Raw genomic sequence first — 63,459 nt, forward strand, 5'->3', positions numbered from 1 at the left:
GCGAGCGCTTGAACATTATCAGGGCTGCCTCTACCTCCATGCGTCCTGCACCACAGTCAATGTTTCGCTGGCACTCGTGGTCTGCCAGCCAATCTTCGTAGCCCTCATCTGAAGCTTTGGGTCCGATGGCGCAACCTAAGCAAAAGTTATACAGGACTACATGATCAATCACCAAGCCGGTGTACACTTCAATGATGCAGCCCACTCCAATGTGTGACGACTGTCCCCTTGTCATCCACGTGCCATCAAACATCACATCTATGTTGTTTGGCAGCTGACCAAGGTCCGAGTACAAGTCCTTGACGGCACGCACACTATCAGCTTCAGAGGCTGCTGCAGTGTCCTCGCAAACCTGAACCACTTTCCTCAAATGCGCTTGGAATGTCTTGTGGTGCAGGCCTCCGTGGGACAAGTTCATACCAGCACAAAAATCTGACAGAGCAGTCACCCCCTTCCCGATGCTTTGAATACTTTTCAAAGCCCTCATATTCACTTCAAAGGGAGTGATATTGCCAGATCCTTCGGTCCTTGGTGGGGAAAAACGTTCCACACGGTGTTCACAAACCAAGCACGTCACCTCGAGCTTCACGGCGAGGCCGTACTGCCGGTCAGCCTTCCTCAAATCCGGCGGCGCCAGCCCGCACTTGCCGCACCTGACGTGCGCAAAAAGGTCCTTCAGCATTGCAAAATCCACTAAGACAAAATCTGTGCCGGATTCTTCCTCTGAGTGCGCCAAATCCACTTCAAGGAGGTCGAATTTCTGCTGCGTTGCTGACTTGGTCTCCATTCCGCGCTTGACCTCGTCCGCGTGTTCCGTACGCGCGGCGATCTCCTCCGCCGTGTAATACCTCGTGTCAAGCCGGCAAGACGTGCTTGGACCAGGTATGGATTCCGGAGGTGGTTGGTCAGGCGATGGGGCCGGCGGGGCAATACGAGGCGGCGAACGATTCTCATCCGGCGGAGTCGAGCGGCCCGAAGTCGCACCACGGGACTTTGGGATAGGCGGACGACGCTTTCGCTTCCCGTGCGCATGACGGGTCGTCTTCTTCAATCGTACGTCTCCTGGCATCAGTCACGAAAGTACGCGATGGAAGATTTAGAAGACACTGTAAAAAAAAAAAACTGCTTTAAGCGAGCGCTGCGCCAGAAGAGCGGACTCCGTCAGACGCGCGTAGCAGACGCCATGATGGCGACCGCCATGACAGCAGTCGCGCCGAACAATGGGAGGGATCGTATGGCGAACTCAAACCGCGCGCGCCCGCTCTAGCCAATCGGCGGCCGAGAAGGTGCCTTCGGAAAACTGGCAATGGCGGTCGTTCTACTCAAGCGACGCCATTTTGAGATATCGCAAAATGCGCACAAAGAAACAAGCTTCAAAACAAGACCAAGATGGCGGCGATCGGTCGGCTGCTTGGCCCGCGGGGCGCGCGGGAATTTGAAGCAACTTTTGCCCAATTCGGGGCATTTCGTGCCCCCCGAGGCGTTTCAAAACATGGTTTTAGAGTATTTCCCGATGGAATTTCGCGTTGATATTTTGAAGGCAGGTGCTTGAAGGTACAATAATTCCAAAAATTTGATTTTCTCAAAATCGATATTTTGGCCATTTTTGACCATTCTAAGACCCAGCTTAAACAAGAAGCTTCGGGTGTATGCAACATTAAGTCGCAGCCAGTGTAACACGCCTTCAGTGCGCTTTGGCAGACCCCGTGGATACGGGAAATCGCACTGAGGGTCTATAGCATGAAGAGGCGCATAACTGCTCAAAGGATCCTGCCAAGCCGGCAGCTGGAGTTGCCATCCTAGGTCGATTGCAGCTGCTTTGCTATTCTCGTTTGAAAACGGGATTCCAACGGTGAAGTTGAGGTCGTGGGCTTCTCTGGCGACCGCATCGGAGATCTTTTTGCCCGTTATACCAGAATGACCTGGTATCCACTGAAGGAATATTTCATCTCCTTCGCGCACCGCACTTGAAAATATTTCGTTCATATCGCAGACAAGTTGATTGCGAGAATCAGGCGGCTTATTTAGTAGTTGCAAGGCTGGACGGGAATCGGAAAGAATTACCCACCGCCGAGCGGGTCTTCCGCTTATGTAAAGAAGTGCTGCTCTGACAGCTGCTAGCTCAATTGCCGTGGAGGATGTTCTGTGGCTGAGCTGTTCTTTAATGGACCGTCCCGCTGACGGAATCCATACGCCGATTGCCGAAGACGCCGAAATCACGGATCCATCCGCGTACACTTGGATGTGGTCTGGATAACGGGTTTGGATATGCTCCAAGACAAAATATGTCAAGGCAGATGCGGGCATCAACGACTTTTTGCCTATTCCAGGTAGAGTGGTGCACACAGCCCATGCCGCGTACAACCACGGGGGAGTAGCAGGCAGCTTGGGTCGGAGGTAATTAGATGGCAGGACGTGCACCACGCGAGATGCAGAAGCGGCAGACAGTGGATGAGCAAAGCATCGAGAAACATGTCGAAGGCCAGTACAGAGCAATTCTTGTGAACGGAGAGTGGTCGCAGAAAAGCACCTTGCCTCACGCAAGGTTCCTATCGTGGAGGTGCATTTTGGAAGGCCCATACGTGTTCGCAGTGCTCGAGCTTGCAAGCCTTCCAGAACCTTCAAGTTCGTCCTGGACACAGCATGTAAAGCTGGAAGGCTATATCGCAAGAGGCCTACGAAAAGCGCTTTGTACGGTCGCAAGAGTGCTGACACTGAGCAGCCCCTGGTGCTTCCTGTCATCATCCGCAAAACGTGAACGAACGAAAGGAGTCGCTCCTTTAGCCGCCTGATATGGGGAGCCCCGGTCAACGAACGGTCAATTGTAATGCCTAGAAATTTGTGATTGCACACATAGGGTATCTGCATGCCATTTATCTCCAGTGGGTATCGAGATACATCGCGCTTGGTGAATGCCATGGCAGCGCACTTCTCAGGAGACAGAAGCAGCCTGCAGCTGCTGAGGTATTTTTCAATGGAGAACAGAGCCTTCTGCACTTTTGCTCGTATGAGTCTGTGGTTCCTGCCCGAAGCCCAGATGAAGATGTTGTCAGCATACACCGAGATGTGAATTCCTTGAGGTAGTACCTTTGTGATGCGGATGAGGCATATACTTAACAGTGTCGGGCTCAGAACACCACCTTATGGGACACCCTGCGTGATGGCATGTCGTGTCGTGTCACCGTCTTTGGTTGTCATGTAGACATACCGATCCTTTAGGTAATCACCGATCCAGGCTTGCATTCGGCCTCGAAGTCCTACAAACGCCACCTCCCTTCGAATTGCTTCGTGGGAAACACTGTCAAATGCTGCCTTTATATCTAGGAAGACCGCAATGGTGAACCTTTTCGCAGCCTTTTGTGCACGAACATCTGTTACCAAGGCGATCACATTGTCAATGCTGCTCCTTCCTTGCCTGAATCCTGACATCTCTGGCGGGTAGACATTCCTGTTTTCGAGGTCCCAGACAAGCCGCTGTAGTACCATTTTTTTTCCATTACCTTACCAATGCAGCTTAATAGAGCAATTGGTCGGTAAGAGTTTATGTCTGTGGGGCATTTTCCCGGCTTGAGAACCGGTACCAGTCGGGCAATTTTGCAGCTTGCCTCAACACAGCCAGTCTGCCACGATGCGTTGTATATACTCAGCAACTGCAGAAGAGCCTTGTTGCCGAGATGTCGCAGAGCCGAATAGCTAACTCCATCAGGCCCAGGCGAGGTGGACAAATTAACAGATTTTAACGCTGCAGATAGCTCATTGATGGTAAAGGACTCATCCATCATCACAGCATTCGTGGTAGGAAGCCACTCGGTCAACTGCGCGGGAATCAGAGAAGGCCCAATTCTTCTGCGACGTCTACTTCACTGACTCCACGCTTGAGGGCGACTGAAGAAAATGGGTGAATCTGACTGGGTGGGGCTCCCAGGCTGCTGGCTGCGGAATACCTGCCATATGCGTATCAGTGGCTTGCGTGGATCTAATTTAGAACAAAACTGGGCCCAGCGGTTTTTGGCAAGCGTGGCCATGTGCTTTTGAACGCGCTTCTGCGCGCGCCTGGAAGCTCGGATGTCCCCTGGCAGTAGGGTTTTTCTGGCCCGGCGCTCGGCTCTCCGGCGAATAGCGCGAAGACGTTCATAGTCCCCAAATGTAGACCATGGCTTGGGAAGTAGACTTTGCCGTGTTGATTCTGATTTGGCCCGACCAATGGCAACGGCGAGCTCCTCGCTTGTTGAGAAGGCTCCAGCATTATCTTCTGATAGGTTTTGGTAGGTGTCCCAGTTCACACAGTATGACTTCCGCTTAGACGGTCCTCCACAAATTCCTTCAATTATTGTGTATGTGGGCACGTGGTCGCTACCAAACCTTTCAATATCGGAATGCCAGGACACGGACGGCAGCAGGGAAGCAGTGGCCATAGTGACATCCAACACACTTGAAGTTTTGCCGCGGAAAAAATGTGGGACATCCAGTGTTTAACACGTCCAGGCCCGCTTCGTTGGCAACACGGAGCAAACTGCTTCCCCTTGATGTAGTCTTTGTGCTGCCCCAAGCTGGGTGGTGTGCATTGAAATCACCTGTGAGCAAGTGCGGGGGAGGTGTAGTGGACAAAATATCTTCCAGGAGCTTCGTGTTGAATTTTGCCCTCGGTGGGACGTACCCGGTTATTATGGTGTAGGTTGCACGGCGATGCTTTACTGTTGCTGCAATGTATTTGTTGGATGCGTCTTGTGCGACAGTGTGAAGCGCAAGGGTCAAGTCCTGACGAATTCCGAATAGCACTCTGCTCTGGTCGCAGGTCGTCGAAGACTGACGGTGTGTACCCCGACAGACGAATATCCGATCGCAGGCGGGATTCTGAGACGGCAATGACCGGAAATTTATGCTTGTTAACTAGCTGACGCAGGTCGGACAAGCGGGAGCGCAGACCACAGGCATTCCACTGAAACACAGTTGCCCGATTTCGAAGAGTTTGCATGAGCACTGATTCGTTACTCCCGAGATGGTTTACAGCCATTCCCGTAAGAGCGGAGTAATGGTGTTTAGGAGGGTTAATATGGCTTGAGCCACAGGAGACGAAAAAGGTGCTAGGATTGAACGCACAGCTTCAATGAGCGTAAGAAGGGAGGAGCTTGAGTTTGCTGGCGGCTCTTTGTTGGAACGACCCATGCGCAATTGGTGGGAGCGTTTCCAGGCAGGCTGCTGTGGGCCTGCGGGCCGAGCAGGACTCTGAGGAACTTGGTCTGACGACTGCGGTTGTAGCGGCGGAAAGTCAGTAACGTCAAAGTCCATATCCTCAGACACTGGCTGACTTGGCTCCTTTGTGTGAATCTTGCTCGCGTTTCGCTTCCCAGAGCGTTTTTATGCAGAAATGCATTATAGTCGGGGGTTATCGTGCGTCCCTTGGCCGGCGTGCGCAGCACGTCTGATGATGATTGTGGCATGATGCCCCTAGGGATTGGCCAACCAAACAATCCATCACGAGATAGCTTCGCGTTCAACCACCATCTTCATCTTCCCGTAGGGGAACCGCTGAAGAAGAAGAAGGAGAAGAAGCCAAAGCTGCCAGCGTGTCTGCCAGCGTGGTCGCTTGCTTCTAAGCCGCTTGGTTTTTCGCTTTCCTGGTTCAGGTGATCGGCCAACCTTCAGGCAGATTAGCGGTTGTTTGCCGTCATTCTTTTGGTCTTCTTTTCTTCCAGGTTGCTGGTTTCCGCGCCTGGATGTCTTTTGAGTCTCCTGGCCAGGGGAGTTCCCCCTGGGCGGCCTCTATTCGTCCGCAGGACGTGCAATTGGAAGCCCTAAAGCGCAGTGGGGTGGGCAGCATCCCCGTGGCCCTGGTGCCAGTAAGCGGCGGATTCATCCGGCTGAAAAACTCGCGGGCTGTACAGGAGGCACTTCGAGCGGCTACTGAGAAGTTTGAGCACATTACGGAGGTTCGCCCGTTCGGCAAAGGTGGCGTCTTGTGCCGATCGTCAGACGAGACCTGTGTCGCTGACCTCTTGAAATGTACAATGTTTGGCTCTGTTCAGGTGAGTGCATTTATCCCCCCTCACCTTGCTTGCGTGAAGGGCATCGTTCGAGGTGTTGATGTTCAGATGACACCTCAGGAGGTACTAGAGCAGTTTTCGGTCGCGGGAGTCACGTCAGTTTACCGTTGCAGCCGTGCTGTAGAGAAAAACAGGGTGCCAACAGAATCTGTCATCGCTACATTTGTAGGGACCGCATGTCCATCGGAGATTCAAGTATGGCCACTCATTTACCGTGTGGAACCTCTCTCTCCTCGGCCACTTCAGTGCCACAGCTGTTGGCGTTTTGGCCACACATCCAGGGCGTGCAAATCGTCTCCCCGGTGTCGCGCATGCGGTGAGAGCCATTCTGTCGAGCTATGCACTGCCCAAGATGCCAAATGTTGTTTGTGTGGAGCGGCACACCCAGCTGACTATTCTAATTGCCCTGCTAGAGCTCAAGAAGTCCAAGTGGTTGAGGTCATGGGTAAGCGTCGCTGCTCGCGCGGGGATGCTGTTGCCATTGTCAAAGAAAGGACACATGGGTACGCTGGAGTTACTGCCAAACAATCTCCATCACTCGCTGACGCAGCCGTAGTCAGTACCATTGTTGCCGCGGTGGCAAAAGCGGTTGCCAAGATCCAACAGCCTTCCCTCGCTGACCCAGCTTTTGCTTCCGTGGTTGCGGCGGCCGTTTAGAAAAGTGTCACTTCAGTTATCACCCAGTTAACTTCCAGCATAATCGAGTGCGTGTCCCGCACAGTGGTGACTCAGCTGGCGCCATATTTGCAGCCCGCTCCGCTTTCGTGTACCTCTTCTCCCCAAGTGATCCAACAAGTTTCCACCGCCCCTGAAGGTCCGCTGCTCTCAGCAGCTAATCTTGCCTCGGATTCAGTTAAAGTCTCGTCTACTCTCACTACCTCTGTGCGTGGATCCGAACATCTTACTTACGCTGAGGCTGGTACTTCGTCTGATCGTGGTGCTACGGCCGACACAGACTATTTGCCCCCCCTTTCGCCCTCTTCAGACTCGGACATGGAGCTTCAGACTTGGCCCATGGAGACTGTAAATCAGTCTAGTAAGCGTTCCGGATCACCTAGTACCGAAACCCTGGAAGTGCAGCCAAAAGCAAAATCCAAGAAAGGTAAATCTGTTTCAAAGCCCAAGGGTCAGATATTAGAGGCTGCAGTTGCTGCAGCCGGTCTCTCTGAATCATAGGGGTTCTAAAAGTTATTCAGTGGAATTGTCGCTCTGTTTCGGCAGGCTTTGCAGATTTACTTTGTTTGTGCTCCCAATTTTCCCCAGACGTAATTTTGCTACAGGAAACCTGGCTTAGAAGCAACCAGGAATTTGGTCTTTATAATTACCGCACCTTTCGGCTAGACAGACCAACCCGAGGTGGTGGTCTGTTAAGTTTGATATCTACAAAGTTTGCTCATAACGCGAAGGTGTCCTTCCAACTTCAACGCTCTGACTGTGAAATTTTAGTGCTGGAATTGAAGCTACCTGGTTGCCTCCCTTTTTCATTAGCCAATGTTTACTTTCCCAGTGGCGTCGTTGATTCTGAACCCCTTGATTTGGCTATTGCTTCGGCTGTACCTCCAATTATCTTTGCAGGAGACTTTAATTCCCACCACGTTACTTGGGGCTTCCGGACGGATTCTTGCGGTAATCGCTTGTTGGATTGGATTACAGATAACAACTTAACATGCATGAATTCGGATTCTCCAACCTACTTTAAGGGACAAACGCAATCTGTTTTGGATTTAACTATATCCTCTCGAGGTGTTTCAGTGCCTTCTTGGTCGACCATTGATGGCGGGTCGAGTAGTGACCACATCCCAATAGTTTTTGACATCGGGTGTCCCATCCGTTTAATTAACCGCCAAAGCCGATCTTTTGTCAACTATAAAAGGTTTCAAATCTCTCTGAAGGAGTCCTTGTCCTCTCTGGTCCCACAAAACGAAGCTGAATGTGCGACAGGCCTTTGTTCTGCCCTTTCCACTTCAGCTCAGTCGTCATTATTTGAAGTGATGTCGAAGAAGTCAGTGTCGCCTAGTCCCTGGTGGGACGAAGAGTGTTCGCGCAGCTTTAGACGTAGAAAGGCAGCCTGGAAGAAACTTTGCCAGAACTTATCCCCGCTTAACTGGTGCAACTTCAAATATTTTTCAGCGGTATTCAAACGCGCTGTTTCCAATGCTAAACAGACTTATGACACAGATAGATCTTTGAGTCTCTCCAAGCCTAACAATAAGCGTGCGCTTTTTCGCTTTCTTCGATCGCGGAAAGCCGTACCCTGTCCAGATAATACAGACTCTATGGTGCTATCTCCAGGTGAACTCTCAGAGTCCCTAGAGTCGATAGCTGATGGGCTTCAAGCTCGTTTTTCATCTTCCTTAGCGGTGTCCTTTTCCCCGCCAGACGTGGCAGACGACTTCATAGAGGTAACGCTCTCAGAGCTCGCTGATGTCATGACTAAATTAACTGCTGCAGCTCCTGGCCCAGATGGCATTACTACTGAAATGCTGAAATTATTATATGATGAAGCTCCGAATCATTTACTTAACATGATCAATTATTCTATTAGACATGCATGGATCCCCGATGTCTGGCGTCTCGCCAAAATACTTCCTGTACTTAAGAATGCTGGTCAGGGCCTCTTGATTGAAAACATCAGGCCTATCGCGTTGACATCGAACGTGGTTAAATTAGTCGAGCGGATTTTGCAGCAACGCATAATGCAATTGGTGTCTAGTTCTAGAATCTTTAGCCCGAGACAAATTGGTTTCCGCCCTGGGTGTTCCATTTGGAGTGCGCATATTGACCTTGAAAGCCGGATTAAACTAGCCCGTCGCACTAACCAGTTTTCGGCTCTAGTTACCCTAGATGTAGCAAAAGCTTTTGATAGCGTGGAATACCCTGTGTTGTTGTCCCGGTTACAAGTCCTAAACTTCCCAAGGTACATTATAGCTTAGATTTGTGAATTTCTGAAGGACAGGCAGTTCAGTTGTGTTAAATTTAATGTTACTTCCTCACAGCGGCCACAGTCTAGGGGCGTTCCGCAAGGGGCGGTCCTTTCCCCTGTTCTTTTTAACATCCTTGTAAGCGATATTCCGGTGGTTTCTGGTGTCTCCACATATGTATATGCCGACGATGTTGCATTTTTTGCATCAGCTCCTGACATTCAATCACTTTACGCTTTAATGCAGTCATATCTGAACCTCATTGCCTCCTGGTTGGACAGTATTTGTCTCTCTTTGAACGTCAACAAATGTTCCTTATTAGTTTTTCCGATCTCAGGCCCTGTTAACATTACGCTCAGTTACCGGCAGTGCATAATTCCTCAGGTTCCTTCCTTAAAGTACCTTGGGATAATTTACACCAGTGAACTTGACTGGACCCCACATATTGCCCTCATTGAGGCCAAAGGTGCACGTGCTGTTGGGATGTTAAGACGTCTCAGTCATAGAAAGAAGGGAATGCGCAGAGAGACCCTTCTTATGATATACAGGATGTACGTTCGCCCCATTTTAGAGTTTGGGTGCGTGTTATTCGCTGGGTCCGCGGCGTATAAGCTTCATCGTCTGGTTATTCTGGAGCGCCAGGCTCTTCGCTGCTGCTTAGGGTTGCCTAAGAATGCAGCAAATGCAGTTGTCTACTTGGAAGCGCGCGTTCCTCCTCTGCTTAATAGGTTCCGGACACTGACTGTTGAAACTTTTCTGAGAGCTTATAGCTCTGAGGTGAACAGGGAGCAGTTTATCTTTATTGTAGAACCAGGTGCGTTTATGGTGCACCAATGGCCCAAGTCCTCATGTCCACAAAGCACTCTGGTACAGAGCCTCCTTTCTCCGTTGGGTGTAGCAATAAATCAGGTTATTCCATATAGAGACAGGAGTTCTCCTCTTTTTATCAATTTCCAGAACATTTTCCCCAAAAATGCTAAACTTTTACCAGCCCGACTGCTCAATCGTCTTCTCGAAGGTTATTTGGCCTCCATGCAGCCAGGTGCTATAATATATACAGATGCCTCTCAACGAGAAGAAAAATCCGGTATAGGAATATTTTCCCTGTCCCTTAACTGGTCCTTTTCGGTTCGTCTGGTTGATTTTATCCCGATATTCTTCGCGGAATTCCTGGCAATTGTCCTGGCGCTACGAAAGCTGGATGTATCAATTACATCTCCAATCATAATTTCTGATTCTTTTTCTGTATGCTTAGCCCTTTCTTCCCCTAAAGACACTCCTCTTCTGCGGACGTTTCGGTCACTCCTGCCACCTCACTTCACTGAAATTAACCTTCTTTGGGTTCCTGGTCATGCGGGGATCATATTCAACGAGACAGCCGACTCTCTAGCAAGGATAGCACTTTCAGGTCCTGTAGTAGACGTCGTAGAGCCGACACCATTAATAACAGCAGCTAGGTACCGTAGGATGCTGAAACTCCGAGAACAGCAAGAATCGGTTTTACTGTCATTAAGTGAATTTAATCATCTTAAATTCTCATGGAAACCTGAATGGTGCCCTTCACGCAACTTAGAGGTGGTTATCACAGCCTTACGTTGTCGAGTACCCCAGTTAAATAGGTACTTGCACAGGTCTCGTCTGGCGCCAACAGCTCTGTGCAGCTATTGCAACGAAGACGAGTCTGTCGAACACTACCTGTTGACATGCCGACGTTTTTCCCGACTGAGACGTCAGTCCCTGGAGGTGCCGCTTTGCAGTTTGGGGATATCACTAACAGGGCCGGCTATACTATCATTCGGGGCATCCGAAACGGGGTTTTGCCGCCGGGATGTATGCTCTGCTCTCCTGCGCTACATTGAAAATTCTAAACGATTCTCTTTATGATTGAGATTGGTCATCCTCGCTTTAATTTTGCAGTTTTTTTTTTCTTCTCAAAACCAACTGATCTAAATTATCCTTCCTAGGCGTGTCGTGAATTGATAAGAGTACCATTCATTTTTACAATCCTCTGTTGTTTGGCCGATCCCCTGATTGGGTATGCGCCATTAATTATCAGGATCAACAACAACAACAACAACAACAACAACAACAAAGCTGCGAGGAGGAGGGCTGCGTGAGTTTTGGCTACCGTTATCCTCCTCGGCCGGCGCATCTTCCCGATCTGAACCCGGTCGAAGAGCGGCTCATCGCGCCTCGACTCCCCTTCATGAGCATCAGGCGGCTGACTCGAGGCAACGGGCAGTTTGGAATCAAGGGACAGGCGGTGAACGTGCCCATCGACGTATCGAAGGTTGTGCGGTACCTTCCTCGCATGTTACCCGAGGACGTTGCGTTCGACGTTCGCATTTCTGCATCCTCACAATCCCCCTCGGGGAGGTGCGGGGGAATTTTTAGATAAGACAGCCGCTTTCGCAGCTTTGTAGTCAACCTTGTTCTCGCTCTTGTACCGATATATGCCTTTAACTTGCAGGAACGTTGGGCAGTAAGGGAAATCGGCTTGGTGTGTTTTGCCACAGTTTGCACATAGCTTTTCAGCAGATTTACATGCCGCAAGCTCATGATCTCCCCCACAGCGCGCGCAACGCAGCTTGCGGGTACATGTCGCTGCGATGTGGCCAAAACGCTGACAGCGGGTGCACTGTGTCGGTTTTTCCGAATAGTCGTACACTTGGTAACGAGTGTAGCACAATATTACGTTGTCTGGACTCGTGTCAGTAGCAAATAAAATTTTTGCACTACCCCAGAGGTTCCCAAACGCCGCGCTGATCGCACTGGTGTTCGCTGCCGCAAGTTGTCATGAAGTTCAGAATCAGAGATGTCCTGTGGCACTCCTCTGATGACTCCACGAGCACAGTTCTCTGGGTGGGGCTCGTAGGTGCGCACAGGTATGTCTCCGATGGAAGTTATCTTCAGGAGGTGTTCCGTAGCAGCAGTGTTTCTTGTATCGATGGCGAGTAGGTTTAGCCTATAATTTGGCCGTAGCTGCAAGACCCCATCTAGCATCTTTGCTTCTAAGCTGTCCTTTAGTGCCAAAGGGCTGAAGCACGTGATTAGTTTAGTGGAGTCCACGGGCTTCAGAATCACAGTAAGGCCATGCTTCGGGGGAGTCGCATTCACAGTGTTGTCGGGAGCAGCAAGAGACATTTTTGAGGCTCGACGCCGCCGTTTGGATGGAACAACAAGTTGAAATTTGTCGTCTTCGGGTGAAGGCGGTGTGGCATTGTTGGCATACTCGTAAATCACAGTGTTGAGGGACTCATGGAGATAGAAGAGATCGAGCTGCCATCATGGTCCATGACACCCTGGGTGTTGTTAGCGCACGTGGCCGCTCTCGCATCTTGCGGTGCAGTCCCTGCAGGTGACGCATTTGTTGGTTGCTGCGCCGGCAATCCTACTGGAGGCCCAGGAGCTGGCGGTAGGCCAAGCGCCCCAGGAGCGGACCCAGCTTGCATGTCAGCGGTTGCTGCGGGCGAGCGAGGGAGGCTGGGCGGCTCCGCGGTGCCCGCGGGCAGCATCGTGATCGTCGGTGCACACCAGTATAATCATGCTTAACTGCCTAGAACCTCCAGTTCACAAAATAAACTCCGGAGAGCACAGAATGGGGTAGACACCACTTCACTTCGTCGTCAATTTGACACTATACTATATAACAAACATAACCCCGTGAACAATATACTTTGGATGTGTATTTCGGTTAGTGTTGCCAAATATATCCCTTATTTTGCGCCATGGTTCATCATTACGTGATAAGGACTCTTGCCCTCCCCAATTTTTTTAGTCACGTGGTTTGCACGCAACTCCTACGCGGACCATGTGGTCACATTGTTTGCATCTGGAGAAATCTCGTGCCAAGAACTTCTGAAAGATAATTGCTATGTGAATAAAACACGAGGGGGGGGGGATTCCGACAGTGAATGTGACAAGCTGGTGGAGTCTGGGAGAACTCGTCACAAGTGAACCCGTAACAGCCAACTCGTCATATGTGAACTCATCAAAAGAGCTAGAAAAAAAAACATGTCGGAGCAGGCTTTTACCAGCTGTCCAGTTTAAAGTTTTGACACTGGACGCACAAGCGCTGATTTGATTGATTTTGAGGTTTAACGCGTCCAAGAAAGACCTCGGCAACGAGGCTCGCTGCAGTTGAAAGGCTCCGGATTAATTTTGACCACTTAGAAATCTTTGACGCGTGCCAAAATCTTGACACACGGGGTTTTCGCTTTTCGCCTTCACCCGAAAAGCGCCCACCGCGGCCGGGATCGAACACGCGACCTTGGGCTTAGCAGCACAGCGTAGAGTCATTAATTACACCGCCTTAGTTAGCCCTTGAGCCACCGCGACGGGGTTGCTCAAGCGCCAAGAAGTGTGTTACTTACATAAACACACGCGGGAAAATAATTATGTGGCGATACAAAGGCGGAGTATGAAAAACTGAGAAGCATATAGCCTATACGCTACAAGGACGTGTATGCTGCGGATCAGATGGGGGACTATACAGAGACGGAGTGTCGGTATAAAATTTCCGCCTGCACAATGAACCGAATAAGAAATGAACCCAAAAACATTAAAAGCATACAGGAAATCAAAAGCGTCTGCTTTATATAATACAAATTTTGGTAAATAATAAGCTAGGAACCGCTGTGGAGACAATCTTTTTGAATTACGCGTAGCATATAGAGGAAACGAAAAAAATATACTGCAGAATTATCAAATGAAAAGGCCGAGAAAAACATTTTCGATAAAACTGCTTCGATAAAACGTCCGTCGATAAAACGGCGTTCGATAAAACGGCGCTCGATAAAACGACTTCGAAAAAAAAGGCGTTCGATAAAACGGCGTTCGATAAACTGTCCGGTCCCCATTTAAAATATTTAGCTTTAGCTTATTCAGAGTTGTGCTTATTTAGCACAAACCTGTGCTCTGATGAGTTCACAGCTTTTCAAGGAACTCCCAAGAAACAAAGCGACGAGAAAAGTGCAGGACTGGATATGAAGTGGTTGCACCTGTGCCGAACTAATTGTGAACTGGTTCAGAAAGCGCGGGCCAAACTGAATAGCCCTAAGGACGCTTCGTAGAAATGGCACCATCCACTACTGGCACTGCTAGCCCTGCACCTCTGTTACAAATTATAATTTCCCCACCCCATTGTTAGGACTCTTTGATTTGACACTTTGGACTGTCCAGTACTGCCCGACAGTAGCTTCATATTTAACAGTGAAGTGGTCTATGGCTTGGGCAAACCGTCTGCGCGTATGCGAGCAGAAATCCCTTTGAAGAGTAGTGTGTCATGCACGAAAGAAACCGAGTGCAAGGGGCACCAAGCAACAAAGGTCAAGGGAACGTCGGGGTCTCTTGTGGCGAGACGGGCCATGGCCACGTGCTTTTGACATATTTAGTGAGCCACAAAGGGAAAGAGAACATTCTCACATTGAATCGTACATTGGTATGAGGACCGACGCCACGAGAAGAGGTGTGATTGTGGCTGTCACCGATGCGGCAGTGAGAAAACGAAAGCGTGCCCATGCTGCCGAATCTAACCATCGTTGTAGAGCCGATCCGGTGGCCCGCTAAGCGGAATGGGACTACAACGCCAAGCGCAAGCATCACCATCACTCTGATCTGATGGAGCGGGAAGATCAGGCTCGCAATGATGAGCCGAAGAGACAGCGTCAAGACAACAATGACACTGCAGCCGGAAAATAGTTAATCTAAAACAGGACTTAAATGTACTCGTACTGTCAAGCCATTGTGTTGCCAACACAGCTTTGCTGGTCAACCACCTCCGCAAAGTAAAATAGCCGATTATTTTTTTTATTATTATTGGCGAGAGCAGTTCTGTGTTCTATAACAGAGATAGGATAAAGGATTGTCACACTTGTTGTAAAAAGAAGGCAGGAGGAGAAAGGAAAAATCAAGGCATATTACACAGGTATGGCTGCAAGCATGTGAAGGGCCCTTCATTTCTGTATAATTTCCTGAAGGGCGGGGGGTGGAGATGGGGGAGCAATCGTGAAAAAAAATATATTGAGCAATCTACGTTCTTTATTTTTTTCGTGCTAGTGTGGCCACTGTAGTGTTCAGGAAAATCTCTAATAACCGGAGTGCCGGTGTTGCAGTACCAGAAGACAGCAGGCTGTATCAGGGAGTGCCTGGACGTCTGCTCGCCGTGCTTGAACAGTGGTGTGTCACGGGTGGCCTACTTAGAGCTGCTGGCGAGGAGACAACCAATGAGGGACAACATACGCAAGTAACAATACCTGATAATTTTACTAACACGGTGCTTCAATAGCTGAAATGGTTTTACAAGATGCTTACAATGTAGTTACAGCACCTACCTGTATGTTAGTGCCTTTTTTTCGTTCCCCACTGGTTTACTAAAATAGTTCTACAGCTGCCGAAACCACACTCTGTGGCCGACGCTGAGTACGAAAAACTCCGCGCCTTACGTCGTAGAGCAGAACGACGTGCTCGGAAAACGAAGACATCAGAGGACATACGCGCTTCCAGGCGTGTGCAGAAACAAATTCAAAGACACCTACAAAAATTGGCCAAACGAGAATGGCAGAAATTCTGCTCCAAACTGGACCCTCGTAAGCCTCTTTCTCGAATATGGAGCCTGATCCGAACCCTTCGCACTCAGCCGATACAGCGGCGTCCCTTTGAGTCTATAGCCCTCAAGCGGTGTGTTAGTGTTGTGAATGTAGCGGAAGAATTTTGCGTCAAAATCACTTCCGCACCAACAACCGCTTCAGCACTTCGTCCACGCTGCATCGACACCTCACCATCTAATGCTGCTAGCACAGACGTTCCATTCACAATGGCCGAACTGTTAGCTGCGCTTAGGTCGGTTAACCGAGATTCGGCTCCTGGCCCTGACTGCATTACATACGCAGCACTGTATCACCTGGGCAACAAGGCCAAAACATTCCTACTTGCCATTTTCAATCGTTCCTGGGAGTCTGGTTGTTTAGAGGCTAGCTGGAAATTGGGTCTTGTTGTACCTGTTCTGAAACCCGGAAAGGTACACACGGACATCAACTCTTACAGACCGATTACTCTACTGAGTTGTGTCGGTAAACTTATGGAGAAAATGGTGCTCATACGCCTCAATTGGGACTTGACGAACAGACAGATATATCCTCAGCAGATGTCTGGTTTCAGAAAAGGCAGGAGCAGCATTGACAATGTCCTCGCCCTCGTGAGCAATGTCAAGCGAGCCAAAGCCTTGAGTCGCATCACCATTGCAGTGTTTGTCGATGTTAAATCAGCGTTTGATTCTGTGTCGCACGAAGCTATCCAGATAGCCTTGAAGTCCGTCGGAGTTCAAGGCCGAATGTATGCCTGGCTCTGCAATTATTTATCCGACAGGTCACTGTACATGTCTACCAAGGATGGTGACACTGGACTTCACACTGTGCGTCGAGGTGTCCCCCAGGGAGGAATTTTAAGCCCGACGTTGTTTAACATTTCCCTAATTGGAATCGAGCAGTGCTTGCCACCATCCGTTCAAATTTCTCTCTATGCTGATGATATATGCATTTGGTGCTCAGGAAGCAACCGGCGGATTTTGCGCGCAAGGCTTCAAAGGGCGATTAATTCAATGGCAACCTTTTTGGCAGCACGTGGCCTCGAAATATCGGCGGAGAAGTCTGCTGCGATAGCTTTCACCAGGCGTGATCTCTCCCGGTATCTTCTTGAACTCGGAGGCGTGCCTATATCTTACTATGACAGCCACAAATTTCTAGGAGTGACTTTTGACAGGAACATGACGTGGTCCCCACATATACGACAACTGAGGCACAAGCTTGAGGCGTACGCATCGATCTTTCGCATGATCTCCAGCAGTGCGGGAGGTTGCTCGGTGGAGTCTCTCATCAAGCTCTACAATGCACTCTGTGAGGGATTGCTTCGCTACAGCTTGCCTGCCCTCGAGCTTCTCACAAAAACGAACTCACGGCTACGAGAAGGCTTACAAGCGAAAGTGCTTCGTGTGTGCCTTGGGGTACCTAAAAATACTTCAACCCTTGGGACTCTCAGGGAGAGTAGGCGCCTCTCTCCAACGGTTCTCTGCCAGCAAGAACTCCTTCGTGCACGCTTGCGGTTTGTGACCAGGACTGTCGACCATCCGCTGGCTTGTGACTCGGAAGCCGAGGTACGTGCCTTATTACCAGCAGTGTATCAGAGCCCACCAGAGCATACCCAGCCACCATGGAGATTTGCCTCCTGGAAAATAACATTAACCGTTCCCGGCATCCAGAGCAAAGCTAAGTTGCCTCTGCCTGCTCTTAAATTCTTTTCATTGGAGCACATTGCTACTACCTACCAAAATTACACTCACATTTTCACAGATGGATCAGTGATGGATACGTCATCTGCCATCGGAATATGGATCCCATCAACCCACACAAAAATTACCGCAAAACTAGGTCACAAAACTTCGTCGATGGTTACTGAACTTACGGCCCTACGTGCTGCATTGGAACACATTTTAACTGCTCCAGTTCAGGCATGGGCAATCTTCACCGACTCTCGAGCAGCCCTTCAGCACCTCATGGTGCTGCCACAAGAGCAGCTTGCTCAAGAAATTAATGGCCTGCACACGCAGGCAATAAACAACCGCCACATCGTTGTTCTGCAGTGGCTTCCATCTCACTGCGGTGTGGCTGGCAACGACGAAGCCGACAGAGCTGCTGCATCAGCGCATTCCAGCCCAATTATTACGCCAGTGCCTTTCACAAGGCGAGACGGAGTGACTCTGGCGTCATCGCTTGCCAAGAGTTCTCAGCGATTGCTGTGGACAGATCCAAATAATACCTACTATCCGTTGCACACAATAGACCCAGAGTGTCGATTTCGGATGCCAAGTGGTCTGTGCAAGCGAGATGAAGCTGTCCTGCATCGAATAAGACTGAATGTGGCGTACACTAAGCATTTCCTTTTTAAACTACGTCGAGTTTCCTCACCTCTGTGCCCTACCTGTGCAGTTCGCGAGGACCTGAAACACGTTCTCTGCGCATGTCCTCGCTACGAACTTGAGCGTACCACGGCAAAGCTTTCTCTGGGCCTTCCCGCGTCCGCCCAGATATCTTCGAGTCACCTCCTTGGGCCCTGGCTTACAACCGGCATGGCAAGTCGCGCAACAACAGTGCTCCTAACGTTCCTCCGGAGCACTGGACTTATCAGTGAGCTATGAACTCTCAGACAAATGACTATATCGCCTGATTGTGTGTGTGCTTTTTGTGTGAGTTTGTGTGTTTGAGTATTCATGTGTAAGTGAGAGTTTTCATTAATCTTCATCACACCTTCACCCCCATTTGGTGTAGCAAGTCGGGCGCCCCGCCTGGCTGACCTCACTTGTTCATTAAAGATGTTTCTCTCTCTCTCTCTCTCTAGGAAAGCACTGATGAGGCTTTTTTTTTGTTTTGCACTTGGTGCCCAATTTATTAACTTTCTCTGGTAAAAAATAAAAAGGCGAAAAATTAGGCCCGTCTATTTTCGTAATGTATGATCTGAGTTGAAGACAAAATCGTAGAGTTAATCCCCTCTAACGCAATATTCATGGATTGGTGCACTGTTGTTATGCAGAGCCTGAAAAGGTAGTTTAGGAAATTGTGTACAAGGAAACTTGGTGGGAGCAGTGCAGGCACAGCTTGTTGCTTTAATAGCTCCAGTCTCTTATCGCTGATAGCAGCAGGCAAACAATTTTTTTTTGTGCTCACTCAACTCCAAAATCTGTTCCTAACACATGTAAACTTTCTGCAGGAGGTACTGGTGCACAGCCTACTGGCAGTTCATGTGGTGGCTGTGATTATGGCCCGGAGAAGGGAGCCGCGTCCTGCCTTCGTGTGTATAGTGGCGAAGGTATGGCAGAAACGTACTTAATAGATTCCAATAACTAGAATACCAACATATAGAAAATGATTCCCTTGTTCACAAAAGAAAGAAAAGGAAGAAAAGTGTGCGTACACGTTATAAACCTTTCACAGCTCAACAGGCATCTATTCTGTGCCAACTATATTGTTAAGGAAAGGGAGTCGCTTAGTTTTCTTTATCAGCTAAAACTTAAGAAACTTAAAACACCAACATATTGAAACTGCATACATATACTGTTGGCTCCCATTGATACAAAGTCCACGGGGGCCACAAAACACTTCAACTTAACCGAACTTCTAATTAAACAAAAAGCACAAGAAAAGCATTGTTACTAGCGTGAAACATGTCTCCTTTCTTGATTTCAGTGAGAATCTTGACTTTCATTGTCAAGTCGACCATACAACACTGGCTGCCATGATAGGTGAGACTTGATTGATTTATTCAGAGATTTAACACGCCGTCGCTGCGCAGGCGATGAGGCGTGCCGTAGTGAAGGGCTCCGGAATAATTTTGGCCGCCTGGGGATCTTTAACGTGTACGATAGTTGAGACTTATCGCTAAAATTGAAGCCTGAAGCATCCTTCCCACAAACTGCTCACACAGCACTGTGTGCAAGAAAGAATTAAGGTTGACGACTCCAAAAAAGAGAGATGCGTATGCTGGTGCGAGTCTCAAACTAACCTGCCACTTTATCAACTGTGCACTTCCTCAGTTGTGATCGGTGCAACATTATCAGTAGAAAGCACGGCGGTGTTTTCGAGCCTAAAAATTGGGAATTTTATTGAGAAATGATGGTCACCTGGATGATTTTTATTCAAAATAACTTATAATTAACCGGTGTAATAAGTTTGAGTTTCAAATTATCAAGCAATTTCTTCCATTGGATTGCATTAAAATTTCGAGGGCCAATACATTGCTTAAACCGAAAATTCCAATTAAGACACTTGAAAATAATTGAGAGTTGACTGTATCTACCAATTTAACTCGAAATTGTGAGAAACTTATATCAAAGGCTTATGGTGCAATACCCGTTGTAAAAAATGAACTCTGTCATCCACTGGGTTCCAAAAATATGAGCTTATAAAACAGCCTAGTTTATGATGTTTTGTCGCTGAGGTTTGTGCTTTTTCAAAAGCATGTGCTCAGAAGAAACTTCCAGATAGATTAATTTTACATCTACATGCCCCCATTTTATTTTCCCCAAAACACTTGGACAAGCTCTAATCAAGTTTCCACATCCACAGTTTGGGACATGAAAAATGATAGTGCATAACAGCGTATGTAGCACTGACACCTGTTTTAATTGCTACTGCTGTGAGTGGTACATCTGAATCCACAGCACCATGATCTACCAACGTAGTACTATTTGACTTGTTCTCACACTTCAGTGTCCCTCAATTTTTTTTCAAATCGCTAATTTACCATGTGCCCACGACGACGTGGTGATTATCTAAATAAGACCTCCACACGCTGTACAGTAAGTCACGTCGTCGTGGGCACATGGTAAATTAGCGATTTGAAAAAAAATTGAGGGACACTGAAGTGTGAGAACAAGTCAAATAGTACTACGTTGGTAGATTATGGTGCTGTGGATTCAGATGTACCACTCACAGCAGCAGTAATTAAAACAGGTGTCAGTGCTACATACGCTGTTATGCACTATCATTTTTCATGTCCCAAACTGTGGATGTGGAAACTTGATTAGAGCTTGTCCAAGTGTTTTGGGGAAAATAAAATGGGGGCATGTAGATGTAAAATTAATCTATCTGGAAGTTTCTTCTGAGCACATGTTTTTGAAAAAGCACAAACCTCAGCGACAAAACATCATAAACTAGGCTGGCTCATTACTTCCGGCAGCAGGCTTTGTTTCAGTGTAGGCAATTCCAAAGAAACGTTCTATTTTGGTGTACTTTGGTGCACAGTCACAATATATGTGGGGGAACATGTGAGCTATTCCCCTACTCATTGCCACATTACATAACATGTGCATGTGTATGCATACATACATTTGCACATGCACAACAGCCAGCTGAAAAAGGAGGGAGTTTACTATTTATTCAATCAGCTGTGCTTCAGGGCTGGTATAAACGTTACTGATCACCCCCCTGGCCAGCTTAGAGGCCATTTTCCACACGTCCTTGATCACAGCACCATTCAAAACTGATGGGGCACGGCTCGATTGCTGCGTACGGTGCTTTGTGATATGTCTTGTTTTATGCAACAAAAAAAAATGAAAAGGAAATAAGAGAAATGAAAATGTGCAAATAATGAATTTTGGCTTCAAAGAAAATAGAGCCAATATTGATTTTGTTTGAGCAGTTGCAAATCGAAGCGGATCTTTAGCGATTTGAAACGAGAAAATAGATTTGCAATTTCTCAAACATGCTTCAGTAACTATAGCCTGTTAAAAAATGAAAGGCTAATTTAAAAAAAGGTTTGTAAAATTTTTCAATGGCATAAAGCCTACAGAAGTCATCCTGCTGCTTGTAGCTTTGTTTAGGGTAATATATTTTATATGAAGTCAATTCGCATCTCATGTGGTGACTTCAACCACAAGTGTTTCAGCACGTATTAGTGTAATGAGGGCATATATTCTGACAAGCTGAGATTAACACATAAAAAGACGTAAACGGCAGTTTCGTGTACGCTCATGTCATTTCTAGGAAGGAAACTCAGTGTATAGAGCAGCACAAGGCATGAAAAGTTGACATTTTTAACATGCCTTCATGCCGTGATGGTATCATCCCCGCTTTGCACTTGCTTGGGCGTCCATTTCTGAGTACTAACAACGAAGAAATTTCATTTTTCAAATGCGTTTGCAGTGCGGGTCTCCCCCCAAGTACGTACAAGAATCTTAAATACGGATTCTGTAGAGGCGTGCCATGCCTAAAATAAACATATAGGAGTTTGTGTGCGCCAAAGGTGCGCCCGTAGGCAGCTTCTGGGAGTGCCTCAGTGTCAATACCTTTTTGTCAAGAAAGTTTTATCTCGGTGCTGGGAGCACGAAACTCGACAATTTCATCATTTTTCTAATATCTCATGAAAGTGAACGTTGCAGGTTAAAAAGAATCAACTTGTCGACAATGTCAGTACGCAGGCAGCTGGGCTTTCTGAACTAGAAAGAGTTGACTACGGCAGCTGAGGGCGATCACGTTGCCAGGACGTGAAAAGGAAGCAGGAGGGCGGAGTTGGCAAAATACCAAAGAGATGAGAGGCGATCCCCAAAAAACACCTTCGTCTTGCCGTTTGGCCGCACGACACCGGAGCAGTGCGGAAAAGCTCGTCGCCACTAGCGGGGAACGCGGGTTCTCGTCTTCGAACTTCGAAACAGTTAGAAAATGTATGCGAAATTTTCAAAAAGTGTTGTTCGCTTCAATATTTAAATATTCGCACAACCATAACTATTTTCTTCTAAGTAAAAAAGGGCATCTTGTTGAACAAAGGCTGAAAGAGTTACAGTAGGCGTGATCTTTCAGTTTTTTTTTTTTTAAATATTCACCCTTTAGTGTCCCTCTAAGACAAATTTGGTTTTCAACCGCGTACCCAACACTTTCCCATTGTTCTTTATAGATCGGCGGGGACGAAAATTTAGTCCGGGTTTGTGCACACGGCACACATTCTGCCGCAGTTATTTCACGGTTGTCCAGCGGCTGTGTTTGGTTCCAATTTACTCTCCCGTTGCTCCCTTTCACCAAAGAGTGCACTAGTTTCAGTAGTTTAGAATGGCCGATCTCCTGTGCATGCATCTTGTTTAAACATTCTTTCAACTTTTCGCCGAACAGAATCAAGCGACAGCGACAAGTAGACAGACAGACAGACATACCAAAATTTTACCATAGCCCAAGAATGACTGTCGTCTTTGAAAATATCCCTTGTCTTGGCAAAACATACTTGAAGTGCTTGGTATACTTGAACCCAGGCCCTTAGTGTGAAAGCCCGTGACTTTACCCCTGCGCCACTAAAGCCTTTTAAAGCGAAGGCTAGCTAATGCATTTCCCCGTAGAACGGTTGATCGACCGAAAAGCTCTGCGATCCCTGGACACACGGCGCGTGCGTGAAACCGGCCTTCCATTGCGTCAAAACGGTTACTGGAAAATCGCGAAAAAGGATCGGTTCTAGGTAAGACAATACACGCATCGATCATGAAGAAGGAGTACAATAGTAAACCTTGATCTCACAAACCACGTGTCGGTAACATTTACATCGTTCGTAGATGCTCTTAATTAGTGCGCGAAAAATTGTCGCATGGGTTCTTTCTTCATTTGCTATTTGGGTGTTTGAAGGTTTGACGATAGATTGGACGCACTTTCAGCGAATGTTGGACGCACTTTTAGCTTTCGCGCTAATCTCCGCTTTCTTCAGGAAGGAAGGGTAATTTTTTTTATTGCCGGTTTCAGACATCCTCAAAACCGCGGTACACATGATGAGAGCGCTGGCTTTCCCTAAACCAGCGGGGCATGCATCCGCAAGTGTCGTAGCAGCAATGATAATGCCATCGCCCTTGCGACCAGCATCAAACAAGCTAAGTATCGGCGGAACATCATCATTGCCGTGTTCCTGGACATCAAATCAGCCTATGACTGCGTAGCGCATGATGCTATTCGCTCGGCTATGAAGTCTTCAGGTATCGGAGGCCGCATGTATGTATGGCTATTAGACTATCTTTCAGATAGGTATGTATACGTGTCAACACGCAGCGGCGACTCAGAACTATACAGCGTGACCCGAGGTGTTCTTCAGGGCGGGATGATGAGCCCCACGGCCACGTTGTTCTATATCTCCATTATAGGCATAGAAAAATGCTTCCCGCAGTCGGTCGAAATCTCCCTGTACGCGGACGACATCTGCATACGGAGCTCTGGCCGTAACAGGCGTGTGCTGCGGTCGAGACTGCAGCGAGCAATCAACTCCATTGTATCGTTCTTGGCAGCACGAGGATTGGAAATCTCGGCAAGCAAATGTTCTGCGTTGGCTTTTACGAAGCGAAACCTCACGCACTACGGGCTCACTGTTGGATGCAATGTTATCCTATACGTTCCCAGCTATAGGTCTGGGGGTGACATTCGACAGATCACTCGTCTGGTCACCTCATGTTCGCCATCTCAAGGAGAAGCTTACATCAATCGCCCGCATTATCAGTATGCTCTCCAGTAACTCCGGCGGTTGCTCTGTTAACTCTCTCCTTCAGCTCTCTCCTTCAGCTCCTTCAGCTCCTTCAGCTCTCTACCTCATTTGTGATTATGCACGATTTAGTACACAAAGAGTGTCTCTCGCAGTGTCAATACCCGCCGCGGTGGCTCAGTGGCTAAGGCGTTCCGCTGCTGAGCACGAGGTCGCGGGTTCGATTCACGCAGCGGCGACCGCTTTTCTGATGGAGGCGAAAACAAAAACACCCGTGTGTACGAGATTTCGCGCACGTTAAAGATCCCCATCCGTAACCCTCCGCTACGGCACGCCTTATCCCCTGCGTTTCGTCGGCGCGTTTAACCCTACAATCAATGAATCAGGTCCTTAGAATTCTTCCAAACGTGCCTCTCGTGCTAAAAAGGCCTTATTGGCGTTCCTAAAAGACACAAGTCTTGATCAGACTTTGTAAATAGTTAACATCATATGTGTTCCTCTTCATCATTATAATCGTCATCGTCATCTCATTCATCTGGGGTAGCAAGTTAGGCAGCTTAGCTCGGCTGACATCGCCAGTTTCATTAAAGATCGTTTTCCTTCTCTCTCTCTTCTCTCTCAATAAACAAACAAATAAATAAATAAATAAATAAATAAATAAATAAATAAATAAATAAATAAATAAATAAATACGGGGCATAGACAACAGTTTTTTTTACCTCATGCAGCCACACGAACGTACACGGTTGACACGCACACTTCAGTAATGCGGTGGGCACTCTCGCAAAAATACTTACTGGCATCAACGTCCCAGTAACGGGCCGCTTTTCGGGGCCGGCGATATTCCATGGAGGACCAACATCAGAAGGTCATAGGACACTTCATCATCGCTCTCAACCGCCAAAAACCGTATACCATGAGCATCTAGTAGTAGACCCTTTTAAAATACTAACGTTTTTCAACGTTCTTTTGAAGAACGTCCCACAAACGCAAAAACTCCGCATCCGCACAGCCCCAAAATACGTGTTCAAGCTTCAGGCTTCTTACGCAACAAACTCTCAACTCTTTAAGGCACAGACAAACCTTTCTCGAGGACAGGTAACACACAAACGTGAAGTTTAAATGAAAACGTTTTTACATCCGGCGTATACATTGATTGCTTTCGCACACTTTAAAACATTTTGTCCTGGGACCACTCGAAATATAGATCTGTATAAAGGAACTGAAAAACAAATTTCTACGAGGTCTTTTTGTTTAATTTAGACACTGTGCTCAGAGACTCCAACGAGAAACGCCAACACAGAAATTGTGTTGCCTGAACGACATCCTTTAAATATATCCTTGGAGCTCTCCAGTATAACAGATGTGACGAAACAGTAAAGTCAAACAATATCTACCTAGCCTGATTTGAATAAGAGAATAAGTGTACCTCCAAACAGAGAATAAGAGTATCTCCAGGAGTATCTCCAAAACAGCCCTCCGCATCTTCGAAGCCAAGGGTCAGCTACCCGGGATAGAAATCGTCTGGGTACCCGGACGCCGCTGCCCGCGCGCATGTACACCGGGCCATTATCTACGGGGGACAAACATCGCCTGCTGCGGCCAAAAGAGAACCTCTTGTAAAATAGGGAGATATTCTAGCCCACTATCGCCAAAGCAGAAGAATAATTCCCGGCTCCACATCCTGAGTTATCGAGACAAGAAGCCACCAACCTCCGAAGAATAAAAACAAACTCCTATCCTCATCGCACCCTTCTTCACGCCATCTATCCCACCATATACCAGGCCACTGAGGCCACCTGTAATTTCTGTCCCTTACCCGGCACCCTATACCATCAAGTATGGAAGTGTGGACAAACCCCAGGCGCACCTAACAACCCTTCCCCTTCTTACGAGCAGTGGGTGGCCTGCCCGAAAAGTCCGGAACCTGGGACCCAGCGCATGCTGGTGAAGAGGGCCTGGAAGGAGTCTGGCAGCCAAGGCCAGGGCGTCCCGGACTAAGGACGCCCCCCACCGGGCGTGAAATAAACATTTATCCTCCTACCCCTTCCGCCCTGCCACGTAACTGCCTGTCCTCTCTCATCCGCCCACCTCTTACACTGTTCCCCTCTTGTCTCGGTCCACCATTGGAGGTTTTCGGATTTCAATTTTGGCGCGTTCGCATTGCTAGCGCGCCATCTGTTGGGACTGTTGGGAGGAAAAGTTCTGGTAGTGCTGGGACAAACACTTTATCCGAGACGGCACATCACCGGTGGCAACAATTGTTTATTTATTAAGTGCAATACCTCCATTAGTGCAAACGTATGTTCGAACTTTCTGTGGCGCTTGAAGCGCCTGCCTTGAGTCAGAAGGGATCAGGTCCACAAACTTACTTACTTAGCGCTCAAGCCACGAGCGCGAGGCGCGGGCGCCAGCCTTGCCAGTATTTTCATTGTTTTCAGCGCAAAAATCTAGCACACATCTACTTTTAATTAAAAGAACACTGCAAACACCGGTTATGTATTGTTTTTCTTTCTAAAGTAAGCCTTATATTATTTTTCTGCTGAACAATGTTGACAAATATGGAGAATATTTCTAGATTCATTAGGCTGAAAATGTTTTGTTTATATAAACGTCTCGCTAAAGGATTCTTTCAACTTTGACCAGGCTGCTAAATCGAGGGACGGACGGACAGACAGATAGAAAGATCAAAGTTCTAGCGTTTGAGTGGCCAAAAAAAGGCTATATTGCCGCGAACCATGTATGGGCTTGCTTATTTATTGTTTGTGTTTACTGCCGGGCCACGCCCGGCTGTTATCTGCGTTCCAAGCAAAGCGCGTCTTCCATTCTTTATTTTTATGCCGCACGGGCTATCACATTCAGATAAGCAAACTCTGGATGTTAATCGACGGTTCCAGAAACACTCGCGCCGAAAGATAAAAAGCCTGCAGAGCAGACGCGTCGGCATTCGATTCTGCGACGCTCGCCGACGCAAGTCACTTTGTTGCCAGCCGTGGTCTGTCGAAGGAGGAGAAAAATTACTCAGCCTCTGAAAAAGAGTGCCTCGCAATTATATGGGCCATTTCGAAATTTCGTCCATACGTATATGGTAGACCATTCAAGGTTGTCACAGACCACCATGCGCTGTGTTGGCTCGCCAATTTGAAGGACCCCTCTGGCCGTCTTAGGCGGTGGAGCTTGCGCCTGCAAGAGTTCGATGTTACAATCGTCTACAAATCCGGCAGGAAACACTCCGACGCCGACTGCCTGTCCCGCGCCCCCGTCGACCCGCCACCACTAGACTCCGATGAAGACAGCGCGTTCTTCGGAGTCGTTACGGAGAGCGACTTAGCCGCCCAGCAGCGTGCCGACCCCGACTTGCGCGTCATGATCGACTACCTCGAAGGACGAAATGTCGCCGTGCCTAGTGCGTTGAAGCGGAACTTGCCAGCATTCAGCCTCAAAAACTCCGTCCTCGTGAAGAAGAATTTCAGCCCCGGAACGAGAACGCATTGCCTACTTGTCATCCCTGCAGAGCTCTGTGACGAAATTTTGGAAGCGTGCCACGACGACCCGTCTTCCGGACATCTCGGCACAGCTCGCACTATTGCAAAAATCAAGGCGAAGTACTTCTGGCCCCGCCTTACATCCGACGTCACCCACTACGTTCGGAGTTGCCGTGACTGCCAGCGACGAAAAACGCCGCCGACAAGACCCGCCGGCTTTCTGCAACCGATCGCCGTACCGTCAAGGCCCGTTCAACAGATTGGAATGGACCTTCTAGGCCCGTTCCCTACGTCACAATCACACAACAAGTGGATTGTCGTGGCGACAGACTACATGACGCGCTACGCAGAGACCGCCGCTCTTCCGAGGGGCACTGCACAGGAAGTCGCAAAGTTCTTCATAAGCCAAGTTGTGCTGCGACATGGAGCCCCGGAAGTCCTAATCAGGGACCGCGGAACGGCCTTTACTGCGGAGCTGATGCAAGGAAAATTACGCTACAGCAACACGGATCACAGAAGAACGACGGCGTACCATCCCCAAACGAACGGACTAACAGAACGTCTGAACAAGACAATCGCAGATATGCTGTCAATGTACGTTGATGTTGAACATAAGACTTGGGACGAAGTGCTCCGGTATGTCACGTTAGCGTACAACACGGCTATCCAGGAGACGACGCAGCTGACGCCGTTCGAGCTTGTCTACGGAAGACGGCCAACTACGATGCTCGACGCCATACTTCCGCACGTAGAAGATGACGACCTCAACACCGACGTCCAGGGATACCTTCAGCGTGCGGAGGAAGCCCGCCAGCTGGCTCGAGTTCGTACAACGCGCCAGCAGCTCGTGGATGCCGGGCGCTACAACCTCCGACGCCGAGACGCCGAGTACCACCCAGGGGACCGTGTTTGGGTTTGGACTCCCATCCGACGACGCGGACTCAGTGAGAAGCTTCTGCGACGATATTTCGGACCCTACCAAATTCTACGACGGTTCGGCCAACTTACCTACGAGGTGATCCCCGATGGTGATTCCGGAACATCACGACGACGCACGCGGCCCGAAGTCGTCCACGTGGTTCGCTTGAAACCTTACTATGCAAGATGACGGGCTTTTTTGTTGTTGTTGTTGTTGTTTGTTCGGACTGTCTTTTATTTTAGCATCGGGTCAATGCACTCTTAGAGGGGGGGGGGGGGGGGTAATGCCGCGAACCATGTATGGGCTTGCTTATTTATTGTTTGTTTTTACTGCCGGTTTATCTGCGTTCCAAGCAAAGCGCGTCTTCCATTCTTTATTTTTATGCCGCACGGGCTATCACATTCAGATAAGCAAACTGTTTCGCCCTAACGTCGCTAGCCCAGAATAATCGTCTGTGATCTACGATGTTCTGGATGTTAATCGACGGTTCCAGAAACACTCGCGCCGAAAGATAAAAAGCCTGCAGAGCAGACGCCTCGGCATTCGATTCTGCGACGCTCGCCGGTCGACGCAAGTCACTTTGTTGACCGCTGCTTCGCCGCCTCTGTATTCTTTTGAGTTGTTAGGGGAGCGCAAGTTCGCTCCAATAAACGTGTTTCTCCTTCAAGACAACTGCGTCGTCCTTGGCTTCGTGACAATATCGTGTTTAAAACAGCACATACACGATGCAACACATATACGCACGCTATAGTTTGTTTTTTTTTCTCGCCCTAAAACTACAACTTTGGGACATATAGCATGAAATATTATCCTAGGAGAATTATTGTGATCGCATTTTGTTATACGTCGACAGGTGCTGCTGGCGTTTGTATCAGCTTGAGGGCGAGTGGGGTAGGGATAGCATTGTCGTTCGGTGGCGCGAGATCTTCGGGATGTGCGACCTGTGAACTTAGATGTTCGGTATTTTGTTTACATCAAAACACCGTTTATGTTGAATTCTTTCCCTCGTTTCAGGACTTCGAATTAACGGCGTTTTGCTGCATTTGTAGCGCTACTTAGGCTAAAAGGCCGCGGTTGTGGTCAAGTCTTGGAGTCGCATCAGCAGCAGGAGATCAATATTAACGGGTGTATACACTCCGTTTTTTCTTCAACTATTTGCTTTGGTCTTTTCATTGAAATCGTGGTCTTGATTAATATTCACATCTCATGGTCTTTAACTGCGTGCCACCGTCGCACTAATACTTCCCTGTCGCTCGAATCAGTTGCGCGCGAGTGTACGGGAGATCATTAGTGTATCCACCCGGGTTATGTCGATGCCGAGCAGCCCCGATCGGCCTCGGCTATATGTGATCAGTCTGGACAAACAGCGCGCCCCAAAGAAAACGAAAGGAAGGAGCCTCATCCCGTTCAAACTCTCGCGATGGACGTTCCGCTTCTGGCGCTGCTTCTGGCCGCTTGCCTGGCTGATACAGCGTCCGCGCCCGGCGGACCACCGTTGCTCTGCGGTAATGCAATTCCATTTGGCTCTGCTCGGCGGGGTGTTTTCCGTCGGTGCTCGACTGGTGGATCGGCCATTGGACTGCGATATCAGGTGGTGTCAAGTTTCGGCTAAACCTCTGGCCGATCCATCGGCGGTGCCAACTTTTACCAGGCCCCCGAATGTAGGTGCTGTTATTTAGGCTTCGTTCAGAGACGTGTCGTGCGGACAGACCATAGCCATCATAAATTCTAAAGCTTCAGATTGCGCCGAATTTCACAGTTAGACTGGAAGAGTAGAAAACGTCACGTGGAAGAGTGCTTGGAGAACATTTTTTTTTTATTTAAAACCTGATGCATTTTAAACCCTGGCTTACGTACTGTGCTATATATCAGTAAAACTTCGGACACACGTACACTGCGAAAACAACAAGGTTTACTTACGCTTCGGCCGGTGGACCGTCCTTACAAAACTGAGCTTACTCGGATGAAGGCCATTCCGCTTGGTGAAGCGTGAAGTGAACCTTATTGCATTCCCTGTTTTTGTTTTCCTCAATGTTTTTCTAAATAGCCGTGTTCTTTTTTTTTTTTTTGCGCTCGCTTGGAGGCGGCGAGTATGTATTCTTTTTAAAGTACACATAGTGCCGGATACATGAATGGATATATTGCTGCCTGCAATCGCGACGTAGCCTTGACTTCGAGGCCGGCAGACTTGGTCCAGAGTCAAATGATTACCTGTGATGTTTGTCAGCTAATATATAGCTGGCTGCGGAGCTTGAGTGTAACTTTTGCAGGAAGCTCCGAACAGCTGGCGAATATTTGGGCGCCTCTCTAAGCCCCAACCGAAAATAAACGGGTAGGCACCTTGCTTTTTTACGTCGTTCACATGGAGCAGCGTTCCTTACACTCAAAGTAACCTTATCAAGACCTTAGCTGAGATTGGTCCCTGGAGGCTGCTTATGCAGCAGCTGTCGGCAACGGCGTGATTCGTAATTTCCACTATTGGTTACCTAAGCTTTTGTAAATAAATCAGCTGATTCGTAAAGGGGTCTATTTGGTGAGCGAAATGCGGTAATGCATTCACAAACAGAGGACGGACTTGCAGAGCAACCACAGTAGCGGCTGGTATTGGTGGTCGGGTGCCGATGTCTGGAGAAGACGTGATCTGAAGATATGGGATAACAGGGATGCCCACAGCTTGATGATCTGGCCAAGCAGCTGAGATTTTTTGGCGGTACAAGCGCTTCACGGAAACCAGCATTCGGAAGGGTCCCAAGGCCAGAAGGAATGTCTTGCCCTTATCAGTTCTAGCAGCATTCGGGCAGATCTCTTAGCATATCCACATCTTGCAGTCACTGTTGCCTATGGCATCAAGCAAGATTCGTTTACTCTTCTTCGAGGTTTTTTCTGCGTGTAAGGCTTAAAATGGCGTTTAGGCCAGGACTTCGAGGTTCGCAGGCACATGTCTGATCACGTTGACGGCGACCATGATGATGATAGCTTGGATGTTGATGACGATGATTATGATGGGCATCGAAAATTCTCGCGTATCCAAAAAGGGACATTCGTCATCAGGGCCGGGTTCGATTAGGATACTCGCTTCGTCGTAATTGCTGAGTAGCACATCTGATTCGAATACGTATTATCAATTTAATTCATTCTGACATTGTTTGGTTGTTGCACGCTGCTTTTTACGCCCCATTTTCCCCATGCTATCCCACATTATTTCTACCACGCAGCCGGCCTGAGTGCTCCCCCCCCCCCTCTCCCGAGATATTTTGTTCAACTGTGGACCCTCCAAATCAGAAAATCAGATATGGAAACCTGCGAAGGAGATTCGCTCTATGGCAGTTTGAAGCCTGTAAATACAAACAGAAGCCTAGCAAATCTTTGTGGCAGCATGTAGAAGGCGACCAGCGTTAAAATGGCAAGGGCACATCTTCCTAAAATTTTGTATCCCACGTGAGTCTCGCTTGGAATTATGCTGAGCCGAGTGAGCAAGAAGATGAGAAGGCCTTCTTGATTTGATATTGGTTATGAGGTTTAACGTGCCGGCGCTACACAGGCGATGAGGCGCGCCTTAGTGAAGGGCTCCGGATTAATTTTGACCACAACCTGGAGATCTTTAACGTGCGCCGAATTCTCGAACACACGGGCGTGTTCGCTTTTCGCCCCCGTCAGGAGAACTGGCAGGGAGTTAGGTGGTAGGGGGAGGTGACCACTTTTCTTTTTCCGCTAAGGCTATAGTGTACATCGTGCCTATCTCCGTGCCCTCAGGAACTCCATCTTCCATACAGACAGCCCTCCACACTATCCGTCCCCTCCCCAGCACTCTCTATGTAGACGACATCACTCTCTGGGTTCCTTCAAGCAGCGATGCACACATCGAGGAAACCTTACAGGCAGGTCTCACTACCACCCACGAACACATCCAACCAACCCCTCACGCTCGTCTGCTCCTCCACCAAGTCAGCCCTACTCATATCCTCGCGCCACACATAAAATCTTCCTCTTCGCACACAACACCCCCATCCCCCAAACCAACCTTTTCCGTATTCTAGGCCTCTACGTCGACTCCACTCGCTCCCCTCACATAGCACTCAATCACATAAAATAATAATCGATCAATCGATCAATCAATCGATTAATCGTTTATTTACGTACCCAGGAACAGCCAAGGGAGCCACACACGCACGCACGCACGCATGCACGCGCGCGCGCGCACACACACACACACACACACACACACACACACACACACACACACACACACACACACACACACACACACACACACACACACACACACACACACACACACACACACACACACACACACACACACACACACACACACACACACACACACACACACAACTACAACAATTACAGCACATTGCAGTAAGGCATGAAACACCACACGTACATACATCCTATTACAAAAATATACATAAATGATAACAAGTTAAGTTGTGCGAAAACGCTTATATGTGAAAAGCAGGGTATATAATGAATATAAATGTGGAGAAGACAAGTTAGTTGGAAAAGATAGAAAAGTCTGCTTTGGTACAATTTAATACTCAGATGACAGCGCGTGAGGAAGGATAAAAACGTCATTTAGATGACAAGTTCACCGACGTGTTTGCGAAACAGAGTTGACGAATAATTAAATATATCTAAACATCCAGAGTACTGATTGTATGTACACTGCAAGCGAAACATGGGGAACAAGCCACGCAGATATTTGGGAGTGAAGAATGTATCATGTCGTCTGGTATACTTTTGCGGCACATGTAGTGGAACATGTTGTATCAACTCACCACAATACACAGTGAAGTATTTTGAATAGCAAAAGACTTCAAACAGTCGTGTACAGCTCGAGAGGAGAACCCGTCTCCTTGAACTCCTTCGATAGGCGACATACAACGCCAAGGGATCGAATGGCCCGCCAAATAATCCCCCAGATGTGCGGGGAGAAGCTCGAATTACTGTCGAAATCAACCGCAATTTCCTTAACTTCCACTGCACGTGGTAGAGCCTCACCGTTAATGTTATAAGAGAGCAATATGCTGTCAGTTTTTCTTGTGTTTGTCGTAGCATTAGTTTTAGAAGTATTTATGAGAAGTTTGTTGCGTGAGCACCAATACGAAAAAGCCGTGATCGCTCATTGGAAAACGGAACAGTTGGCGCCCTGTTTGGCACAGCCTTAAAGGGGCACTGACACAAAAATTTCGCATCTTGTTCTGTTTTTTTGTTGTTGCGATAAGTAGCTAATGACCTATTTATCCCGTGTAGAACCCTGATTTGCTTCAGCGCGCGACGGTTGTTTAGTTAGAGACATTTTTAATGCGGCAAGTCGCAGCTTCGGTTTCAGCGGGTGCCGCGAAAGGATGGATTTGCCCACGTGACGGTCGGGCGGATATCACAGAGCAGAGCTGCCGTAGCACTGTCGATTCCACGTCGGCGGCAGTTTCTGCTAATGCCCCTGCGTACTGATCTCGCCAGCAGCAAGCGACCGTGGACGTGATGCAGTTGCCGCGAGTGCAAATTGCTGCTGCGGCTAGAGAACGACGCGCGACGCTCGAGACGCGCGCTGGGAGCAGCCGGCCGGTCTGCCTACACGTCTGCCTGTATACAGATGTGTTAGCCTTGACACTGCGGCGGATATTCGATTTCCGCTCTCGTAAGTGGTGTGGATGACGATTTTTAGTGCAATTCGCCATCCCACATTAACTCCTTTCTCGTACGTGCTCCCTGTTTGGGACTTGAGTCCCATTTCGTGCAGCGGCAACAAGGTATCCTTCGAGGTACCTGCGCCGGCCTGTGCCAATTTGCGGCCGTGCACCGCCTGCGCAGCGACGGTGCGGCTCGCTCAGTGCGCTTTTCGTGTCTCCGGCGCGTTCCACTGCGTACCACTCCGTACGCTCGCTCCACGCTTGAAACATGGTCAACCTTTCGTTGATCGCTGGCACACCTTAGCTTCATTTAAATAAGTTTCTCTAAGCTGCTGAGACAAGCCGACTTCATAAAATCATTGTCAAGTCTTATTTCATCTAAACAAAACGCCCGCAGGGGAGGCAAGAGGAATTACGACAGCGAAGACACCCCGCCGCGCAATCTCCGCCAAGCCATTCAGAGGAGCCGGTGCGAGCGGCCGAACCATCGGCTAACACCGCCACCTCGCGGCACGTTGCGCAGTGAGCCGCATTACAACACGGCCGGACTGGAGCAGCGGCGAGCGCGCACTTTCATACGGCCTGCGCACCCAAGAAGGAACCAATACAGCAGATTCTTTACAGTGGGGGCGCTTCGAACCAACCCTCTGCCCTTCCAACCCGCCTTTCTGTTAGTCGACGCATCGCCTCTGGCCGAGCAGCTGTGTGTTTTTGACAGTGCGCTTCGCTGCCGGCGGGCCGCTCAGCCCGACCGGAGCGTGAATAGCAGAATCACGTTTAGCTAAGCGATAACCCTATCTCCCTCGACGGGAAATCATTCGCGTCACTGGTCGTGCCCTGTGCCTGTGCAAACCAAGACATCATCCGAAAGGAAAAATAAAAAATAAGAAATGATATTTCAGTCACGGAAAGTGCCGTGTTTATTTGCCTGTCTCACCATTTTCATATAATACAGTCGCTGATAAGATATGAAGGCCTCGCATATTTTTCTTCATGTGCCCCGAGTTAAAATGTTTCTTTCAATTTTTTGATTAGGCGCTTCCGAGTGATAATGTTAGGCTGTTTGACCCAATTAGACCGAAAATTCAGAAGGGGGGAGGAGTCGCCTATTTTAATGACGCACATGTAAATTTACACGGACAGGTATCGCGTGTAGCCACGGCAGGGCTAGAGCAGTGGCAAGTGCGCGCGCGCCGCCGCTCTACCCCGCGCGTGCTGTAGGTCAACCGGCGAGGGTTGGTCCGCAGCGACACGAACTAGCGGCGGTCAAAGGTGGGAACTATACCGCCCGCCGCTCCTCCAGCCCGGCCGTGATTACAATTTTTTGCTGGGGGACGCGCCGAATGGGACGGCCGGAGCAACGGCGCCGCCGGCAGCCGATCGCGGAGGCCGTGTTCCGAAGTCCGCTGCATACTAAACGGGGTACGAAGGTTCGCTTAAAGGAGCCATGAAGACAAAATACAAGTTGGGTTTATTAGAAAGACTGCTTAGTCCTGATAACAATGATCCCAATATCATCGCAATCTTCGAAAAAATAACGGAGATATTAAGGAAAACGTTTGAAGCAGTCGCGACCCCCTAGCCAATTTCCCGCAACTTATCTATGACGTCACGGAACCTTGTTTGTGCGATTGGCGGCCGCCTAACTGACCTGTCGCGACGGCACATGACTGGACGTCTGTAATCCGGCCTCTAGTTTCATTTGACCGCATCACTTGAACGTTAACGTGCAGTTAAGGCACTGAAAATTATGTTTTATTGTGGGCCCGTATGACGTCATTCTTGCTCATAACACGTCACTGTGGCGCAAAATTTGAAAGTTTTTAAATACTTCTTGCTTTTTTTTCGTTAAAAAACATATTTTGCGGCTCTAATGGAGCTGAGTGACATACTGAATCCTAGTTCTTTCAAATTAAACGAAGTTGTGTTTTCTCTTCATGGCTCCTTTAAAGACGTCACGAAACACATGACCTGGCGGGAGAATCAAAATTTTAACTTGAATTAATGAATTTCATGGTGAATAAAGCATCGTTTGCTGCCGGACAGGCGCTGGGGGCATTTTAAAAACCAAATCTTTCGAATAGAACCAATTCGTATTTTGTCTGAATGGCCCCTTTAAGCCGTATTATTTGCATGGCGACAACTTCTGGCTGGCGCTATTGATTCGGGGCCTCCGTCGCAGGCGTCAGCCTTCGAACATAGCTTGCGGCAATGAATTATCAAAAATTATTTTGTTTTGCGATTAGACATCCCCATGAAAAAAAAAAAAATAATGAATCCCGTAAGGAAAAGTATAAAGAAAAAAATTACCGCGGGTCATCCTTCCACTCTGTGAAGAAGGATGACCTGCGAAGCTGTGATGCCGAGCCTCAACTTGAGCGACAATATGCTTTGACCGGGGCGTAGTCCATAGAGTGCACGAAACAAGACAGGTTTGTTTGTAATTTGCGATTGAGCATATTTGCTAGTAAATTACCGGAATGAAACTTGAAAGGGCTCGAGCTTTGTTCTAGCGGACAAACACGGGACAGTTCGTCTCCCTCACGGAGAAGCATGCATGTATGGACAGCAGACGGGAATTATACAATATTTACAAATTTACTTTGAACTATGTAACATTTAGCGTCGGCGTGTTAAACCCCATAATCAATCAATCAAATCAGCGAACTATGTAACACCGAAAAGTAAATGAAACTTACCCTGGTATTCCTAGTCCTTCCTCCGCTCGTGCCTCCAGTGGAGGAGATCCTTGAACTCGATTTCCCCATGCATTAGCATTGCGACATCCTCTCCTCACCCGAGTGGAGGGAGCAAATGGAGTGGAGGAGGGACTCAGAATACGGCCCTTAGTCTTAGCGGCACATTGTCATATACAGCAAGCGCTCCCTAACCGAAATGCAAGGGGACGTCATCTCAGCTCGAATTAGTGAAAGTTTGAAATAACGTGAATTCCAATGACAGAAGTACGCTGCTATTGGGACGTGTCATCATTGTAATGCTTGAAAAAGCCCGTGGCTGTGGCCTGTCTTCTGTACCTAAACTTTTGGGACTAAAACGGGAAGGCCGCAATCACGGGCTCTTATCTGTCAGCGCACCACAGACACTACGGCGTCCTCATCGACGTTGTTCGCAGAAAATGCCTCTTCCAAAATATCCGCCATGTGGGTTTTAGATTGTTTTTACGCTAATTTGTCTTCTCCGTTCTACGCAGCCTTGCGTGGAGGCACATAGTGCTTTTTTCTGTCCGTGTGCCAGGCGCCAAGGTGGCGGCATGGTGGCGCGCAGTTTGAATTATCCGTGGCGGAACACACTCGGGTTCGAATTAATGGGCTTTTGTATACATAGACTTATATGGAGACTTGGCCGGACCAAATCGTACAGCTCGAACTATCCATAAATTCGAATTATTGCGGTTGAGCCTTCACTGTAATTGGTTTCAGTATTTTGTTTTTCAATAAAACAAGAGTTAGAGCCGTTTTCTGTGATCGTGCTCCCTCCATAGATGATCATGCTTCACTGTACAACCCAGCTAGGGAAAGCCAGCTTACAAAGACAAAGCTTACACCGTAGCCCTGAAAGTCGTCTTCACCTCTGAACCCAGGTGCATTGCTTTAAAGACGTTTTTTGGGGGAAATATAAGCCATATACCAAAATATGAAGGCCCAAGGATGTGCTTATTGTTTCTTCTGAGTTTTTCCGTACGACGATGTGTGGCGCGCAGTTTTACGATTCCAGGGATCTGCGTGGGAGCCGCAAGGTGGCGCTACGCGCACGTGCCATTCTTGTCTACATCTCTCTATTCGGAGACGATCTGCTGGATCCTAGACTCCGCTGTAAAAATTAGTTGACGGGTGGGGGAGGGGGCTTGGCAGCAGCTGGCACAGGGCGCTTAATGAGGTAGGGCCGGCTCTGGGTAGAGGTTACTGTAGCGAAAACAGTTTCTTTCCGTCCCGCAGATATGCCGAAGGAAGTGAAGAGTCTTCTGTTCCTGTGCGCGAGGAAAATCCTTGAACCGCACGTGAGTGCCCTTCTCTAAGCCTTTTCCAATGACAGTTCAGCGCTAGAGTTCCTTTAAACTTAATCAGAACGCGTTACACACCTGGGTCATTAGGTCGGTTTGCCCACAGAGTCCAAAAATAAGTAATAGGCGTGCGCCGGACGCAACAACAGAAGCAAAACCATGGGCATGCAGGGGCTCACGTGCCAGACATGGAGGGAGGCTATTGTACGCTGCGCGGTGTCTTCAACGAAATCTCAGCGGGGACTGCAGCCTGCAGATTGAAATTTTTAAAGTTCTTTTTAAACAGTGGTTGCTTTGGGAATAATGTACCATTAATGACAGACGTCACAGAAAACTGAAGTTTAATACTCAAGGGCTTCGGGGATAAACTGAAATGGTGGAGCTGAAAGCAGGTATTTATTCAGGCTTCAGCTCCTTTGCTAAAACTTCTAAAACGCGTACGTTACTAGAGACACGTTGCAGAAACTGCACGCCCACATGCACTTTTAATTCCAGCTCATATTTCGGCTGTTGCACCGCCTGCGTGGTATGAACGAGAACGCAGTAATTTTTGGGGGCGCTGCGTGCCCCGCATACTTGTTTCAGAGATTTTACACGGTGGGCTGCTCTTAAGGTTATCTCTCATTGTGAGCAATTGCAGTTTTAAGGGATACATTTTGGGCAATTATATTTTAGTTACTCTTTTGCCTGCCTTTGAATGACCGCCACCGTTAATATGCTAAAAAAAAGGGTCAATTTTTTACGGTAAGGCATCCGCCTATGCGAGCAAGCCTATATAGAGCAATAGAATGAGAGTTTTTCCGACCGACTATCCCGCAGAATTCACGGTGCTATTCAGTTTGGCGTGGTACTTCGCCGGCGGCGCACGCCGAAGAAACGCGCATTTAAGTGTGTTTGTGAGTGAATAAAGACGACGACCATGACATTTCTCGTGAGGTTCAGAAATCAAATGCGTACCAAATCTATCTGAGCAGCGGCGCTGTGTGGCCTACACAACTCGCGAGGTCCGCACCGTTTCATACGTTCGTAATTCTAATGCGGCATGCACAAATACCCGCTATAATTTGTAAGCGCAACCAAACTTGACTGGAAGTAATTCCACTTTGAAAGTGATGCTGCTGAATCGATTGCGTCATTTCCAGTGATGAATTCCTAGAGAACGATCCTTGAAACACTGCGGTAGGAATTCCGAAACAAATCTTTAAAACGACCATCTATTCACTAGAAAGAGGAAAGTAAATAAAAAAAATATGCCACACTTTTTACATGCATGCATACGTACAGTCGCAGCCACTGATACAGGGAACACGGAGCGGCTGGCCGCGCTCCGCGGAGCGCCACGACGGGCGTCACAGGAAGTGTTGCGGCGCAAGCGCAATCAGGGCCAGCGGCGGAGTTAGCTGAGCGTCGTCTGCTACGGCTCCTCCAACTTCGCCGCGAGCGGTGAAATGGAACCCCGAGCGCGAACACAGTCGGCCCCTGGCGGCGGCGGGACGAACCGCTCCTAGTGTGGATGGCGCTCTCGGGTCGTCTGCTTGTTCACGTTGCGCGCGGCGCAAGACGCGTGCTGCGCACGACAAAATAACCAATGTGTGTACTCGTCTGACAGTAAGCAATGACATAGTTACCTCTGCTTGCGCATTTCCTCTAGAAACGCAATAATCAGCGGCCGTTGCGGATTAATGCGCTGGTTTAATTCCACGAAACATCTTCGCCGTGGTCACCGCTTGAGTGTGAAACGTGTTATAAGCATTCCTTCCACACATTGCACTTTTCTTATTGTTGAGTGCAGCCGTCTGCCGTTTCGGGAACGTTGAAGGCTGCTTTTTGAAGGTGGCGTGGTGATTATTTAAAGGATAAAAGTTTAGTACGCGAAACGGGTAAGAAGCGACAAGACCTGTGCATACCCGTGCATTTGCCACACCCTTCTAAAATTACGATGTTTCCTTATAGAAAGAAGAAACAAACAAAAACATTTACACTGCCCACGACCCGTGCGCTATCGCCCATACATTACCGGGGGCGTATTTTACACCCGCAAGCGCCTGTGTGATCGTGCTCTTCCGTACCTTTTCTAAAATAAATACCATTTTTGGACAGTCGTTGTCTATACTGAGTTGCTAATTTTGCGTATTATTTAAAATACGCTTCTATGGATGCGCAAGAGTATTTAGGGGGGATTTCTCGGTAAAATTAAGCAGTTGTGAGTTTGCGTCTGTCATGTGGCATTTCGTGTGCCATTTTCATATATAACATTTTCAAATCCCGACATGAATCACCTTGTACAGGAATGTTTCTCACTCAGCATAACCAAATTCCTAATATGGTCACGTCTTAACCTCTTAATGTAGACCTAAGTTTAAAGAAAGAGGAAAAAGTGCGTAATATAATGCAGGTTGTTGGCCACATGTGTGAGGGGTGTGTTCCATGGCTCGCTGGTGTTTTTCTTTTTTTAATTTTTTCCCACTATGCTTGCTTTCAATACAATTTTGAAAAAGGTGAGCCACAATTCCTGGACAATCTCGGACCAAAGGGGGTTAATCAGTTTTGAAAATACGTGTTGAAGTACTGCTTTTTCACCGCTACAGAACACGACGCCTAGCGTACTTTCGATTGCAAGTAATAATGATAGCCAACATTTGGCTTTTCGCGTTACATGCTTTCTCTTCTGGCTGCTCTTGCAACGTTGGCACCCCCCCCCCCCCCAAAAAAAAAAAAAACGAAATTCACAGAAGACGTTTATCCTTGCATCTTTTTAACCAATCCCCAAGAATTAAATGCCAAGACAAAAGCGATGTTCAGTTTACAACACAAAGTAGTTGCCGGGAACCCGTTGCGCTGATTCGCAACGAGAAATAAAAAGGAAACGTTTTAATACATCTGCAACAGCGCAACTTCATTTGCCATCTTTAGGGTTCGTAAGCGACCTCATACGCAAGAGCAGGCACGTAGCCAGGATTTTTTTTCGGGGGGGGGGGGCCCCAGGCCTAATTGCTCGAAACAAACTCTTTCCATGGCAAAAAAAAGAAAATAATTGCCCAGAAATATAGAAGGCGCCTAATTATTAGAAGAGAACGACAACAAAGGGGAATGCAGTGCAAGAGGCGAGTTAATCCGAGATGGAAAGCGTTTTTGACACTGCAGTAAAGCTAGTGCGTGTGCACTTTCCACCCAATCTCCACCAAGAAGGGCCGTACAGAGCCAGTGACAAAAAGAGGAGTGACAAAATAAGGGGGGATGCAAAGGAATCAGGCGCTCAATCAGGGAGATGTGCGGCATATAAAAAAAAATTGTCAGACGCTTTCGCTACCCAATTTCTCACTCTCTGTCTCAACAACAGGCCGGCGAGAAGAACGTGAGCCATTTTATGACAGCAATTCTAAACAAAAAACAGGCATATATTTTGGAAATCAGTTTTATTGAACACAAAGAACCAAAACATGGATGCTTTCATAGTCACAAAAGATGCAAAATGCTAACATTCGTTTCTACAGCAAGCAATTTTAAAGAATGGCATTGCGATTGTTTTACTGTATAGTAAAAGTCAATGCAAAAGAAAAAAAAACGAACATGTAGCTTGGCCGAAAAGAGCGGTTCACGCTGCAATTTTCAAACGTCGTGGTTTCTCCATAAACACAGCGATAACTTCGTCGACACTGACTTGCATCCGATGAATGGGCATAAGGGCCAGGCCATTAAGCCGCTCTTCCGCCGTCCGGTTCGTCAAATACGTTTTCACTCTTTTGAGTGTCGAGAAGCTGCGTTCTGCAGCAGCAGTAGTCACTGGGAGCATTGCCAATATCTTGAGGAGTGCTTGAACGTTCGGCAAGAGGTCTTTGTCGCATTCAGCTAAAGCGTCCGTCGCAAAGCGGGGAAGTTCTTCCTCTTGCATGGCTTGCCATTTAGTTTTCCTGATTTCCCATTCACCTTTTAGTGTAAGGATATGCGTTGTTGTCATATCTCTGAGGTAAAAATCGAAGGCCGGCTGCACAGGTTCAAATTTGCCCTTGGAGGCGTGCTTTGGCAATACAAATTGCAAAATTTGTAGTGTTTTCCGATGGTTTGCAAAGCGCCGTTTGAGGGAAGCTTTCAGGTCATCTACGTATGGAATGAAGGTGGCTCGCCTGTAGTAATCTTCCGCAAAACTACAACGGTAGTTTGCCTGGTATTCGATGCAGTACTGTTCTGCCAAGCGTACTGTTCCTACCACCCGTGGAATTTCGCACTTCACTTCGAACTCCACCGCTCTATCTTGACATAGAGAAAATATTTTGTGGAATTCTTCCTCCGCGTTAGTGCCCATCTCTTCGAGTTTAGTCAGCACCAGGTCAACCTGTTTGAAGGCGACGCTCATGTCCATAGCTGGGCTCTGCAGATACACAGACAAGTGGTGTGTGAGGCCTAGGAAAGTCTCACTAACAGCGAGGCATAAAAGAAAGTTGAGTGAACAGATTCGCTGACGGAGGCAATGAGCGGTGGACACTGTTGCTTTATCAGGGGAGGTGTCCATGAACTCTTCAAGTGAGTGAACTATCTAAATAGACATTTATGGCAAAACCAGTATCATAGTATTGCTCAGAAGCTCACAAGCTGGGAATTACTAAGTTGCCCCTTCGCTAAAGCGGGCGTAACAAGCAGAGGCAATAAGAAACACAGGACCCACCTTCGGAACTTTAGCGAAGAAGCTTGTTAATTTTATCGTTTGTCCTGGCCGCTGAAGTTGAACCCTGGCTGGCACCTTCTGGCTGCGTGGCACCATGGCTGCGTCATGTTGCGCCAGAGCGCCCCGACACAAATTTGCTTGGTCTGAAGGAGCGCCGAACAGAGGTGCCGAATCGGCTGAATCATGCCTCGCTGTGCCAGCCCGCGGCGAACATGACCTGGGAAGGAGCGCCGAGGAGTCGCCCTCCCTTCTCCCTCTTCGGCGGACCCCAGCAAGTCGGTTCGTCGAATTCAAACTGAGGACAGCGGAGAGTCCTACTTGGAGAGATATGAACTGCTCGCGTCGACTCGCGGCTGAACCGGACCTCCGGGCACCGAAGGCGTGTCCCAGCGGCGCGGCATTCAACGGAGTCACTCAGCTGAGAACTAATCCCACACTTTGCTTCCTTTCGCATGTTGCGCATCCACTAAAGATGCAATCAGCCGCGAAGTCACCGCCGTGCTGAGGCGGCCGTATGCCCAAAGTAAGAGTAGACGACGCCGCCCGTGTACACTTACTGGAGAGCCGCATATCCGCTCATTCCTGTTTACTTCTTCCGCCACGCGGGCGCTTGCCCGACGACACAGGCAGCGGACAAAAGGTGGTGGGGTTCGCAGAGGCGCCAGCGGGGTCGAACGGGTTAATGGGTCGTCAAGACGTCGCTTTCCATACAGAAGTCCCCTTTTTCTAGCTTTCGGTTAGCTCCCGCCGTCAGGTCGCGGAAAAACTCTGCGTCTGCGGCAAAGCAAAGCCGTACGCGTGCGTGTTCCCACGCCGCGCAGCTATCAGTCAAACAAAGCACTTGAATACTCCCCAAGTTGCCGCCACTGCACGGCGGTGATCCGTGCTGCGGTGGCTAATCCGCTTGTCGGCGACTTCGAGCACCCATACCCTCGGCGGGCCGAATGCGGCCCTAACAACCGTAGGTGGTGACAGAAGCCCTGGGCGGCATCTCACTTTCGTCGGCGTGCTGCGTGCTGACGGTTTCCCTCAATGGCGGCATGTGGCCGATGCCCGGGACGCTGTTGTTCAACGAGTCCCAGAGCGTGGGAATGCAGGAGATGCTTTTCCGGGACTTCGATATTGGTGGTCCCAGGGACGTCGACCTTCGGCAGAAAGTGCCACCGGAGGCGACAGACTTTCAGCTACGAGAAGGGGAAAGATGCCCTCTCAGTGTGTGTGCGCGCACATGCGTGCATTTTGAACTCTTCGGAATTTTTCCTGATTGGTGCCTCCCGACCACAGTGTGGAGACAGGAAGAACAGGGATGGACCAAACAAAGTCTATTTATTCTCGCGCCACCAGGAACGCAATGCCTGTTCACTCAGACCCTGAACATGTAAATACTAGTATAAAGCTTTCTTTCTTGATCGACTTGGTCCTGATGACTGCCCCGGCACGACACCAACCTCGTCCACTTCGATCACGATACCCCGCAGTCGCAACAACATGCTCTTGCTCTTAATTCCGCGTTATTTTAAGTCTGTGGAAAGTTATGCGGCCTTACAAAATAAAGTCCTATTTAGTTGTGGGATAATAGCCGGCATATGCGTAGCTTTTAAATAATACTATGGTTGATTATTTCTTTTTATCTCTGACGACTTTTGATCATCATCATCATCATTATTATTATTATTAATAATATTATTTACAGATACTGCAGGTCAAAACTTTGATTCAAGCAGGAGGGGCTTATACAAAACATAGGAATGAAACGAGTACGAAAGGGAACACAGGCAATAAATATATCAGAAACAATTCATGGTACCCTGCATTAGCATCATTAGTATCTTTATTTGAAAAATCAGCGAAAGTAACATTATTTTTTTCCATTTTCCTGCGCATGCGAAACAGCTGTGTGATTGCCCGCAATTGCTTGGGGAAAGGAACCTGTCGCTTTCTAAAGTAATTACGAAGAACTTGTAAGATTTTGGCGTTCTGCGTTCATGTGCATTGCTGTGTGGTGACCCCTGCGTTACCCCGCCGAACCCTTTTGAAAGTTGGAAAGCCTCCTTTTTAGTGTTCTCTGCAACATGCATATATTTTGTTGAAAGCAGTGCTCATTTGGGATTTTCGGCGTTCTGCTGCAAAGCGTACTGGTCATAAATTGGTTATTCTTAAACGAGACCAACGTCATCTGCAGTTCTCTACCACCTGTACCTCTTTAGGCGCAAAAAATGGAAGCAATCACTTATGGAAGAGAAGCCCGCACCAGCAGGGGTCTGCACGGCATTATGGAGAGTGTAAAAAAAATATCCGCGGACTGCGACAGGCGTCTTCAGGATATCATGAGTCACTACGACTCAAATCGTTTGAAAACATGGAAGCGAGCTTCCAAAAATATAGCATTTTAGCGTTAAAATTACGAAGAAAAAAAATGTAGACAGCTGTGGGCTTAAATCATGAGTAAGGGACTTAAGAGGGGGTCTTCCGGCGCGGGGCAATCGGCACACGGGCAAATGTGTTGGGAGCTTATGAGTACGGGGCTTTCCAAAACGGGGCATAAGGAGTGGGGCTTCCGGCGCGGGGCTTTTGAAATCGTGGGCTTTCGTGCACCACCCGATTGGGGTGGCCGTACGCTGAATTTCTCGGCGAGCGTTGCTGTGCTTTCGGAATTGAAGTGCTTTCCGAATAAAGGTTCTTGGGTAGCTGTTCTTGGTGAGCTCCTTGACTATTGTTTGTTTTTCGTTTGTTTAAATGTGCACACCACTACTTGTACTTGTGCCTCTATTCTCTGGCGTTAAAGGCCGACTGGACGAATTTCGGGGGGGGCCCGGGCCCCCCTGGGCCCCCCCCCTGCCTACGTGCCTGCGCAAGAGCAGCCGTAACAGAAAATTTGTGCTCACTGTGAGGTCCCAGAAGCTTGGTTTGCACACTGTAAACCTGCTTGTCACTTTGCGAAAGCCTAGCTAAACATGAGATGTTGCTTGTACTGCGTGCGTTGACAATTCAATTCGCAAGTTCACTTGCGACGAAAGCCGTAAATAAGTGATCCGACACCGTTATTCATCAAACCTTCCTTCAGAGTCGCTGAAATTTCATTTAAAAGACCCGTTAGAGCGGTTACATTTATATCTCTGCGCTGATCAAAATTCAGTAACTTTATGTTGCCTTTCGAACACACAAAAATATCGTAAGCTCTCACAAAGAATGTCGGGGCAGTGTAGGTGGTGTTACCATTTCAGGGCATCCCACAAATGCAAGAATGCGTCATGCTACCAGTGAAAGCGATTGAGATTGCCGTTGTAAACTGAATTTCAGAGATCGAGGCTTCCTGATTTGTTTCTGCGTATGATTTGATTGAAGGCTCAAAGCCATAGTCTGGAAAGATCGAGCTTGCTACGAGCCACGGCGTACAAGTTCATTGTCACTATTACGGCCATTCTGAGATTCCCGATGGGTCGTCGCTTTTTTCCGCTTCCATGCTATACAGTGAACGTTGAGGAATCGAACTACTGCATACCACCCTTGTTTGCGCCTTTCGTGCGCACATACGGCGGGAAAAAGGCACGAAACGCGACCACAGTGTGCATTCTTACGGGCCGCTCAGCGGAGCATCCACACTAGCATATGGAGGCGATGACTAGCAGCGCGACGCTGTCGCCACCTACATGTCGATCTCGCGGCGAATAAAAGTTAGTTGTACCAGAAGTGATTGGATGGAAGAAAGGAAAGGAAAGTGCACTGGGGATATTATTGAGCTCAGTAGGGAAAGTGCACTGGGGATATTATTGAGCTCAGTAGCTCCCTACTGAGCTCAATAATATCCCCAGTGCACTTTCCTTTCCTTTCTTCCATCCAATCACTTCTCTCTCTCAGAGCGCGTGCGGCGAAGTGGGAGGAGCCGTAGCAGACGACGCGCAGCCGGGCCCCGCCTCTGGCTCTGATTGCGCTCGCGCCGCAATACTTCGCGCGGCGCCCGCTTGGTGTTCCGAGAAGCGCGGCTACGCGCGCCGTGTTCCCTGTATCAGTGACCGCGACTATACATACATACATACATACATACATACATACATACATACATACATACATACATACATACATACATACATACATACATACATACATACATACATACATACATACATACATGTATAAACATACGAGCCAGTGTATATACATGGCCCCGTATTATGAAATTCACTTTTTAACGAATACGTCTTTACAACTGCTTGAGTGTAATCGCGCAGTCGACGACCGATTTCTGGAACCCTATGCAGAATTAAGGACCTTAATACGACAATTTTACTTCGAAAATGCGATGATGTTACTACCCCATTACGTAAAAGCAGTCTGAGAATTATATTGGTCGCATCGAAAGGTCAGTAGACAACTGCGATCACTTTAAAGACCACCATTTCTGCACGTTTGTTTCGACTTTTCAGACTGCATGGTTATTGGTATGCTAATCCAGATCCCGGCCGGTTGAAAAATGACACAATGCTTGGCTTCGCCAAGCCCGGAATATCGCGAGAAAGCTGCCTGAATTGCTGCTTATAACAGCGTTGTCCAATATTGCGAGTATGTGCCTGTGTAACCTTGGTCGGCGTCAGAGTACGCGTCCACAGGATTCGAGTACTGGCCCAGATTTCTTGTGGTCGACCACGCTAGTGCTTACGCGCCAAGTCATTCATTATTTCGTTGATTGTTTGGCGCATGCGTCTGTAGCAACGCACGATGCAGTAGCATGCATAATTTCCTGTTTCTGAAGCGTTGTCCAAAACGTACACCACGGCGTGTACGTCCTTGTCTCGGGGTATGTGTATTACTTCGCGAGAGAAACATGCAATATGCGCCAAACTTTAAAACGTAACGTCAGGCCTAACCTCCTCCGTTTATGCCCATCGTTAGGTAGCCATCAAGCTGGTTCTTACGCCGCTCCAAGCAACGTCATACCAGAGTCCTTCAATGCTTTACTGAATTGGACTCTGGCCATACTCATCGTTGGTCGAGCCAAGCTAGGGTATACCGAGGGACGAGACGTTACACTTCAAAGCGTGATATTAGGACCAGCGCCGGGCCGTCGCATACCCGTGTCGCTCCCTCCCTCTGCTGTGCATCAACCTCCGCGCAAGCGGGACGTAAATGGGAAAATACGGAAGGCGTCACGAAGGAGGGTTCAGCCCATACACGCGAAAACGGTGGTTAATAGTGCTTGCACACTAAAATGGTGCATTGACTGCAGAGACCTATGCCATCCGCAGGATGATCAGACTAATAGTCATAAAAGCCGGATGATGGGCCAATGAATACTGTTACGTTACGTTACGCTCCCCTTGTGCACGTTTCTAGGTGGTGTCCCTCCTCCAGAAGAGGAGCAAGCGGCTCTTCAAGGGCCGGGACGTGATAGACGCTGTCAGCGACATGTGCGTCGAGGGCTCGCAGATTGTCAACAATTACGTACGTACCGCAAATTGAGCAGCACATTTCTCGGGCTGCGGGGTTTGCTGTGCTTGGTTCAGTTGCTATTTTGCCCATCAGCACGGAAGTGGTGTTATTCAGTCGCGACGACGTGACCTGCGTGGTACATGAAGAGGGGTGAGCTGTATCATCAAGAAAGGGGGGGTGGGGGGTGGGGGGGGGTTGATCAAATTTCTAACCCGATGAATTTACAGGCTTTATTCGACTGATTCGTGAATTATTCGGCTCTGGTTGAGGCATAACGCCTGATAAGAGAACATCTTACTTAACAGAACATTACGCATTGCCCTTGTTTCTACGGCCAGGTCACAGGCACATGTTCAATATTAAAATAGTATGCGTTCACCTCCAAGCATTATCCGTGTGAAAATAATTTCGAGGAAGTAATTGATCGGCTACAGTAAAGCCCGCTTATATCGAACAGGGCGAGGATGGTAAAATAGTTCGATATAGCAAAAATTCGATATAGAAAGTCAAGCAAAAAAAAAAAAAAACTTACATGAGAGCAATCTGGCCGGCGGAGTCACGAGCTAACGCTGAGCTCTTACCATCCTGCAGTTCACTTTTGATACGACACTTTGTCGGAAAGAAAACAATCATTTATTGGGGCAAAAGAACTGCGTGAGTGTAGCCTGCTTCTTGGAGCGCAACGCGATGCTGGTGACTGCTTGCTCCACGCTATCTAAACAGTCGACAAGCACAAGACCGCTGCCCTCAATGGCACTGCAGTATCGCCTAGCAGAGCCACGGCAGCGATGGCTTCGCTCGTGCTCGGAAGGGGTACGGAGTCCTCGGCGTCTTCGACAGAGCGGAGACAAGCATGGATACAACGGAATAACGGCGAACCCAGCGAACGGCGCAAGTGCGGGCAGCGAGTGGCGCGGACTTGAAGTTCCAAGACACCGCAGCCTGCAGCGCCCAATGTGGTGCTTCCGGCTCCAACGGCATGCATGCATGGAGCGGGTCCACTCTGCCACGGCCGGTTTGGACGCACCCGAGCTCGCGCGGGAGTCGCAAGCGACACCCGCGCCACCGCTGCTCGCCGATGTATTGCGGGAAAGCCTGCCGCATGCTTAAGGAGAGCGAACACTCCCGCGCGGGGGAGTTCGATATATCCATTGTGAACAAAATCGCGTTTCATATAAAAAAAATTTTAAATGCATGTAATTTTACCAGAATTATACAAGGGTTCGATATAGGCAATAATTCGATATATCCGTGATCGAAATAAGTGGGCTTTACTGTAATCGGACAGCTAATCGACGTCCAGCCGTATACCTCTGATATATTTGGAAAGGACTCGACCCCACATGCGTGAAAGGAGGGGGGGGGGGGGGTAAGGGTTAAGGCTTCTTACCGCGTTAGGGCATGCAGGAATGTCGGGAGCAGTTCGCGCCTGCGTACAGTCGATGGCGCCGAATTAAGTGGTCGACCACCTTCTAAAGCTCGTATAGCTCGCTTGGAAGCACCTCCACAACGTTACGCTCGAGTCGGGGTTTCACGCTCTGTAATGATGCCAGCGCCGACGCACCTCGTCAGGGCAATGACCCTCCGCCCTTCTTGCGGCTTAGTTACGTCCCCCCCATCCGTTGGCGGAATGTCGGGGCGGCCTCCGCCGACGCCAGCGAGTCGCAACCCTTTGTTGGGTCTCCCTGGCGGCTTTTTACGTGGCGTCGGTGGAGGCTTTCCTGCCCTCCTGACCTTCGGGGACGGACAGGCGGGGAGGGGAGGACAAATCCCCAATTGGAATGTGCGCTGCTGTGAGGGGGCGGCTTTGCGTGCGCCCCTACTCGCGCAGGCTTCAACGAGTTCGTCCGGAGCAGCCGCCGAGAGCGCACGCTGACAGACCTGCTCCCGTGGTAGCCTCTGGGCGCCAGAGCTCCACGCACGTTAGCCAACCGCGCGGCGGTTCGGCACACTTTTGGCCTCCGGGCCCCCATCAGGGGATCGCGCCGCGATACCACCCTTGGTGCGCTGCGGCGCTTAATTGTAACCCAGTTTTCGTCTTGTCCTATGTTTGCTTCATCGTCGTCTCTTGTAAATACGTGTAAATAGACTTCTTTTTCTTCATCACCTGCTGGCCTCGTCTCGTCATCGGGTCCTTCACCACCCCCCACGACGACACCAACCACCTTCACCAACGAGCCAAACATTACTCGCACTAAAGCTGCACCTCGGGTATGAGTGGGAGACTCGAAATAATTTAAACCACGCATGTTTCAATCAACAAATCAATCAATCAATCAATCAATCAAAATCAACTTTGCTCAGCCCGGTTTTGCACCGGCCAGCCGTTCTGCTTTTTCATACGAGGTGGAAAGTTCCATCAAGAGCCAGGTGATTGATTTTTTTTTTTTTTTGCGGAAGTGAGAAACAAGACCGCCAACATTCAAAAGATTTCGGCGCACATTGCAAAACCCTATGGGCCAATATTGGCGCCAACCATGCCTTCTCTTTTGTTTACTTTTGTGTTTTGTCGCCAGCGTCTGGCCGAGCCCGGCTGTCTTATCTGTTTTTGAAGTGAAGCGCGTCTTCCCTTCTCTTTCTTTTGTATGCCGCACAGGGTATAACATTTGATAGGGAGAGGGTTTCGCCCTGTCGTCACTAAACTAAAATGTTCGTCTTTGATTGCCAGTGTATTTTTTATCTAATTCATTGCATGGTTCCAGAAATAATTATACGCGGAAAGAGAAATGCTCGCAGGGCAACGGCGCGGCATTCGATTCGCCGACACTCATCTCTGCACGTCACGTTGTTGACTGCTCCATCGCCGCTTGTGTATTCTTTGAGTTTTTGGCGGAGCACAAGTTCGCTCTAATAGGCTTTTGTTCCTTGAAGAAACCTGCGTTGGTCCTGGCTACGTGACAATATTAATCAGTGTTTGTTACGGCTCGCCTCAACGGCTCATTGTTTACAGGAGCATAGTATATTACTCGCTATTTGAAGTCCCATATTAACCCTTTTTTAAAAATTTTGACTCACGTCAAGAAAGCCAAGGCGTTCGGTATTAATGCCTTCCCTTCATCACCTACCGCGGTGATTCAGTATCTGCACCCCAGGACGCGGGTTTAATCAAGGCAGTAGCGGCCTGGAGACGAAAATAAAAGAAAACACCTATTCGTCGAGATTTGGGCGTACGTTAAAGATCCTCAGGTTGCCTAAATTATTGTGTGGTCCTCGAGTGGCGCGGCTCGTATCCCAAGCGCTTTGTAAGAGCCTCAGAGCCCGGCACGTAAAATACCCGCGCACGCCCGCCCGCCCGCCCGCCCGCCCGCTTGCCCGTTCGTCCGCACGCACGCACGCACGCACGCACGCGCTAACACACAATTTTGTTTGCCTTTTCTATATATAGTACCCGATGTTTTAGAGATAGAGTTTAGAGTTGAGAGGGATGCAATGTGCAAATAAACCGTTATTATATATGTATGCCCCTACTAAAAAAAACTATCGCAGATTTGTACAAGGGCTGGAGATGAAATGTGCGCGAATACAATTATTATAAATGTGGGAGGTTACGCCGCATCGTATGGAGCGTTTCGGCACGTCAAAGGGACTCTGCAACACTTTCGATAAGCGCTTTCACTCTTTCCTTCACGTCTTAAAGCACTGCGAAAGCTATAGTTATCGCCAGCACAGAGCGGCACTGCGTGATTTGCTCGTCGCACCAGATTACGCCTTCCATTTATGCTTTGTTTTTGTGGCTTTTTTTTAGGTTGCTTTTGAAGAGCGTTCATTGCTGCAACTGAAGGATAACCGGAGCCGCTACATGGCCTTAGTGATGTAATTCGAGCCTTCGAAGAACGTCAAGCCCGGGAAAGAGGGAAAAATCTTTTGAGCGAGTTTACAAGTTATCTGATGGGCATAGAGCAGTAATTTTTGGCTGAGTTACTTTACGTCCCCCTAATCTAAGTACCGGGTGTGTTGGGTGACTACGTTCTGCAAGCATTTAAAATTTCCAAAAAAGTTGTAAAAAGTGTTGCAGGTTTCTTTTAACACACCGCAGTACTCTGTGGTATTCCCGCGACGAAGCTGTGCATTGGAGCTGTGCTGTGAAACAGTTCGCTGAAGCCGTGCTCTGGTTGCTATCTTTCAGATCGCTCTCACTGTGATGCAGATAAAGGTAAGTGCGCTTGCGTCACGCCGCAATAGGCTGAGTGTAAATACAGAAGAATTTCGTTCACCGCACGTCGTTGTCATGGGAATACGAACGGCGCCAGTAACCTGTACCAGGCTGTTATTGGGCCTCTTCCGGCCTATCCTGAGCTATACTTGTAGCTGATAAACCTAACCGCAGTGTTTGAACCTTACGTTTACAGCGATTGAGAGCTTCGTGTTATGGGGAATGCCAGGGATCGAAGCCGAAACCTGTAAACGCGAAGCGAACGCTACACCAGTGCACTGTATACGGCGAGACGGTGCGGGCAAACTGTTTCTTTTGGCAGTGCCATGTCGTGTGCGTCAGGATAAAACTACAACCAAATGAACATGCTATCAGCCGCCGTTAAAATAAATTTCGCTCGGCGTTCACCGTACAGACTGGGTGTTGCAGTTTTAAACTGGCTCGGAGTTGCTAAGACAGTTGAGCTTCACTAAAGCAGGGGCACTAACACTTGTGCTTTGTCCACGGTGTAAGATATGTAGAACCTCGTGGATACGTCTAAAAAAAAAAAACGCGAGGGAGAAACGTACTATCCGCGAAAACGCATGATCAGCCGCAGTAAAAAAAAAGGAGTCGAGAGACGAACATGAGCCTTTAATGGCCTTTTTCACTTGTATACATGTCTGTAAACGTCTTCTTGCGCACGGTGGTACCCTTTGATAGCAAGAGGTCCTTTTATAAACATGCAGACTTTTGTCCGCACTGGGATTGTCCTTCGCGAAATAACTCCGTACCGCTTCCAAGCCGACTATACGGCCTGAGCGTATGTGGCCGCCAGAGGCTTCGTCCAGCGCCGTCGCTGCTTTATGGCGCGATTCCGCCCCGACTTCTTCCAAGGTTAGCGTTTCGCGCGTTGGGACGTCGTTATACAGGCAACGTTGGCTAAATGTCAAGAGATGTCGTCGTCAAGAGATTTGGTGCAGATTGAATTGATATTTTTAGACCAGGAGAGGTTAGTAGTGAAAATCATGCCAAGATATTTATAATCCGAAACCCTTTGGAGCGTTATGTCATTGAAAGAGTAGTTGAAAACGGAAGTCTGCGTTCTGGGGATGAAGGACATTGAGACTGTTTTACGGAAATTGTTGTTCATCTGCCATGTATCACACCAAGAGCAAAAGGCACTAAACGAGTCTTAAAGAAGGTGGTGATCTTGAACGGAGGTATTGGTGCTGTACAAAACACAGTCGTCGGCGTAGAGGCGTAGTTTACAGGTGATGGTTTGTGGCAAATCATTCATAAAAATCAGAAACAACAAAAGACCAATAGCGGACCCCTGTGGTACCCCTGATGTGACTTAAACTAAAGGTGATTTGCTCAAGTGAAAGCTAACGTACTGGGAGCATTTGTGTGAGGACACCGTGCGTGCTTACACAAAGGGATTTTAACGCATTGTTAAAGGGGCCCTGCAACACTTTTTTCTACTTTTTTTCCTATCTTAAATGCTTACAGAACGTAATCAACCAACACATTCGGTACTTAGATTAGGGGGTCCCAAACTACATCAACCAAAAATTGCGACTCTAACCCCTAACTTGGAAACTTGCTCAAAAGACTTGTCTCACTTTCCCGAGTCTTGCCGTTCTTCTAGAATGATGTCATTACAGCGGTATAGCGTCTATTGGCCGGCTTTCATTCAGTCGCAGCAATGAACGCATTCTTTAGCCACTTTAAAAAAAAAGAAAGCCACAAAGGCAAAGCAGAAACGGAAGGCGTATCAGCTGCGACGAGCAAATCACACAGAGCCTTCCGTGCTGGCGATAACTACAGATTTCGCTGTGCTTCCAGGCGCAAAGGAAATAGTGAAAGGGTTTATCGGAAGTGTTGCAGAGTCCCTTTAAATCAGCTGCGAGATTGCGGGCGTCCTAACTTCATTTAGATCCACGCCGAAGCTTCCCTGAGCATTGGGCACCGCCAGTGACTTAGACAACATCGCTTTGTCTCCTCCACTTCGTGCACGATTTTCCCGAGGATGTGCCACGTCATTTACGACGAAGAAACATAAGCGCACTCGCCGCTAGTTTAACCCATTCCAACGGCAAAATCGACATCACTGCATCGTTTGCGAGCGCGCACCGCTTCGACGTTGAGCAGTACCTCCCCTCCATGCTCTGAAAAGTACCGTCTCGAAAAACCGCAATGCCAGATAAATGACGACTGCAACTAATGTCGTCGGGGGACTTGTGCAGAGCACGCATTCTTTCGTTTAGTACCCGCCGCGGTGCCTCAGCGGCTATGGCGTTGTGTTGCTGAGCCCAAGGACGCGGGTTCGATTCCCGGCCGCGGCGACCGCTTTTCTGATGGAGGCGACGAGCAAATACGCCCGTGTGTTTGAGATTTTGGCGCACGTAAAAGATCCCCAGGTGGTCAAAATTTATCCGGGGCCTTCCACTACGGCGCGCCTCATTGCCTGTGTAGCGTCGGCGCGTTAAACCTCATAATCAATCATTCGTTTAGTATCGCAGGAATCGTTAAATAATGTCACGGTTTCTTGCCACCTGCGCGTACCCGCGTTGCAGTCCTTTATAAAGCATTCGCACTCAATTTTTTCGTTGCGCAGACATGAAATCTTACTTGCGTTAATATTCCACGACTACCGCGGCATATATTCACCTCGTTGAGGTATTTACATCTTCTTTTGATTGTTACCGACTCAAAACACCTTTCAGAACACATTGAAACACTGAGACGAGCGTAAATGCTTTCGCACTGCTTTGTTCAAATTATAGTCTGCTCCGTCAGTGGTATCGGCCAAGCCACGGCGAGCAGACGACCGCTTACGAAAGCTGCCGAGAAGGCCCGACGAGGAGCCGAAAAGGTCCGAACACCTCGGAGTGGCTGGCGCTCAAGCATTTTGGATTGGATTGGAAAACCTTTATTTGTGCCGGCAGTGAGGGCTCGCGTGCTCCGACGGTGCACACCGTACGTCGTCTTCGGGGCACCTGCCGCGCCGACTGGGTCCCCCGCTCGCCGTTGCCGGCTCGCCGGGCCCCTGCCGTGCTAGCGCTTCGATGACCTGCTGCTGGACTGCCCAGTGCTGATCTTCCGGGTTTTCGCTCCCTGTGGCTACTTCCAGTCGCGGTAGGATCCTTCCTGACTTGGCTTCTTCCGGGTGTTTGTCGCAATCCCACAGGATGTGCGTGAAGCTTGCCGTCTCTCCTCGGCAGACTTTGCACTTCTCGGTCGGGTGCGTCTCAGGGTACATGCGATGTATCAGTGACGGGCTGGTTAGCGAGCCGGTCTGGAGCTGTCTAAATAAAACGGCTTGTTCTCGACTCAAACCAGGGCATGGGGGCGGGAGAGTTCCGCGAGCCAAGCACAAAGCCTTCGCTATTTCGCTTTACTCAGTCATACGGTCTTTCGTGATGAACCACGTCGGGCGGTCTGCCGAGGAGCAGTCCGTGGGTGCTCGCGCCTCGGCATGTGCCGTCTCGTTGTGGTTGTCGTTGCGGTCCGACGCGTTGCCTGCGTTTGCCGGGAACCACTTCATTCTCACTTTTCTGCCGTTTTCGGTAACCGTCTGCAGTATGCATCCCGCTTCCTTTGCTACCACGCCCTTGGCGTAATTTCTTACTGCCTGTCTTGAGTCACACAGCACCGTGTGACAGTCATTGTCCGAGATGGCCAAGGCCGCTTGTACAGACTATGCATGTCACGCTGGCGGCCGTCCGCAAGACACCGGTCGTGTCAACGACGGCTGCCGTGAAGCCTTTCTTCAGATTGGTGTACTCGGCCGCGTCCACGTAGACGGGCTGCGTGCCTGTCGTTGGCGTGCAGGTCGATCGGAGCCTTGGCCCTCGCTGCCCTTCTACCCTTGTTGTGCTCGGGGTTCATATTCTTGGGTATTGGGTCCGTCCTGTCCGGGTATCCTATTCCCAGGTCCTCCAGTATCTGCCTCCCGGTCCTGGTTGTCGACAGCCGCTCGAGCTGGACGGCGCGTTGTGCCTCCGCTATTTGCTCGAGCGCGTTGTGTATTCCCAGTTGTAGGAGACGAGTCGCGCGTGGTTTCGTACAGCCCCAGTGCTGTCTTGTACGCTCTTCGGATGAGAATGTTTATCTTGTCACGCTCGTACTGCAATCACTTGTAGTTGGTAGGCGGCTACGTACGCGACGTCTCATATAACGAACGAGTGGACGAGCCTGATTAGGCTCTCCTCCCCCATGCCGCCTCTTTTGGATGTTACTCGTTTGAGTAGTCGCGTTGTGTTTGCTGCTTTCGCCATGAGCCGGACGATGGTGTCGCTGTTTCTTCCATGCGTTTCTATTACCATGCATAGTATTCTGATCTTGCTGACCTTTGGGATTACGTTGCCTGATCTAGTTGAAATATTTATCTCCTCGCATTATCGTGGGTTGATATTGGGTTTGCGTTTCCTGATGGGATGATATACCAGGAGTTCCGATTTGCTCGGCGAGCACCTCAGTCCGGTGCATTCAAGTTTATCCTCAACTGCGTCGAACCGCCGCTTGTAGTGTGGACTCGATGTGGGCGTCGCTGCCACCTACCACCCACACCGTTATGTCGTCCGCGTAGATGGTATGTCTGGCGTCTTCGATGCTCGCGCGCTTCTCTGCCACCCCGATCTTTACTAGGTACAAAAGCATCGGCGAGATGACGGACCCTTGTGGCGTGCCAGTGCTGCCGAGCTTCTTCTCTTAAGCTTTTGAAAGTCGCCCGCTCGTAACTCGGCGGTCCTGCCCGTAAGGAAATCTTTGATGCCATTGTAGGATCTTACTCCCATGTTGAGCTTGGAGACCTGGGACAGGATCTCCGAGTGCTTCACCTTATCAAAGGCGCTCTGCAGGTCGAGACCCAGTATTGCTTTGTTGTCGTCGGTGTTGCCATCGATGATTTGGTGCTTCAGCTGTGTCATTGCATCTGGCGTGCCTAAGCGCTGTCTGAAGCCGATGATTTTCGCCGGGTAGAGATCCTCCCGTTCCAGGTAGTCTTGCCACCTGTTGAGCAGGACGTGCTCCAGTACCTTGCCCACGCAAGACGTGAGCGCGATGTGCAGGAGGTTGCCCGTGTCGGGTGGCTTTCCCGGCTTGGGACTCAGTATGGTTCTGGCTTTCTTCCACTGCTCAGCAGCGTGCCTACTCTCCAGAATTTGTTGAAGTAATTCGCCAGGTTTTCGATCGACTTGTCGTCGACAGTTCTTGAACGCCTTGTTCGTGACAAGGTCCGGGCAGGCTGCCGACGTGCTACTGACGTCTTGCAGAGCCGTGCGGACCTCCTCCACGTCGATGTCTCTGTCGAGTCTTTGGGTATTCCGCCGTACGGTCTGTGTTGCTCCGTGGGTGTAGTTGGCAGGTATTTGTCGCTGATGCGTTTGATTGCCTTGTCGTTCCGTGCCTCGAGACTTCCTGGTTGATGAGCTTGGCCAGTCTGTCTCGCTGGTGTGACTTTGTCTTGGTTTCATCAAGCAGATGTAGCAGGTTCCGTGTTTTACCGCTATGCACCTGACCATCGGCTACGTTGCAGATCTCGTTCCACTGCTGCACACGTAGCGTGGGCAGTGTTCCTCGATTGCGCGGTTGAGCTCCGCAACTTTTTTTCTTAGCTTGCGATTGAGACGCTGTTTTTTCCCCCGGTTCGGTATCGACTGCTTATCTTCGATGAGGTGAGCTAAACGGCTGTCCATTCTGTTGGTTCCTACGTCGGTTTCTATTTCCTTGGCTGAGTTTCGTACGTCTTTGGTGATCTCGGTGGTCCAGGTTTCAATGTCGTCAATTTCGCTCCCTTCCTCATTGTTCTGGCTTCTGATGTCTCTGAAGGCTTTCCAGTCGATGCATGTGTGTTTTCGGGGGTTGGTGCCGCTGCGTTCCGGAATCACGATCTCCTCGATTGTGTGGTCATTGCCTAGGTCCACCCCCGTATTCCTCCAGGTGATCGTAACCGGGTTGCTATTCTTCACCAACGTGAGATCGGGGGTGGTGTAACGGGACGCAGAATTCCCAATTCTCGTCAGGTATGCCTGCTCCGTTATGAGGGTAAAGTCAAGTTCTGTTGAGTCTTGAGCTAGGTTGCGGCCTTTCGCTGTACTTTTGTCGTAGCCCCAGGCGGGGTCCATCACGTTGAAGTCGCCGCACGCGATCAGCGTGTTGCGGCCCGCCACGGTGCTGGCTTTGTCGAGGAGGGCTTTGAATTTCTGATTTATCTACGATGGATTACTATAGAAGTTTAGCAGGAAGAATAACTGTTTTCTTTTCTTGGTTGGTATAAGTTCGGTGAGTGCGTGCTCAATCTTGGTGTTGTTCAACCTGTGTTCGACGCAGGGGTGTCTCTTCATGACCAGGGTGCAGAGGCCCCTGCCGTTCGGCGGGCCAGCATGCACTCTGTAGACGGAAAGGGAAAGCGCATCTGTCAGAGTCTTTTGGAGTAGAAGCACATAGGGCTTGCGCGCGGCGTGCTCAATGTTCTGTTGAACGACTGCCTTTTTCTTGCTGAGGCCGTGGAAGTTCCACTGCCACACTCTTACGCCTGTTGCACTGGAGGCCATGGTTGTGCTAGCGTGAAGGAGGACGCTTGTGTTCCTTGGTTTAGTTGCCCGATTAGGGGTTCGAACGTCGAGTAACCTGCTAGGGTTCTCTCGAGGCGGGTGAGTCTGCTGATGTTCTCCGTTTGGATGGTTTCGATGGCTCGTGTCATTGATGTGAACAGGTCATCAAGCTTGGCGAATTTGACTTCGAGGTTGTGTCCACTGTCGATGTTCTTGCTACCCTTGTGTTTACGTGGCTCCACGGCTAGTTTCTTCGATGCCGGCTTCTTGTCGGTCGACTCCTGGTTAACCATGACTTCTTCGGTATTACTGTTGCTGCTTGCATTAAAGCTTTGTTTCTCGATGCTGCGGAGCTTCTTGGTGAGGTTGTGGATAGTGGTACGGAGAGCCGCATTTCTTCCCTCAATGCTTCAATGATTTCCCGCTCCTTGTTCGAGTGACGCTCGGGCAGCTTCTTTTCTGTCGCGCTTGAGGGCGTGCAGTAAATGGTCTCAGCGGTGTCTGTTTGGCAACTTTATTAGAACTACGAGTAAACGTTTGTTTTGCAAGGTGTGTCCTCACCGAAAAGTATACCTTACACCGTGGCCTGGTCTCAGTATTGGTAATTTTTGCATCTCTTCACTACTAATAGCTTCGTAAGCTGACGCTCTCTATCGCGAGCACGCTGCATTCCTTTTTAACGACCGGAGATTCCCAGGATACTTCGGGAGAGACTAGAGTGGCGACGAAGCCGGGAAGTGAGGTTACGACGTCATGGCGCAGAATGTAGTACCTGACGCCGTTTGTAGCGGCACCTTAACGTGGTATTGGTCTGGCGACTTAGCCGGCATTGCGCAAACGTGATATGCGCGATTCCAAGTTTGCGTTAGCCATTCGGCGGCTAGCGCGAGCATGTTAACCACCAGGTCTGATTGTTTTTCTCCCCGTGACGCACCACTTTTGCAACGCCGCAATTCTGATTACAACTATTAAACAACGAGGTTATAATACCGCCACACAAGGGCTCAGGGACGGGAAAGCCCCCTTCGAGCGTAGCTGCCGGAGGGAAATGCAGGAGTGCGAGTATATATATACATCGTTCGCACAGGTGTCCATCAGGGTAGTGCGACGGGTCTGACGCTGTGGTTGATGGTGGGCTCTGGCGTGGGCATGGCAAGGCAATGGTCGGGACTCCACGTATCTAGCGAGCTGTTGGATTACAACGGGGAAGCTTCGAAAAAGAGTCCGTTTGTTTATCCCCTCACAGCGTATATGAGTCTCACGGCCCCTGTAGGCTAGATTGTCAGACGTGGCCTTCTTGAACCATACACAGCACAAGCAGCAGGCTGTGTAGCGAGATCACATGGATACGGAAAATGCCGATAGGGCTGCGTTCGTAGTGGCTGCTTTTATACACCTTGCGCCATCGCCATCGGCGTAATATTCTTTAAATTTGCAGCTACTTTGGAGGAGTCCCAGGCCAGAAATAATGCATTACACAATAACATGGTACCATAGAGCAAATGTACCTTCTTTTTCTCATTTACATTTGAAGTTCTCTTCCTTCATATTTTATTGCTTCGATGCTTCTTTCTTCATTCAACTCACCTTTGCAGGAACCGGACAAGGTATTCTCAGAGAACTCCCTTTGGAACTGCTTGAACGCTACCCGCTACGTGATGGTCTACGGGCGTTCATGATAATTCCCTATATCTAACGTTGCTCAATAAAGTACCACAGTCACCATGCAGTGCGTGCATCCTTCTTTGTGCTACTGGTGCGGATATATTGGCGCGTTGGTGCGCCTGTGGCGAGAGGGACATTTGAGTCTGCCATTCAATAAGATACAACACCTAAGAAAGCTTATGTTTACATTATTGCCAAAGTAAACTGTGCAACAGATAGAGCAAAACGGCAATTAACACATGATAGCGCAGAAAAGGTTGGGTGCTGCAGTGAAATATCAGCAATACTGCCCGGCACGAGCTCTTGTAGTTAAAGGGCTGCTGAAGAGCTTTTCAAAAACATTTTGTTGGGGGTATTACTTTAGTTTTATTGACTCTAAATTAGAAAAAAACATGCTTATTTCTTGTGTAAATACACCCAAAACACGTTTTGGGTGTGTTTACACCCAAACGACCCCTGCCCGGGGGAGCGGTCAGAGCCCTGGCTGCCTTTCGCGATTGGCCGGCGGCAGATGACGTCATATTCGGAAGTGCCGGCGCTGCGGTGACCGCTCGGCCTGAAGAGATCATTCTGTTATCGCCCAGATACGAGCCAGAAAGTCCTCTGGGGAATGGAAGACGCACGAAATATTTCCTTAGAATAGGAGAGCCCGACAGAAGCATAAACGCAACAAGTTCGCTCGCGGCGAGCTTTAGAAATGGGTTTTCCTCCAACGACTCATGGCCGACTTCGGTTTTCTGGATGTAAGGAGCTTATGCAGATAATGGATCGCAGTTTTTCCTTCCAGCGCTCATAACAATTCCTATCACAATTTTTCAACACACCTCTTTCTCGCGTAACTTTGTATTTACATTCGGGCAGGCGGTAACAAGCTGTGTGGAGCGGGCATGCGTCGGTTTATGCGCGCAGGCAGCAGTGATGCGACCGCCGCCGGTCGCCGCATCGCGAGGAGGTGGTCGTGTCGGGGTGCTCCGTGCATAGAACTCTATGGCTCCGTGGCCGGTCAGCGGAATGTCAGGCCTGGGATTCCTGCACATGCGCAGTTTTAGAATAGAGGAACCGATCGTTGGGGGCGCCACAGAAGTTATGGAAACCCAAACGCAACACGCTCACGCGCGACGAGTTTTAGAAGAGCGTCTTCCCCAACAGCCCGGATGTAGGGAACTTTCGGTTTATCATTAAGGCAGATATTTGGTCGCTGTTATCACTACAATTGCGAAGGGCATTCTTTAACACAGTTTTTCCCTACACTACTATCCCCTTACTCGCATGTGGAACTTTATTTTCACGTTGATTGCCATTTTAGCGATCGTTGCTATGGTCATTCTTACGCGCAGGTAGCGCCATCCTTCGGTCCCTCACCGCATCGCGTGCTCGGGCAGTGCAGTTGCCGGTGTCGACCAGCCTCCGTGACCGGTCGGGGTAGAAAAGTGCAGGCTTCGCATCGCGGCACAAATTTCATCACCCCTTTCAAAACCACCCGACAATCTCTCGCATAATTTTTCACCACGCTATCATCCACTCCCTAGCATGTTTACCTTCTTTTTCGCGATTGCTTTCATTCTGGGCAGCAGCGAAGCGCGGGTGCTGCCATGGCTTGCACCGGTTCGAGCCGCTTCGTAGGCCGTACCCCCATGTACGGCCGGCATGTGTACAGAGCGCTTCCGCGCGCAGAAAACGCTTCGTGCTTTCCAGCTTGCTTGATTTCTCGTTAACGACGGGCCCACAATGACGCGCCCATAATGTTGATGGGGAAAGCGAGCAAGATGGTTGGGAAACCCGGACCGCAAACCCAAACCCCCCCCCCCTACCTTCACCCCCCGGAGTTGAAGGGGGGGGGGGTGCTGGAGCAGTGAGGTTGAGTTGGTGCGGGAGGATCGACGCTGTGGGGAGTTGTGGATAGACGAGCAAGTTGGCTCATGTGGTTGGCTGGGCTTCGAGGAGCTCGGGGATCGTGTTAAATGTTCCATTTGAAAAGACGCGGATAGTAGAGGTGTTGGGTGGAAGGAGAAGTGCTGCTCTGTATACCCTGCACTGCTCGGCTTCCAGTTTGTCGAGTTCCGCCTTTGTAAGCGGTAAGTACGGAAGGGAGTATGTGAGTCGGGATGTGAAGAGTGCTGTAACAAGTTGTAATCTCTCTTTTTCGGAAGGGCCGTGGCCGCGGCCCTATTTGTGTCACGTGTTTGTGTCGACGTGCGATGCCGCTTCGCTGTTGCCCAGTTTTGTGGGCGAAGTTCCGAATTGAGCAGGCGTGTAGCCTCAAATTTATTAATCTTCATTGTCTTGAGTTGCCTGCGCGTGGATGTTTAGTTTTAGCCGTAATGCTACAGTGTTTTTAGTGATTCCCTAGAACGATTCCTACATACTACAGATTTCCTACCCGGGCGCCCGTAGCTACTGCATTTCCTTCAAGAGTAGTCCGGGCCGGTCGTGCACATCGGGTGCTCTGTGCTTCATACCCGAAGCGACGGGCACAAACAAATACGCAGGTTCCCCAAGTTTCTGATCGATTATTATAAGGGAAGCTTTCTGTATACTCCCTTTAGACATGCTGTGAACAATTTTGGCGAGTTGGTACTCCCTTTCGAATCAGGAACTTTTCGCTTTGCTTTAGACGGATTATCCTGCCCGTGCACACCTTATATATGTCGTCTAAGAATCTTATGACCCTTTTATTCTCTGGAGATTTAATGTTACCAGAACTCCTGTGGTACTTGTTGAATCAAACGGGCTTTTATAGTCAATAAATGAATTTTTGTATTCTACGCATTTTTCTATTACTTTATTTACGACATGAATGCGGTCACTCTAGAGTCTCCTTTTCTAGACCCAGCGTGTTCTCTGGATTGTAGGAAAATATACCTCATCGCTTATGCTGTTAAATATTACTTTGGTAAAATTTGGAATACAACTGAGAGTAGGCTGATGGGTGTGTAATTCATAAGATTTTTTGGTATGTCCCTTGTTGTGAATCAGAATC

The 63,459-nt window shown here is 49.0% G+C and overlaps 1 protein-coding gene across 1 annotated transcript; it reads left to right on the top strand.

Moving 5' to 3' along the window:
* The first annotated feature begins 29,732 nt into the window (after positions 1 to 29,732).
* Positions 29,733 to 60,542, top strand: LOC144172319 (uncharacterized). The gene is made up of 5 exons (XM_077701082.1): positions 29,733 to 29,865; positions 37,968 to 38,029; positions 48,027 to 48,134; positions 52,249 to 52,275; positions 60,410 to 60,542. Exons 1-5 carry the CDS (start codon positions 29,781 to 29,783, stop codon positions 60,491 to 60,493), a joined length of 366 nt encoding a protein of 121 aa, XP_077557208.1. The 5' UTR covers positions 29,733 to 29,780; the 3' UTR covers positions 60,494 to 60,542.
* Positions 60,543 to 63,459: the final 2,917 nt, after the last annotated feature.

Source organism: Haemaphysalis longicornis, unplaced genomic scaffold (assembly GCF_048455015.1).
Source record: "Haemaphysalis longicornis isolate Haplotype H1 unplaced genomic scaffold, Haemaphysalis longicornis Haplotype H1 scaffold_1, whole genome shotgun sequence".
NCBI lineage: Eukaryota > Metazoa > Arthropoda > Arachnida > Ixodida > Ixodidae > Haemaphysalis > Haemaphysalis longicornis.

Excerpts from the sequence above, each read along its gene's own strand:
- LOC144172319 (XM_077701082.1), top strand. The coding sequence starts at position 29,781 with ATGGACGTTCCGCTTCTGGCGCTGCTTCTGGCCGCTTGCCTGGCTGAT. Across the intron at positions 29,866-37,967 it reads CGGACCACCGTTGCTCTGCG|ATATGCCGAAGGAAGTGAAG; the intron begins GTAATGCAATTC and ends TCCGTCCCGCAG. Across the intron at positions 38,030-48,026 it reads GGAAAATCCTTGAACCGCAC|GTGGTGTCCCTCCTCCAGAA; the intron begins GTGAGTGCCCTT and ends GCACGTTTCTAG.